The sequence below is a fragment of the Protopterus annectens genome, chromosome 5.part0 (genome assembly GCF_019279795.1).
Source record: "Protopterus annectens isolate FY-2018-M chromosome 5.part0, PAN1.0, whole genome shotgun sequence".
In the NCBI taxonomy this organism is placed as follows: Eukaryota; Metazoa; Chordata; order Ceratodontiformes; family Protopteridae; genus Protopterus; species Protopterus annectens.
Genome location: NC_056735.1, coordinates 340,719,485 through 340,791,573, shown reverse-complemented (window position 1 = coordinate 340,791,573; position 72,089 = coordinate 340,719,485).

Below are 72,089 nucleotides of genomic sequence, written 5' to 3'. Positions count from 1 at the left end.
GATTACTAGTCTAGTAGTTTCCAGGAGTTGTATTTCCAGGTGAGTGACGTCAGCAACCTTGCCAAAGTTGAGTATATGAATTGTACGGAGTGTGAGTGGCCTAAAAAGCATTGGTTTCTATGCAGTCAGACACACATAGATTCACACACCGTTGCCAAATCTGGGGTAAGAACACCTACCTAACTACTTTATCACACAACAGCTGTATGCAGTTATAAGACACGCTACAGGGATTACTAGGCTATTACTTTCCCAGAGTTGTATTTCCAGGTGAGTGACATCAGCAGCCTTGCCAACGCTGAGTATATGAATTGTATGGAGTGTGAGTGGCCTAAAAAGCATTGCTCTCTACTCAGTCACACACACACACACAGATTCACACACCAGCACGCAGTTGCCAGGTCTGGGGTTAGAACACCTACCTAACTACAGCAGTACGCAGTTACAGGACACACCATGGAGATTACTGGGCTAGGATATTCCCAGAGGTGTATTGCTAGGTGAGTGACATCAGCAGCTTTGCCAAAGGTGAGTATATGAATTGTACGGAGTGTGAGTAGCCTAAAAAGCATTTCTCTCTACACAGTCAGAGACAGAGAGATATGTACACAAACACACACTCTCACACAGTTACCAAGTCTAGGGTTAGAACTACTACCTAACTAGTTTATCACTACAGCAGTACACAGTTATGGGACGCACAATGGGGATTACTGAGCTACAGCTCTTCCAGAGGTGTATTTCACATTGGATGACCTCAGCAGGCTTGTCATGATACTGCTGTGGGGAGGGCGGTGTGTGCATGGGCCATAACCCATTCATGTAGGGGTTGTCATGCCACATGCAGGCACACATGGGGTCATATGCCACAGGTACGTGTATACAGCTACTTGGTGACTACTTCCTTGTACAGTCATGTTGCACAGCTGGCACGTGCACCACATAGTCTGTCATGCTGACAGATACTGGTGGCTAGTATCCGCAGTGAGTGACACCTGCACCTCATGTGTTTGAGGCCCTTTGGCTGTGTGCTGGGTGGGACAGGCCCAGATGGCTCTTTGTCACGGTCATCGTCTTCCACACATCTGTGTCCATCTACCTTTGGCTTATTATAGTGCGTTGTCCTTACATATATGTCTATATTCCCATGCACTGTGTGTGCAAGGCAGGAGTGGTGCATACTGACATGTGTCTGCAATAAGAACTGCAACTGCCAGATATGTCTGGTCCACTGGTGTTTGCAGACATGGCCTTCATGTATTTAGGTGTGTGAGCATGCCCAGTATGACCTTTTAGTATATTGTTGATTGACATTGTCTTCATTTATCTAAGTGTGTGAGCATGCCTAGTATGGCCATCTATGCTGCATGTGTGGATCAAGTCAGGTAGTTTGTACTGCGGTGCTGACCTTTGTGTTGTACACTGACAGGTAGCATGCTGTATCTGCAGGGTATACATCGGTCATTTGGCATTGACTGTTGCTACATTTCTGCATAGCGGGCGGGGGGGGCACCTGACTGTTTCTACATTTCTACACAGGGGTGGGGGGCACACCTGACTGTTACTATAAGTGTAAGTAGGATGGTGGGGCACACCTGACATGTTTACTCATTTGCTAGGACTGTACTGGCATGTCGGGTATACCATTTCAGTCTGTGGCCTTACCTATCATGCTGGCTAGAGGCATACCAGTGTACTACAGATCTTAGCTTTCGCTACCTGCATATTAGTTTCTGACTTCCTAGACTTCACAACTTACATCCAACTGCCTGACCTGCTGTAGTCTGCCTGTGTTGGCCTGGAGGAGGGGTTACCCATAGGGCTCATTCAGAGGCTATAGTACAGCATTGGTTTGTGTTTGTCTACACCTATTTTGCTGGCTGTGACTGTTGTTGGGTATGTGCCCCCCCAACTGGCATGTGTGAGTCACTTACCTTGTGGGTGTCCCAGTATTGAGGGTGGTGCTGCAGGGCTGCCTATTGTCGAATGCACATAGTAGCCTCCCTATACATGGTTGAGCACAGGTAGTGTCATGTTTGGCATCCCTTTTACTGTATGTATGAGTCAGAGAGAGGTGTCATTCCCTGGGTCCCTACTGTGTCAGTGCATGTGCTACATGTTGCCTCTTTGCCAAGGCCAGGGCATACTGGGCATGCTTCCTTCTGCCTACTGGGGCAGGCTCAGGTTGTTCCTCCTCCGAGTCACTCTGTGCCTGTGCAGGCCTTGGCACTGGTGGGGGGCTGTGTGGCCCTGCCCCATGCTGTTCCTGCTGCAGCTGTTTCTGCAGGATCGTATTGTGTGGCATGGCACACACAAGGAAATTTTGGGTACATGTAGTTGGTGAGTACTGCAAGGCACCACTGGATGTGTCCAGGCACCAGAACCGTGACTTGAACATCCCAAACACACACTCTATTATGATTCATGTTTGTGTATGTGCCTCATTATGGAGTTTTTGTTCAGGTGTGTGTGCATTTCTGATGGGTGTCATCAGCCACGGCTCCAGTGTGTATCCAGCATCCCACACTAGGTGACCATGTGGGATGTCCCCATGCAGCTGCATCAGATGCCAGATGTGGGAATCGTGGTAGCTGCAGCCAGCACACACATTCATTATTATGCCCTGGGCATCGCACACAACCTGGCAGTTGATGGAGGGGACGCCCTTGTGGTTGATGTAGACCCTACCCCTCGCACCTGGTGGTGCTTTAATGCATATGTGCTTGCAGTCTATTGCACCCACTACCTCAGGGTATTCTTCTATTTGATGGAAGAGATGCATATTGCTGGCCAACACCTCACAGGTGATGGGGAAATATACGTGTTCACCGACATGTGCTGACATGGCATCCAGGAACTGGTGGAGTATCCTGGATGCTGATGCCTGTGAAATCCCCATCATATCCCCAGTTGGCCTATTTGGTAGAGTACCCTGGATGCTGATGCCTGTGAAATCCCCATCATATCCCCAGTTGGCCTATTTGTGGTGGTGGTGCTGCAGTAGCATTGTCGCCTCACAGTTAGACGTTGCCCGTTCGATTCTCCGTTAGAGCATCTTCTGTGTAGCGACATGTGTGAATCGGCATTCCTTCATTGAAGGTTGTGCGTTAAGCCCGGCAAGCCAGTACATAAAAATTTACACCAATCATTAGCAGACCGGAGTTCCGCTGTGGCGACCCCTAACCGGGAAAAGCCGAAAGACACAAACAATCCCCAGTTGGCCTATGGAAGGTACCTGTAGCTTGTATTTTTAGGCCTACACATACCTTGGTATCACTGGGATGGGTTCCCCTCTGTTAGTTCTGTGTGTGAGGCATGGCCGGCACAGCTCAACAATTTGCTGTAGGAGGTCCCTGTCCACCCTATAGCACTCCACTACCTCCAGCTTATGTAGCCCTTGGTAGGTAACCCTGGGTCTGTACACTCTTCTCCATCTCCTCACTGTGGGTTGCTCAGCAGCATTCACATCTTCACCACCCTCAGCCTCTTGCACATGCTGGTTTATGATAGCAAAAGCAGCCCCTAACATTTTTTCTCTTGCTTTCGTTTTGTAAAATTTCCCCGTCTGTATACACTGGTGGTGCAGAGGTTTTGGGAAAAACAAGGGAGACAGGTGTTTGTATAGTTTATAGTGGTGTGCTGGGCTGGGCTGCTGCCTGTGTAATTGGCTGTTTCTGATACATTTCACCTGTCAGCTAGGTTAGTTCTCCTTGATTACCTTCCTACTGCTGTTTTCCCTTCCCATTACCTCCCTGTTTAAGCCTGTGTGCAAGCCGCACAAATGGAGTGCTCAAATGTGCACAGAGCTACTATTTCCTGGTTTAACTTCCTTTTTCTTCCTGTAACACCCGCTTACACTTTGTGAAGAGTGCTAGGCAGTTTGGACACACCTCTAGCTTAGCTGTGCTAAGCTAGGAGCAGTCCCGAGGCACAGGGCACCAATCCACTTACAGTATGCCTGACACACACCCCCATGATGTCACCTATATCCTAGTCTTGCACCCAGCTATTTCTACTCTTACACTCTTGGGACCTGCCTCACACCCTGGGGAACACTGGGATTCACTAACCTTTCCCTCATTTGCATAGGATTGCCTGCTAATGTACAGTTACATGTCTCACACTGAGCCTCCCCCCTTAGCAGTCACTACTCACTGGCCAGGTTGTCTTCTGCCTACCCCTGACTTGCATGGCAGAATACTGATTTTAGTTAGAATGCTCATTTTATGTTTATATTCTTATCCCCCTCCCCCGATCCCGTTTGCACAGTGCTGCCCTATGCCTAAACAGCCGAGATCTGCAAAAAAAAAAATAAAAGTTGATTTTTTTCATTTTTTAAACAGTTTACAATGCCAATGGCCTTATACTTGGCCATTGGCATGCTTACTCAGTGATACGCATCCTTTATTTGGAGCTGTCATAGCTCCATTTTGGAATTTGCAGAAATGTACTCGGTTATAAACAGAGTACATTTCTGCAGATAGCACTAGTCTTTCACAGACTATTGCAAGCTTCCTGGATTGCAAAATCAATGCATTTGCATGGATTTCTCCTGTAAATGAGGTGGTTTGCATACCAGAGCTTAGTCCGTGCAGGATTAGTTCTGGAGCTCTCGTGCACGCCCCTGCAGGCTTTTGAGAATCCGGGGGTGTATCTTGAATAAGGCAAAACCTTGTGTCAACATTCTGAACAGAGGTATCTTCTTTGACCTTAAAAAAGTTTGTTTTAATGAGCTCAGTAAGCTCATGCACCTTCTGTCTGTAGTAATTAATCAAGATGGCCATATATTCCATGCTGGTCTTTTGGTTGAGCTCAATCCACCTATCAATGAGTTCTCTTGGTAGATCTCCACTGATTGGCATCTTTTTAATTTGTAACCCTTTAGGTACCCTTTCAACTGCAATACTACTCTTAAAGAATAAAATATCCCACTGCAAATGCTTCAAATCAGAAGGACGAAGTGTTGATAATTTTCTAGGCCTAGCTGTTATAATCCCCATTTAAGACCTCAACTAAAAGCATTTATAACTGTTAATGAGAGACAGATAAGGGAATTATTAAAAAATAAGACAAGGAAAACATTCTTTAATTTAACTAATGATGAGAATGAATCTCTTAAGAAGCTTAAACATGATGCTAGTATTATAATTACAAAGTCAGATAAAGAAAATGCTTTAGTTGTTATGGATAGGGGTTTATATGATGTATTTTATGTTACAAGATGGCAAATGTTATAAACTAGTGTTGTTTTTATATTAGGAAGTCATAAAGTTTTATAGATTCACTTATAGAGGAATGGTTATGTGACAGGAGGATTAGAAACAAGGAAGTGAATTTCCTTGTTAACAAAAGCCCTAAAACAAGTAAAATGTTTAGCTTGCCTAACATTCATAAATCCCTGGATGACCCTCCCTTTAGGCCCTTTGTGGCTAGTGGAGGGAGCATGACAAAAGCCATGGATGTTTTTGTTGAAAAACAACTGCAAAAAGTTGTTGAAAAAAAGTGTGCCATTTATTCGTGATACATTTGTTTTTATGGAAGCTGTAAAGGAGATTACTGCATTTGATGCTGATTATGTAAGAATGGAATTGCTATGCTCTAAACTTTTTTCGAATGAGTTTATTTTTTCTTATTATGGAAATGCTTGATGTAATTTTGGCTTACAATTTTTTTTTTAATTTAATGGTACCTTCTTCCAACAGATAAATGGGGTGGGCACGGAAGCAGCCACTGCGCCCAGCTATGTGAATGTTTTTATGATAGCTTGGGAGAAGGAATTTATTGTGAATTGTGAATTTTATAAAACTGTTGTGCATTATGAGCATTTTATTGATGATCTTTTTTGATTTGAAGGGGTAATTTAAATAACTTAGTTGTATTCATTCAATATATTAATTCTGTCTGCAGCTATTTAAGATTTATTTCTTGTTATGATCTTAGCAGCATTCATTTTTTAGATGCTAAAGTTTTTAAAGATGCTAATAAATTAAGGACTAAAATATATAAGAAAGAGGTACAGAACAATACTTATCTAGATTATAGAAGTATGAATCCTATAAGTACTAAAAATAATATAGTGAAGGGGAAGTTGATGAGAGTAAAAGCGTCTATATTACAAGATCGAATGCTTAGTTGATTGAACACCTAAACATCGAACTTGTAATATTGAACCCAAAAACGTCGAATGGCACAGGAAAACACATTGGTTGGCCACGGAAAAAAAAAATAACTTTACACCCAAACTAAGTGGGGGGCTTTGTCCCCACAGCCCCTCACACCCCCCTAGCTAAATATACCAACTCCAAGATCACTCTACAGTAGACAAAATGGCAAATCCGGCGAATGGCCAAGGGAAATCTTTCCCTGTATTAAATCGGCCTTTCGCTGTTTTTTTGCTTTCGATATTACAAGTTTGATGTTTAGATGTTTGATCATCTAAGCATTCAGTCTTGTAATATAGACCTGAGTAAGTAATTTGACTGACAATGAGGAATTATTTTTGAAAGAAGGGGCTTCTTTGTGTTCAAAGCAGATTGCTAGAGGTTATCCAAAAGAGATAGTAAAACAAAAGTTTGAAAAAGTTACTGTCTTTCGAAATAATACAGTGTTGCAGAAGAAGTTAAAAGAAATTCTGATAAATATAGAATGGGAATGTTAGTGCAATATTCTTTAGATGGGAAACTTATTAAGGAAATTGTGAAAGAAAACTGGAAGATTGTTAGCAGTTTTCCTAAAGTTAAAAGAATAGTGGGTGAAGCCCCTATTTTTTTGTAAATAAAAGAGGAAAGAATTTCAAGAAAATATTTTCAAGCAAAATTAAGTTAAAAAAATATTAATGACAGTAGAAAATGGATGTTTAATGTTTTGACTGCAAATATTGTCAGTACCTAAAAGTGGATGCAGGTGAGCTTTTTGATAAATAATAAAAAATGTATTTGTTAGAGGTTTTTTATACATGCAAATCTTAGTATGTAGCTTATTTGTCTATTTGCTCATCCTGTCTGGTTAGTATGTAGGGAGAACTATAAGAGAGTTATATTGAAGGACATATGAGCATTTATATGTTATAGTGAAAGCAGATGGTAATAATGCATGGGGCAAACATTATTGTTTAACTAAATGCAAAAGTTCACCTAAGTTGTATTTTTAGATCAAGTACCTGAATTTCTTAATAGGTTAGATGCTGAAGATGAATTATACTGGAAAGAATATTGCTGACAATTGAAGTTGGATGCCAGCAATCCTCCAGGACTAAATGATAAAGAAAATTTGAAAATGTATGTAAAGAGAAAGAAGCTGAAATGTTAATGCAGATAGTAATTAATTAGTAATGCAAATGTTTAATTGATGTGATTTTTTAATTGATATGTGTATATAATGCCATGTTTTACTTTGTCTCATTCAAGCTGAAGAAGTCTTAGAAAAAACAAAAGTACTTACTGGATGATTTAGTGCTTTTATTCTATTTATTTCAATTATTTATTTATTTATTGTGATTTATGAACTTAAATCATACTTTGACTTAGGAATGGGGTCAATTCATATCATGGGATTAGAAATCTAAAAGTTTTGGAGAAATTATTTAGGAGTGAGAGCTATACTAATTGGTTCTCTGAAAGAGTAGTTGATGCAGGGAATAGACCACCAAATTATATTAAAGCAAGTACTAGTTTAAATATTTTAAGAACAACCTGTACACTTTTGGGGATGACTGTTTTGGTATATCAGCTGTCTAGAAAGGCATTATTACCTATGCCTGAAATGTGTGTATTTATGTATTTCCACCCCAAACTCGTCCACTCCAATAAACCTGGAGTGTTAGGAGTACTTGCCCTTGCAAATCATGTACTTTGTGTAGTAGTCTTCAACAAATTCTAGTTGTTTTTAATTACAGACTGTTTACCTTTTGTGCTAATACTGTATTGACCTTTATTTTTACTGTTGAGTTTTGCTAAGATAGAAAGGACGTATTATAGACCCATTATATACAAAGTATGCATGAGTCATTAGTAGAAGCAAGAAAGACTATGAGCAGGTAGGATCTGCTGCTTGACTAGGATGATTAATTCTATAATGTAGCACACAACTATATTGTCAGTAAGACTTAAAGACAAGCTATATATATTTTACTAGCTATGGGGCAATCATGCTTAAATAAAAACTGTCTATGCTTACATCCTTCAGAAGATTAATTTTCATTTACAGTCTATGGCTGTGATACAGAACCATGTTCACACAAAAAAAGAAATTAATATAATCTCTTATGAAAAACACACAAGTGACTGTTTTGTTTTCTATATGAAGATGAAAAATGCTAAGATGCTGAGTGTTTATAGTTGGACATCCAGTTCTGTAACAGCAGTAGTGTGTGTGTGTGTGTGTGTGTGTGTGTGTGTGTGTGTGTGTGTGTGTGTGTGTGTGTGTGTCTGCATCCATGTCTATAAATGCTGAGATAATCAATTATAGTTACACAACCTCTCAAATAGCAGCAGCAGTGTGTATGTGTGTTGAATGTGTTGAGGACAGGCAGTTAACTCCACTGATTAAAATAACTGATAAGTTAGCCCTCATTAAAAACTCAGTCTGTTTTCATAGGACTGGATGCATTCACCTAAGTGAACATAACAGGCTGTACATGTTTTCTTAAAACAATTTAATGGCAAACAGAATGACCTGTTTCTAAAAATTTCAGAGTGTAAATGGGTTTGAGGTGCAATAGTTAAATTGGTGAGGGAGAAACAGTACAGAAAAAAGGGATCCTGAAAAGTACAAGCAGGCATGCCATTCATTGGATGGCTCATTACAGGGAATGCAGGTTTCAGCCTTGACTCTGAAGAGAAGGCAAAAGTCAGTTAGTATCACACTGTGGTTTCCAGGATACAGATGAGTGTTACTATGGAAAAGCTATTGCAGGTCCTGCCAACCTCATTGAGATGGACACTTAAAAGGCATCTCAGTTCATGGCTTAGTATTTACACTGCAGACACAAATAGAAGAGGATGGATGTTGTCAGCTAAGTGGGCTTTGATTTCAAATAGTATTGGGAGCATTATTATGTGCTGCCACTTCGGCAGGTGTAGGATGATATACTTAGATTAGGGACAGCAGTAAGGCAGATGCAGCTTTTAATCATGTAACAAACAAGTGTGACCTCTAAAAGAAACTCTGCCTTTGGAAGGAAGGTTACTACATTTTATGCCAGTTACATATAGGATTAAAAAAATCAGTCTGTTGCCTATACAGATTAACAGTCTGAACATAGTCAGCTTTCTGCAGTTTTACTACAATATAAAGTACGCATAACAGTTACCCAGAATTGTGTTAACCAGAACAGTGAGGTATAGAGACATGACAAATAAAATGAGGCTTGTCCTTCCATTCATATACCATTCAGAATGACTATAAAGGTTAATAACTATTGACAAAATCAAAATTTGGAAAATGTAATTTAAATGTGCAGTAAGTTCTTTGCATGTTCGCATTGCAAGGGAATTTCCATGATAAAGTAATTCAGCACTTCAGAAGCAACATTTCAGTAAAATCAGGACACAATGTTGTTTCAGCAAAGTCATAAGGGTTGCAAACCCCCATCCATTACTCTCAGTTACTTGAAATAAGACTAGAAAATCTTTTTTCCAGCCATTAAAATGGTACTCATTGCAAGGTTTACCAAGATTCTTCAGTCAATGTATTAGGCTTCCCTTATGTTTCGCCAAGTTTTAACAAGCTCATACGTTAACTGGATAAAAGAAAAGAAAAAGGAAAAAAATCAGAACATCAACTGAGTGAAACTTTTTAATAATGTGTTTTTGCAGAGGAAAGTCCCCACCAATAACCAGCCTTAGACTTTCACTTAAATATACTAACGCTATAGTCATAAAACAGTGTATAGAAATAAAAAAGTCCATCCACAGTCAACCACCTCTCTACTATGAAATGACAACTTTCTGAAAACTGAAGAGCTGAAAGGATGAAAAACAATAACCTAAACCTCAAAAGAATAAAAAAAAACATCAGTTTCAATTGTTTTTTGCAGGTGGGCAAGCCCCCTGCATTCCTAATGTGTGGGACCCCCCCCACACACACACAAACTTATTTATATAAATTCTATGGTTGCAACTTCTAGCTCACACTTTGAAACTGCACTGATAATCATTTCCTTTGGAAAAAAGAGTTCAGCATTATACCATTTGTTTTTTTTTTGTTTGTTTTTTTGTTTTTTTCTGTGTGCTACTAGCTCTCATGCAGTTTAATCTTGAGCATGTATAGGGGAGCAGTCAATCAATGCTTTTGTGGAAATAGACACAGTTGCAAATTCAATAAAGCTTACATGGTCATTTTTACCATGTGCATATCATGGCATGATGTGAACATGGGCACAGCGAGTTTTAGATTCAGCAAACTCTGTGTAGCAGCAGGCAATCACTCACATTCACGTGCAGTAACGGACGCTTTTGTGGAATGCAAATTTCAGCATAAGTAGCTGAAATTTATGTTAATGAAGTGAAACAACATGGTGGAGCAATCCAACAATCTTCAACAGAACTGTGTAGACTTATGTCTATGTTGGTAGTGTACGCAGAAATTTTCCACATACAGGTGTCTACAGGGAAGCAAAGGCATATAAAAGTCCAGAAATATGGACAGAGTGCCCATAAAAAGGTAACAACACACATATAATGGCCAAAGTATACACTGTGGATGTCCAAAAACATCAGGGGTTGTGTCAAAATAGTATACATTTAAAATATTTTTTACCACATGTTTGCACAGTGCACCGCTTGCCCCAAAAGGTTTTAAATATGAATAACAAAAATGTCATTGAAAAGAGAAGTATAATGTAATGTCACAATAGGAATAGGTACATTCATATCCTGCCCTGTCCTGTGTCTTTAAAGTAGTGCTCCCCTGCTGTTGCCCAGCTTGCATGGCTACTGAAAATGTATGTAGTTTCCAGGCTTTCAGCATGGATATTATGCAAATTAGTGCAAAAATCAGTGGTTTGTTTGATTCACAAAAAGTAGGAACTGTGTAGGGCTGTTCACTTTGTGTAAGCTCCTATTTGGCGTTTATGTTTCCCATCAATGTCAATGACATTGGGGAGGTATCAGGTAAATTTGCTGTGGTTTCAGGTGTATTGCGCCTGCTTGTGCAATGCGCCACTTCTTGCAAATGGTTATGGTGATACATAGCTTGTTTCTGCGACCAGACCACCCACATATCAGACATAAGCTAGCCATCCAAAAATAGAAACCAGATGCATTCAATCAATATTGCTGAGTACTACTGGGCATCGCACAAATCTTATAAGTGGGGCTTCGCTCTGCTCATATCCTCCAATTATAGGACTTTATATTACTACTCCTGTGGCAATGTGTTAGGTATTGGACTGGAGTGCAGATGGTCCTGGTTTCAAGTACAGGGTATGGCAACTTTTCTCTTACTGTTCTGACATTGTAGCTTATAGAAATGAAATGTAAGTGGCATTAATTACCATTTTCTATACATTTCGTGACAATACCTTTGTTATGCACAGCTGCATTCTGCTGTACACCGGTGTGCACACTGCACTATTGCACACTGAAGAAGGACCTTTAAATCATGTTAATTATATCCTAAGCAGGTAAATTTCATCTTAATTAGCCAATCCCACATGGTAGACTTACCCAAGAAATGTATAAAGTATGCACACAGCCTACATTCTGATTTTCTGTCAATACTTCAAGACCATTGGAGTAGAGACTTGGAAATTTAAACTGAAATGATGCTAGGGGCTGCTGCAGCTATTCTACATCTGCATGTGCTAGAGGCTGAAATCACTGCTGCTGGTGCTGCTGATAATAGCCCTAGGTTGAGAAGGAGAAGAGTGTTCAGGCCAGGGTAATGCTACAGGGTGGACAGAGACATATTACAGGAACTCTGTGAGCTGTACTGCCCTCTATTCAGAGCCAGAGCCAACTGAGTGGAATCCATCCCAGTAGAAACTAAGGTATGTGTAGCCGTTAGGATATTAGCTACAGGCACTTTTCAAAGACCGACTAGGGGCATGATGAGGGTGTCACAAGCATCAGCTTCCAGGATGCTCCACCAATTCCTGGATGCTATCTATGCTCCTGCATGCCAGTGAGCACATATCATTTCCCCTTACCCCTGAGGAGCGGACCAGCAATATGCAGCAGTTCGACCATGTAGTGCACTACCCTGAAGTACTGGGTGCCATAGCTTGCACTCATGTAATCATGTCCTGCTTTTCTCCATATTTACTAACAAACTCTGTACTGTGGCCTCCTCTGCCACAATTATTCAATATGCTGATGACTCTACAATATTGTGTGCTGCCAGTACCCTTCCTGAACTGCAGGTACTCACTCAATCATCCTTCCTCAAAATAGAGTCCGGGCTAACAAATTCCTGCTCATTATTAAACCCCAACAAGACAAAGCTCATGCTATTCCATCCTAACAAAGCTACTATAAACACAGAATCTTTTCAGATAATATCCAGAAATAACACTAATATCATTCCCTCCCCACATACCAAACTACTAGGGGTTGAAATTGACACTAATATGAGATTTGACATCCATATCTCTCAATCAATTAAGAAAGCACATGAAAAACTAGGTATACTATATAGGAACAGGCAATATCTCACAAATAGCACAAAAATAGCTATTGCCCCAACCCATTTGATCTCAACTCTTTTATATGCATCACCTGTATTTATTAACCTCAGGAAAATGAGCTGGTAAAACTGGAGGTCTGCTACAATAAAATACCTAGATATGCAGCAAACATTACAATGAGATCAGACCATCTCTTTGCCCTAAGGAAACTACACTGGTTAGAACTTCCCCATCTCCTACACTTGTCTCAGCTTAACATGACTTACAAAATCTCATATCTTTCTGCAAAAACTCCATCATTACATGACTTGCTAGAGCCCTAGTCCTGTGGCAGAATGCTGCAGTCAAACAATAAGGCCCTCATACAGATCTCAACAGCACACAATTATGTTGGGGAGTCCACCTACTCTCATTATATTGCTAAGATTTGGAACTCTCTACCTAGTAACACATCACATCTAGCACTACATTAACTAAATTTAAGCAAACACTAAAAACCCACCTTACCACTAAATGGCTCTGCTCTTGCTCTGCCCCAGACTAAAAACCTACAAACTCTTTACTCTACTTACAGCTGTTTTTTATTTGTAATCTCCCTTCTCTTTTATCTTTACTTTAGACATCTTTTCTTTCTTTGTTCTTTGTGGAGCTTTTTCTCCCTGGGCCTCTGCTGAAAATGGACATTCTGTCCAGTCAGACTTTCCCGGTAATCAAATGTAAAAATAAAAAAAAAAAAATAAATGTACATAACATGTGACCTGTTGAGCAGGGTAGAATCTGCATTAACCACAAGGGATACCACTCCAGCAACTGCCAAGTCATGTGCAATGTCCAGGGGATTATCTTGAATGTGTGTGCTGGTAACCTTGGCAGTTATCACAACTCCCATATCTGGCACACATCACAGATGCATCAAATGTTTGCTTGGGGGGACATCCCACAGGACCATTTACTGGGGGATGCTGGCTATGTCCTGGAACCATGGATGATGATGCCCATCAGAAATGCACACACACCCATGGAAGAATGCCATAATGAGGCACACACACAAGCTAAGAATATCATAGAGCATGTGTTTGGGCTTCTGAAGTCATGGTTCCAGTGCCTATATATAGCCAGGGGAGCCTTGCAGCATACTCCATGCACATGTACAGAAATATTTACAGTATGTGCTATGCTCTACAATCTAATCCTGTGGAAACAACTGCAGCAGGATCAGCAAGGGGAAGGGACACACATCCCTCCACCAATGCCTAGGTCACCACAGTCACAGTCACAGGAGGACATGGAGGAGGAACCCCCAGCTGCTGTCCCCATGGGCAGATGTAGGCATGCTCAGTATGCCATTGCTTTGGCTAAGAGACAATGCATAGCACATTCACTGACCACTTAGGGACCTAGGGACTAATACCTTTCTCCTACTCACATACATACATTAAAAATGACGCCAGGCAACTCACAGCCCATGTATTTGCTGTGTACTGCTTGCATCAGACAGAGTCAGCCCTGAATGACAGTTGTGTCAACCTCTGCATTTACAAGGCAGGACCTTAACCTACACTGTAGTCTCTTGGAGTATTATGACATATCCTATGTATCTATGAACTTGGTACAGTATGCGTAAATAGTGGTGTATTTGTACAGAAAATTAAGTAACATGTGACTACTGACACTATTTTACTAGTATGTGTCCATTTGTAAGTAGTAGGCCTCATGCATGAAACCTTCATACAGTCGTACTGCAGCAGGTTACTGGTACATCATTCAAGACAGAAGTTAGAAAGTGAGGCTACACATTGTAGTTTCTGACTTCAGACTTGTCTGTATCCTAACAGTAGATGTGGTTTGTTCTCAAATACTCCCAAAACAGGGGTTTCCCCTTGTAAATGGCATAACAGTAACTTATGAGTCAAACTGCAAACAAACTACTGAAAAACAACAAAAAATAGGCAGGCAACAGTAATTCTTAAACTTTTATGGTTAGCGCTTTCATCAAGTATTCTTACACTCAACTTCATCAGACACTAGTTAAAAGAACGGTAGCCATATTTAAAACCAGATTCATAGTCACATGTTGTCACCTCACATGACACCATGTCACCTGATACAATTCTCATTTCTGTAATACATGTACCTAAAAATTGTATAAACAATTGTGTAAAAAATGTATATGCACTTTCCTATTGACTTAATACTCAGATTCATATGTACATAGACAAAAATACATAAATATACATGAAAAAGCAAGCTGAAACAGCCAAAAAACAATATTTGTTATTGCGTACATAAAATTGTTACATGCCATTAATCAACCTGAATAAATTTCAGTTGAATGTCATAAATGCATGTACTTGTATATAAGGGGGGATTTGTGTGTATATAACAAACACAAAGAGTGCCCCAAATTATATGTCTATTCACCTGAGTATTAGCCTTGTGTTAACGTTTTAAGCTCCTCAGTTTCAAGACACATGCCAAAGAGCATATGTCGTTCAACCCTGGTGTCACATAGGCCCTGGTTCTAAGCTGCCAAATCAGCTCCTTCACCTCAAGTTTTAAGCCTAATGGACCACCCCTGATGTCAAATTCAATTTGGTCGATCACCCTGAATGTGAAGGAATGACCAGGGTTTTCTACCACATGTTTTGTGAGAGTGTTGTCTGTTTTGGCTTTCCTAATGTGGTAAATATGCTCGTACACTCTTTCCCTTAGTTTACGCTCAGTCTTGCCAATGGAAAAACCCATATAAGACTGGCAGGAAGCGAGGTAAACAACCATAGTGGAATTGCAATTAAATCAGCCCTTACAAGTTAATTTTTCGTCCAAGATGTTAAATTGGTTACCTGTTTGCATAAACCTGCAATAAGAGCAGGCTTCCCATTTGTACATATCTAAGGGAAAGAGTGTACGAGCATATTTACCACATTAGGCAAGCCAAAACAGACAACGCTCTCGCAAAACATGTGGTAGAAAACCCTGGTCATTTCTTCACATTCAGAGTGATCAACCAAATTGAATTTAACATTAGGGGCGATCCATTAAGCTTAAAACTTGAGGTGAAGGAGCTGATTTGGCAGCTTAGAATCAGGGCCTATGTGACATCAGGGTTGAACGACATATGCTCTTTGGCATTTGTCTTGAAACTGAGGAGTTTAAAACATTAACACAAGACTAATACTCAGGTGAATAGACATATAATTTGGGGCACCCTTTGTGTTTGTTATATACACACAAATCCCCCCCCCCCCCGTCCCTTATACACAAGTACATGCATTTATGACATTCAACTGAAATTTATTCAGGCTGATTAGTGGCATGTAACAATTTTTATGTACACAATAACAAATATTCCCCGGGATTCATGAAGCTTGGCACAAGGATGGCATTAGCCTTGCGCCGAGCGTCCTCCTTACAGATGGTGCAGCAGCGCCATATGAATATATATGAGGGCGTGGTGCTGCACCCTCGACATGCACAGGAAATGTGTGCGAGTGCAGGGGGCGTGTTAAAGTGCTCTATGGAGGCGTAAACATGCCCCCACAGTTGCACAACCTACTATGCTTACTATTAGAGTCTGCCTCTAATAGTAAGCAATTAAGTCAGTGTCTGTGGATACTGAAATGTATGCTAAGCATGCAAGAGTGTCCACGAACACTGAAATAAAATCAAAGTAATAAACACACAAGCACATAGTGGAATGTTGAGCCCCGTCCCTAGAACTATCACAATTAGACTCCCCCGTGTTCCTATTTTACATTTGTATTGGTTCATTATTGAAAGTGTACGTGAAGCACAGCGTGTTTGCACATTGCTGCCCCCTGCTTAGCGTGGCTACACATCAATATCATCCAAATAGAAAAAAAACATGCAGAATCAACGTTATGTCAATAGTGTAGTGGGCAGAGGGTCTATATTAGAACATCGAACATTCAAAATGTCAAGTGTTCTAATATCGAACCCTACCAATCGAAAATACCAAACATCAAACGTTCAGAACAGCAAAATTTTTCCTAGGGAAAAAATTGTTCCAAAACACATACACACAACACAAGCACACCAAGCAAACAGCAATCCACACACATACACCTAAACTCTTACACCTAACCCTACACTAAACTATACACACACCACTAACTATTCATTTACCTTAACCCAAACCCTAACCATAAGGTCCGTCACTATTGCACGCTCATCTCACCCGCGCCCTAACCCTAACTCACCTAACCTGCCCTAACCCTCATGTCCACACAATAACACACATACCTAACCTGCACCCTAACCCTAACTCACCTAACCTGGTCTAACCCTCATGTCCACACAATCGCACACATACCTAACCCGCACTCAATCGCACACTTACTTGAACCCGACCCATAACTTTCCAACAGAGCGCTGAAAATACCGAAGCAACAGAAATGGACAACTGGATTCTTTCCCTAGGAGAGGTTTAAGTCCCACTATAGCACATATAATTTTCCATGTGGAATGTGTATATGAACATATTTATACATTGTTTTGCTGTATAACTTACATAATAACATGTAAATGTGAACTGGAGTACCACATGAAATATTTAACTAATGTCATTCAATCAAAGTGGTAGTGTCATAATGAATAAGGCACTAGTAAGCAGGTGTAAGCACAAATAAGCAGTAGTAAACATATATAAGTACCAGTAAGCAAGTCTGAGTGCATTTGCGTGGGTGTAAGCAGTGCCCAGCATAGGAAATGTATATAATTATGCAGATGTATGTGCATGTGTATGTATGTACAGATATATAATATATAATATATATATATATATATATATATATATATATATATATATATATATATATATCTATGAAGAATGAACGTTGTAACAATAAAGCATACAAAAAGAATGAGAAGGGAATCAACAGCAACTCCAGTATTACTTAGTGCTGTTAGTGTATGTCATACCCAGCTGGACAGGGGTGAGCAAAGCACTGCTACTCACACCACAGGCAGGATACTACCAGTGGGAGTAACATTGTCGATCTGCTAAGTCTACTTTACAAACAATCACAGAGTAGTCCCTGGTGGGACTACCCAAAAATTGCTAGGATGGTTCGACCTCCAACCATTACACAAGCAAGGGCAGGTATGTTCAAGGACTAAATGGTGGGAGATCCTGATGATACATGAGTTGGGACAACATACGTGTAGGGTCCCTAACGTTAGGGAGAGGGCAATGTGTGGAGGTGTGTCATGGCTGTGATAGCAACCTGAGAATGGATGGTTTGTGTGTATGTCGAACTCGGGTGGGGTGGAGGAACCATAGGTATGAAATTATGGATCCAGGCGTGTCAGGGTTGGATGGCCTGGTTCTAATTGGACCACCTCGTGGAGGTCAGAGAGTTTGTTATAAGTATATATGCATACACACATGCATACATCTATATGTAGAAGTACATTCCCTGTAACACATTTATTCCTTTTGCAGACATAAATAACATGAAAGTGCCTCTACACACCTCAACAGTAGATAGAATAATAGGTTGTACATAAGAGGGAAGGGACGAATCTGCAAAAATGCAGAAGTGTGTACATTGTCCAAAGTCAGTGCTGTTCTCAAAAGTTCAAATGTGAGGACTTTCTCACACATGGAATCATTCCTGTGATCTGCCTGCTACAGCAACGCCAATCACTAAACTGGTCCTATTTGTAATATAATTTTGCCGAACTAGTACATTATTAGCTCTCATGTGTAACATGTGCGTTACCACATAGTTATAGTTATTAATTAATTGTAGTGTCATGTTAATGGGAGCAATTATGTAATGAAGTATAGAGTCTAATCTTGAAATAAAGACGTGTGTCAAAGGTGGGACAACCCAAAAATTGTGAATTGTGTCCTATTGGTCACTCATTTCACCAATGTGTGTGGACTAAACTTTTGGGATGTCTGAGGATATGTGGAGTGAGTCAACCCATGGGATGGGTCTACAGGAGTAGGGAGTGACCAATGTGTAGTGGTGTGTATACACCGTGTATCCAACAGGAGAATGGATGACTGCTGTGTCAGTGAAGTGTTGGGGTGGGTGTTTGGGGAACTAGGATCCATGGGTATATGGGTATATATGCAAATGAAGCAGCACAGCAATAGTGTAGTGGTTAGAGCATCCGCCTAATGAACAGACATTCCTGTTCCGAATACCAATGCAGCACATACCATTTTCCATTGGTAATCTGTATATGAACATATTTTGACATCTGTCTGCTGTATAACCTGCATAACAACAATTAAAAGTGAACTGGAGCTAAGTGTCAGTGTCATAATGAATAAGCCTCTAGTAAGCAGGTTTAAGCATAAATAAACAGTAGTAAGCATATATAAGCACCAGTAAGCGTGTTTAAGTGTGTTTGCGCAGGGGGAATGCATTGCCTTACAGATATATATATATATATATATATATATATGTGTGTGTGTGTGTGTGTGTGTGTGTGTGTGTGTGTGTGTGTGTGTGTGTGTGTGTGTAGATATACACAGATATACAGCTATGATAGGAAACAGCAAACAAGAATGACATATGTTCACAAGCTATGCCAATGGAAGTGAGCAGCCCAAGAAAGAAACATGTAACACGTAGCATGACCTCCCTCCCCAGCCAGACAGAGGAAACATACACACAAACCCACAAACAATGTAAATATTCCACTGCTCCCCAGACCACAGTCAGGATACAACCGGGGGGGGGGGTGGACAGAGTGCACCCATGAAATCTAATATTGGGACAGACACCCCAAAAATTGACATATAACCAAAGGAAGCCGATACAACGACCATTCTGGCTGGGTTGTGTACATACCTGGAATACAAGGGTGGGAAAGCCTGATGACCCATGGGTCAAGACAACGTACGACATGGGTCTCGTGAAGTGGAGGGTGGGCAGCGTGTAGTGGTGTGTTCAGATCCAACCTGCACCCAGAGTAAGGATGGGTGCAGTAGAGGAGGTGCGGGTGGGAGAACTATGGCTAGCTAGTTATGGGTCTAGGTGTGCAGGTGTTGGCTGATGTGGGTCTATACGGGCAGCCCCAGGGATGTGAGCAAAAGTGTTCATTGGGCAGAGTCATCGCCCAATGAGCAGCCACACCCGCTACGAGTCCCACTGCAGCAAAGTATAATCTACATGGCAAAGAACGGAATAACCAGATGTAGATGTATATATGTAGAGGAATGTGCGTGCCTATCTACCCATAGCTACATGGAGATATACCTCTCCTTCTCCATAGTACAAATGTATACATAGAGGGACAGAATACATATACATACCCACATATAGATATATACATTTGCAGACACCCATACATCCATATGTTGTTAGATATACATAGACAGCAATATATAAATATATACATGTATGCATTCATATACAGATATATCTGTATATAGTAATGTAGATATATATACATACACACACACACACACACACACACACATATATATATATATATATATATATGTGGGTGTGTGTGTGTGTGTCTGTGTGTGTGTGTAAATATACACATGTAAATAGCTAGGACACGATACAGCAGTTACGAATTACATATGTTCACAGGCCATGCAAATGGGGGTGAGGGATACAATCAACAAACGTGTAACATGTAGCATCAATCACCCCCACCTAGACAGGTGAAACATACAAACACATGATACAAGTAAACACACCACTGCTTCCCAGACCACCAGCAGGATACCACCAGTGGGAGAGACCTGCCAGGTCTAATCTTGAAACAAAGACATCAATGTCCCTTGTGGGACACTCCAAAAATTACTGATCATTGGAGCCAGTCCCTGTAATGATTCATCAAACCAGGCTGTAGACGTACACGGACCAGTAAGGTTGTGCAAGCCTTATAACCCATGGGTCGACATCAACGTACGACATGGATCCTGACACGTGGAGAGTGGGCAGTGTGTAGTGGTGTGGTTCGACCCCACCTGCACCCACAGTAAGGATGAGTGCTATAGAGGAGGGGCAGGTAGGGGAACTATGGGTATGCAATTATGGGCCTAGGCGTGCAGGTGGTGGCTGGCGCAGTTGTATTAGGACCGCCCTGGGGATGTAAGTAATATTCCGAAATGGGCAGAGCTTACGCACATACCTCTCAACCTCTAAGAGCAAAACCACTGGACAGAACATAAACCGTTGGGGGAACAAATAGGGACAGAAAGCACATATTCCACTTACAACCTTAGAAAGCTGATAGAATAATAGGTATGCATTAGCATGACTCAGCTGAAGGATGTGGGGTACTAAACCCAATTACTTGTCTGTATTTAATGGTGTCATTTCCCAGGTATTTGCCAGACAGGTGCAGATTGTAAGAGGAGCACACCAATAGTATGAAGCAAACTCTGGACAGGCCACGGATTCTGTACAGTCGATCGGCATGCTTAAGCCTAATGGGCAGCCATTCCTGATATGGGTCCTACTGCAGCACAGTCCAGTTTAAATGGTGGCTAAGTATGGTATGACCATATGTGTCATTGCAAAACCCACTACACAACACCTATGAACACATGGTCGCAACACCCCACTGTAGGCATGCAAGCCAATGTAATAGGCATCACAAGGTATTATTGTAGTCCTCACCCCCACTCAGGGGTGTGAGTGTCAGATGCAAACACCAAATGCAGTGCATTTGCAAGTGTGGGAGCAAGCGGGTGTAAGCCTGTTTGGCCGCCGGTATGCGAGTATCACACTGGTGAAGCAATGCAGAGGCTAACTGAGTGTAAAAAACTATAACCGGAGGTTAGCATTGCTTAGCTCCAAGCAAACCCACACACACCCGCTCACAACTGCTTTAAAGTGCCTTAATCACTCTGTACCCAACAGCTTGTGTTCTGGCCAGCAGCAAAATAAACAGCCTCTGCAAGTCTAGAACTCAGGAGCCTGTACATCATAGTCACAGTAGTTAACCACTACACCATGATAGCAATACATATAAAGGAGGTATCAGCAAACTAATCCTCACCACAGGGAAATCAAATCAAACATGTGAACTGAATGTATGTACAGTGTAATGTTCTATAACCTGCCACAGACCATAAATATGTCAATTGGAGTACTGCAGTAAACATGGAGTTGAGGTGTCACTGTAATAAAGATTAAGTCCCCAGGACCCCATACAGTGTATGTACACATGAATGACAGATACCAGGCACATATATAACCTGTAATGAATAAGACATATCTTAGCCTTTTCGAAACCAGCCAATTGCAGAAAAGTGCGGGAATCCGGCCCTACTTAAACCGAAGAGGCGGGAATATGGCTCATAACTGGTTGTAGCATCCCCCTGCAGGGAGAATGGCTAGAGTGGGAGAAGGCACTCGCTTTAGAGCACATAGCTGGGGCATCCAGGAGTCCAAATTCATGGTATGGCTGCTGATAAAGCACAATGACAGGAGACTACTACATGGCCAGTACCAGGGCTCGCAGTATAAAATGGAGGCATGGGACAGTCTCGCCCGTGACATCACTAGTGCCACAGGTATCCCCGGACTGGTGAGCAGGTCAGGCACCACCATGCAGACTTGAAGCGGTGGAGGGGGGATGTCCTGGAACAGTGGATCCAGGAAGCAAGGCAGATGCAGAATGCCCCAGAACTAAGTACTCCTTCCACTATGTAGTTAATTGCCTAGGTTGTGTATACTATGGATAGGTATGGCTAAATATCACTGTACTTCTCTGACAGCTGCAGATGAGTGTGATGCGAACCAGCAAGCCTATGACACTAGGCTGCAAAGGATGCATTGCCAGGCAGGTTAGTAAATAGCCTGCATGTACTGTCATAACAAATAAATGTAAGAGCCTCAGAAAGTGTTGCACCAGTATACAGATTTGTGTAATATGCTGCGAATAAAGGTGTAACCCCTGCATTGCTTCTGTTTACTCTGCAGTCATATGTTGTTGTACTGTTGCAGTTATTAAATAGTACTGTTGTAGTAAGCAGTGTTACCCACACTGTGGTATGCAGATAAAATATGTATGAAGTGCTGTACAACAATGTTGGAAATGCAAAGAGGTCAGTCATATTAGACTAAATACATTGCAAAGCCTCACAACAATTGCCTGATAGCATAGTGTAGAGTGATCTTAACTGTAATGCTTTTGTCACACACAGCAGGGCTTTGGATCCCAGGAGCGCCAGTGAGTTGTATGCATAATCATTCCACACAACTGCACACAGTTTGTTAGAATGTTCATAGAGAAAGCTGTATGTATATATACACTTAACAACTGTACAGATTATGCTAGAATGCTCAAATAGAAAGTGGTATGCATATTCACACCCCTCAATTGTTCCAATTTGACCACTATGTCCTGATAAATGGCCCACATCACCTGCTTTTTTCCCTGTTCCCCTGACAAATGAGTGTGATGATCCAAGAAATGTAGGCAGCTGTAAATGACATATAACTGAAAGTCAGACTTGTACATAGTCAGAGAATGTACATGCAAACATACCTGTCATCCCAGCATCTCACCCAAAGTGTATGACAGCAGTCAGCAGTCTCAAAACATGTTGCATTACACCTGCATCTTGCCAAGCCTGTATATAAGACACAGGTCCCGTACATACTAATCTACAAACATACCATTGTACAATATAATACCACTGGGTAGTGTAATAATACATGTAAGGGACAGGCCACTGCAGTGACTACGAATGTTGAGAAAACTACAAGGATTTATTAGTTGTTAATTGAACTCTCTCTCTCTCACCCCTAACATATGTGCAAAAATAACCGATTTACACAACTCATTTGGTATGTCTACACTCCTAACCTTTGCTGGGAGATATGTCCCATTGGTTTATAAATATCCACATCTGTTACTATGCATGTGCCATGTTAAAATACTCCCATATGGTGCTCTGCTGCCATCAATGAAACCTGTATGTTTCCCCCCTTGAGGGGGAGTACCAGGAATTAACCCTGTATTACTGTAGCTGGTACTGGTTTGATGTGTGTGTATTAGTCAGACACCTTCTGTATTGTTGGTTCTGCCAGTGGTCCAGTTGCCAACCACTCCTGTGACATAGGAATATACACATAGTTTACTGAGTGTAGCTGGAACACAGTATGGGTGATGATGTCCTAAGACCTGGCAAGGTTATGATATGCTGTGTGAATCAACTGTACTGTCATCTACATCTGTACTGACTACATCAAATAAGTTGATCAAGGTTCATGACCGTACAGACCAGACTCAGCAGGGTAGTAGTGCACTATTTCCCATTATTAGTGGTGCCTCCCCCTTTACGGGGTGTGATAACTGTTGTTGTGCACCATTCAGTGTGTACACAGCCTGACATGAAGCTATGATTGAACATGATGTGTATGTGGAGAGCAAAGTGTTCTGACATTTCTGTAGGATACACCCTGGGATGTTGAAAGGTCCCATGCAAGCTGTATGTATGGCTTTAGAGAGTGCAGCTTGTACCTGCATAGTTGTTACTACAGGGGCTCTGTAGTGTACATGGATATATAAATATGTGTACCTGTTGGGGGGATGTGAGAGTGGGTTTAGGTTATCCAAGACCCTATCTGGATGAACAGGTGCTATTTCTGTAGTTGCAGTACTTCTCATAGGTTCATAGGTTCATAGGTTTATACTAGGCTATCTGCCCTAAGGCATTTATAAGCCTAGCCCAAATTATTGTGGCTTACGCCACCCCTTATATGAAAAAATACTGTGCCCATTAGTTTGTTGTGCCTCTGTCCAGCAGTGACCCAGAGATGATTCCCGGGGTAAACCTACGATCTCCCATCCACAGGTCTAGATTTCTCTTGAACAGAGTCAGCGAGGTGCTCTGCCTCACATGGACCGGGATTTTATTCCACAGCATAGGGAGTCTCTGAGTGATAAATCTATCCCTCCAGCACGTCCTATTTATATCCGTGCTAAGGTTTAAGTCGCTTGCTCTAGTGGTTTTGGTGGATTTGGATTTTTGAGGTGGAGCATGTCCATTAATTCCGGGTTGGACATGGCCTTGTATGTCAGGCACATGTCACCTCTGAGCAGACGGTATGCGACTGAATAGAGCTGGAGTTTCTTCAATCTGGCAGCATATGACAGATTTTGGAGTCCCTTTATCCTTTTGGTGAGGAACTTTTGGGGTCTCTCCAATTGCTGCAGATGTCGGGTGAGATACATCCCGAATGGGGCATTGTACTCGATCATTGGTCTGATAAGTGAAGAGTACAGGGGAACAATGACCTCACTAGATCTGGATGTGAATCCCTTCATGATCAGGTGGGCAATGTAGAAGGTCTTTCTAACCACTTTAGCAATGTGAGTGTCAAAAGAAAGGCCACTGTCAACCTGGGTCCCCAGGTCCCTGATAACCTCTTCTGTGCTTAGTGGATTGCCACCTATATGGTAGCTTGGGGTTACCTTGTTTTTCCCGAAGGGTATGACTATACATTTTTTGGCGTTTAACTTCAGGCCATGGCTCTGGCACCAGCTATCTGTTTCCGTGAGTCCCTTCTGAAGGATAATAGTGTCCGATGCACTTTCCACTATGGCGCCCAGTTTGCAGTCATCTGCAAACTTTGTCAGCCAAAGTCCTCCCATGTTGGCCTGTACTTCTGAGAAGTAGATGCCAAACAATAGGGGGCCAAGGACCGAGCCCTGTGGGACACCACTTGTGACCGGCTTGGAGTCTGACACAGCGCCAGCAACTCTAACCCTGTGGGTTCTGTCCTTAAGCCAGTTTGCAACCCATCTTGTGACATATGGGTTTACATTTAAGCTGGTAAGTTTTCTACAATACCGAGTGGGGTATTGTGTCGAAAGCCTTTGCAAGGTCAAGGTAGGCTGTATGGACTGCCTTTCCTCATCAATGGCCTTGGTGACTATTTCAAGAAGTCGACCAAGTTCAAAAGGCATGATCTTCCCTTGACAAAGCCAAACTGGGTCGGGTCCAATGTCTGCAAGTCCCTATATCTTTGTTTATGAGCTCCATTATGATCCTCTCCATAGCTTTGCAGACTAGACTTGTTAAGCTTATGGGCGGTAATTACCAGGGTCCGTGAGGCCACCTTTGTGGAGTGGGACCACAGTTGCCGTCACGCCACTCCTTGGGCACGTATCCTGTGGTAAGGCTGAGATTAAACAGCTGCCTTATGTGCGGGTTTAATTCCTCATTTAGCTCGTGTAGCACACAGCCGGGGACACCATCCGGTCCCATTGATGCTGTGTTTTAGCTTTAGAGAGCAGCTTTCACCTGCGCATTTGAGATGTCCGGGAGGCTACACTCGGCTGGGATAGTTATCTCTCCTTTAGGGGGGGAGAGGGGGGTGAAGTTTGCACTGAACCTGTCTGCCAGTATGTTGGCAATGTCTGTGGGTTCAGTGATTTTTGTATCCTGTATCATGCCATAGTGCTGTGAAGCATGGCAGGTCTTGTTGTTGCCATTACGATTCATGACACATCTATAGAATGCTCTGTGGTTGGCCTCATAATATGTGGCTGATTAGTTTCACAGTAGCTTTGTGTGAATTTTTATGGTGTATCTGCATTTTATTTAGGCTGACCAGGGATCTCATCCACTCATGTGTGGTCACTCTTGCAACAGTTACTACTTTCTGTGGTACAGTTTAAGGCAGGGTACCACCAGTTTGCCTTCCTGATTGTGTTTGGTTGAATCTTGGTTCTGTTTCAATGGCACAATCACTGCATGTAAGTAAGTGCTTAAAGTGCATTTGTGTAGGATTCAGCATTTGCACATGCATTGTCCATCTGCATGGGTGCCATGACAGTCACCACTTCGCTCTTAAGAAGCATAGCATTGGCTTTGGAGACTGACTATGTGTAGTATACTGTTAGCCCTGTTTGTGTGACTATGGTGATCTAGGTCATTGGGGTTGATGAAATACAACATGCATTAAGCACAGGTGTTAGCACATGAGTCTTCCCAGTTCATAATGGGATAGTTGAGAGTAGCCATTATTATGGTTTTCTGTCTCAAACCTAATATTCCCCATTACAGCACAATATGACAGTTCTCTGTCGCAAGGTGCAATTTGGATTGCACTTTGGCACAAAGGTAGCTGCTCATCATACTGCATCTGACGTTATGCAAGTGCAACTAGCGTGGGGGTGTACATATCCTTCAGGAATATGGACACAACTGTGGCTCATGTGTTCCAATAAAGGATAATGGCCAAGAGCTGAGGTATGTGTTATAACATGATCATGCAGGGGTGCTCTCCGGAGCATTGAGCCATATCTCAGTCACTGCACAAATATGTTCTCCATGTTAAGGATTGACGTAAGTGAGTCCATATTGAGTTTCTGAAATGTATCACTCAGTAGCGAGACCCGCAGTTTATCGCTTGGCTGTCCCTGTTACAGCAGTGGACTTTCACTGGAACTTTGCATGATGAAGGCACTATAGGGGAAGCATGAGCCCTAGCCAAAATCCAGATTCCCAGGGGTGACAGGTGTAGGTCCTGTCTGGCAAAGCATCATGGTCTGTCAACCATGTTATCCCAGGCAGAGAGATACTGGATACCCTTTGAATTGCACCAATACAGTAGACAATTGTGGAATACAATCCTTTTGTCCCTGTACTGCAGTATCATTCTGGCCAATGGCAGAATGCTACCCAGGCCTTGGGACATACCTACATGGGCTACAAGACCTGACAGTTCCTACATGTACTGCATCACAGGTCCTGGACAACAACATGGAATATGCCAGAGCCATGTGTATAGTTCAAAAGGTGGTATGAGTGTATGGGTATGTGGCTAATCATGGCAGACAGGCAGCTGACAGTATGTTTGCCCCCGTATAGCTTGGTGTGTAACATAGTGCTAGAGTTTGCATTCACAAATGAGTACTGTTGGGCATGTTTCTGGCCACGTGTTCTGAGGTGTGGCACAATTATGCAAATTATGTCATACAGTTATTGCATTTTGTTGTCTGTCTATTCCAGCTTGGGAGGTCTCTAGCTTGGCCAGATACTTAGAAGCCTCTGTGAATATGTGTGATTTCTGGTGGTATGTGTTGGTGTCCTTACTGTGTTCTGGTGAGGGTATGTGTTGGTTGTGGTGATGAGATGCATGTGTTAACCTACACCTCATGACTGTCCAGTCCAGTCATGGCTGTAGACTGGACTGCCTTCCAGCTTACCCCTGTAGCTGCATCCCAGACAATGTGTGGAGTGTGGTGTTAGGTGAGTTTGGCAGTGTACATGGCATAGAGATTATCTTCCCCCAGGATGGCCGCATACACAAAGCTGACATTAGTAAACACCAATAGCTGACTAATGGAATGCCTGTATGAGCAGTCAGTACTACAAGTACCAAGTACTGTATTTAGTTTACTTATTGCTTATGAAGATGTTTTAGACCGTGATGCTCACAAGTAAATATTTGTGTTATGGACGTGACAGCACTGGTTCTTACAGAAACATAGTAGCTACCTTTAGCAGCAATCCTCCTCTGAGGAGCACATCACACCCTGATAGTTGATTACAGATGATACAAGTGTCAACAGGTCTGTATCCTTTTCTGGGTATATATTCACATATCCACCAGAACCATGAGCTCTGTTGGGCACAGGCACCCACTCCCCAAACAGAGTCAAGTATCAATAGACACTGCTGCCATTATCAACATGATCAGGATATAATAAGATAGTGTAAGCCATCACCTATGAAGCGGCTATTACACATGAGCAGCAGTCTCCTACATCTTACACTCCTACTGCAGATGTTACACTGGAGTTAAAGATGATATGCAACATGTTTCATTACCAGTACTGTGCACAACCTTACATACAGTATTTGCAAGCAGCTGTTAGGTTGGCAATGAGAGGTTAGGCTACACAAACCTGAAAGTTCAACCAGTGTGTCTCTACTCTCAGTATCCACTCTATGTAGGTGTGCACATAGCCATTTGGGCCAGCCATGTAACAAGGGTCACTACACATTTGCATAACTTGTACACAAGCACAGCTGTTATTGCTTGCAAACGATACTAGTGAGGTGGATATTGCATGTCATATGTGCATGGATAGTTACCTAGCTCTTCAAATTTCCTTTGCTATCATGCTGAATACAAGTCATATGTATCCTGTTACTGAGTATTGTAATTGCCAATAGACATAACTAATGTTTGCATAACATAACAGAAATGCTATGTAAAATGGAATACAGATCTGCCTAAAATACTATACATTACACAATTATTGGCACAATATCCCACAACGCAAATCATATTTGCACAGTAAGCCCACCTTTGACATGTTCATCTCACTAATACACCCATACATATGTCTACTGTTACAATATATCAACATACACTATCCCCTGTTATAGCACATACTTGTTGGACCAACCCTGACACTGACAGTGGCTGGAAAAGAACTGGTGAATTCCAAGCCCATATATATCATCCCTTGTGGTGTATGAGGAGTTTGCCTTGTGACCTACAGCAGTACACACATAGAATGCTACAAGCATTACTACTGCTCAACAATACATCGCTACAAGATAGCTATTTCCACTATATGCATTGATTACACTGTAATTGTTACAGAACAGGTACTACATACACAGACACTAAATGTTATACATACCTTCTTAGTAATTGGAGGTGTTATTGACTGGTATATTAATCGTTTTCAGTTTGTGTTTCAATTTTCTGCTGGGTATTTTGTACTATTCTGCAGATAGATACTGATGATTTGAATGTGTGACAAGGCATCCTTTTATAGTTAGAGATCAGTAACATGTGCTATCCTGATCACCAATTGGTGTTCCAAAGTAGTTAATTACATGCACATCAGCTGTGCAGCTACTCCCTTAGCCAATACCATGGCAATGATGGAGTATAATTGAGTACTGCACTTGGGCGTTGTCCCTTTGCCTTACTTGTGAGGAAGACAGCCTGGAAGTGTTGTTTGAAATCTATTGCAACAGCTGTGTGGAGACAAACACAAATATACTGTGTGTAATGCCTAGAAGCTTTGGTCTAAATGTGAGTACTGCTGTTATATTTCTGAACATTGCTACTTGTGCAGGGTTTGTCTGTACCTAATACTTCTGCATATGTTTCAGTCTGGCCAGGATGTTTGACCAGCTCAAGGCTGTATGGCTATGCATATAATGCTAGGGGGTTTACAGTGTGCTCATCAGACATCTTTAGTTTGATGTAAATGTGTATCATACTGTGCTGATAATCAGTAATTGGTAACACTTCCTGGTGTAATTACTTTTCAACCCTCTGAAACAGGATTAGTTCAAACAAACCCTGTAACATCAGCAGCTGTTCCATCGAATAACAGCAACTATTTCACATAGGGCCATGTTAAGGTGTCTCTGTCCAGGTATGTTAGGGTTTCAGCAGATGTCGTACAGTGGGAGAATAATTGGTTATGGCATGACAGTATGTATTGTAATTAGTTTGGGTGTGGGGGAGATGTTGGTGGGTGTACATAGCAGATGCAGGTATGTAGGAACTGCTTTTATACATATTTTATATGTGTGGGGGTTCTTTTCCTATGTGAACACCTATCCCTTAGTGGACTAATACAATGACAATTGCAGGCTGATTCATTAAGGCACTGTTAAATGCTTCCTGTATAGCATGCAGGTATTGTTAGTCCTTGAATCCCTTTGGCAATACATCGGAATGTAATAACGTTTTGCTAAATGAAAGATGTCTGTGTATTTCTGCCATGGATATTTGCAGTCATTGTAGCTGTGTTGGTGACTAACCCTATTTGGCTCATGTCCATAGAATATATTTGTAATAGTGCATTGGCATATACTCTTCATATGTTATGTTCATATTGTTTGGGGGTGGCAGAATGTGTGATTGCTATGGTCCATGTTATACTCAGATTTGAACACTTCAGATGCTGTATACACACATGCATGTATGTATGTATATATCTATCTATCTATCTATATATATATATATATATATATATATATATATATATATATATATATATATATATATATATATATATATATATATATATATATATATATAAATATATATATATGTATATGGATACAGATATATAATATATATTATTGCATATGTTTATATGTACCTCCATAGATGTGTACATGTTTTTAACTTACATATATATATATATATATATATATATATATATGGTTACCTATCATTTCATCGAAAGTTCATTTCATCTAAAGTTCATTACATCAAAAGCATTTGCCCCTCCCCAATGTTGTGCGACCCTGGGTTGATATATATAGTTAGGGGTGTGGGGGCACAGCCCCCACATTAGGGGTGTGGGCGAAGCCCCACCTAAAATGCTTTTCGATGTAATGAACTTTAGATGAAATGAACTTTAGATGAAATGAACTTTCGATGAAATGATAGGTAACCATATATATATATATATATATATATATATATATATATCAACATGTATCTATGTATTTCTCTCTCTCTCTCTCTATATATATATAGCATACACCTTTCATTGGGTACATGGCAGTTTGTCCTATTTCCATACAATCCTCCCTTTTGTGTTTTAACCTGTCTGAATACACACCTGGCATAGGCACATCTCAGGTAGCTTAGTGGTAGGTTACTCTGAGGATGGTGTACATGGCTGCAGGTTCTAATCCTGGAAGTGGTTATTATTTTACCTCTCAGAACAGGCACTGGTAGGGAAAGTGTGATTAACGCACATTTAAGCGGTTGTAAGCAGGTTTGCCCATGGTGTATGCGACGTTAAGCAAGGGTTAAACCTGTGAAGCTCTTATCCATTTAACTGTGTTTAAGCACCGCTTACCATTGTGCAAACCCACGCAAAACCGCTTATAACTGCCTAAAAGTGCTTTAATCAATGTACATCCGACAGCCCTTATTCTGGCCCTCAAAATAAATTAACAACACTTGCACCCAGGACCATGAACACCACAGTCATTGACTTTGCCACTAAGGCATCTGAGATATGTACAAATGTTATGGTGTTTAGAATATACATTTTACTACGGGCATTCCTCACTACTGAAAACAAATGTGACAGTCAGTTGGTGTACATATGTATGATACATGTTAATGTTCATATGTTTGTGGAATTACGTGTTGCAATCTGACCTGACAGGGTGTATTATGGATGAGAATGGTTCTTGTTTTGTTTCTTTTTTATATTGTCCCCATACTCCATGTATAACCCTCCAGTTCACTTATTGAACATCCAACCCAGGCTCTCCTTGATGCATAATTTCATTACCCATCATTCCTCCCCCCACCACAATCTACACATACACAACAACCATCCCTTCTATGGTGAATTAAGTTAATATTAATGGTTATAATTGCAGAGCTGAATGTGTTTTGTGTACACTTCAATTCCTTTGGATTGCTTCTGTGTCACAAAGTGTGTTCATAGATGTTTATATATATATGGCTATAGATGTAACTGTACATATATATATATATATATATATATATATATATATATATATATATATATATATATATATATACATTTTTTTTCTATCTATGTGCAGACATCACTGATATATATATATATATATATATATATATATATATATATATATATATATATATATATATATATATATATATATATATATATATATATATATATATATATATATTTAGTATTAATTTGTAACAGTTATACATATGTAGACTTGTATATGTTGATTCACAAACTACAGTACATTACAATGTACTGTACATATGTACACAAAGTGACTGTCCATTTGTGGTCAGTACTGTGGAATGTTTATAGTATAATGTGTAGTCTAAAGACCATAAAACATGTATACAGCTCAGATGGCTTAGTGGTAAGTCCCATGACTATGGTGTGTGTGGTCCAGGGTTCAACACCTGCGATGCTTTAAAAATGTGTTTTACTCCAGAATAAGGCTCATTTAACCAGTTGTAAGCATGTTTAAAAGTATTTGTGTGACATTAAAGCAGCAGTTAAACACAGTTAAACAAACTTTAAAACTTACAATCTGTGTGCGCAAATACTGCCACATCTGCTAACTACTCAGGATATATATATATATTTCAGTGAAGTAACATCTCACTATGTGCTTACATAGCATTACATTCTCTGTTGACTTTACTCTCCAGCACACATGGATTTATATGGGTGTTTCAAAAGTTTATTATACTGAAGAGTACTACCTAAATATGCAAGCTGTGGTTAAGTTATACTTTTTAACATGAAAAACATCTCTGACTTTATTGTGATTTGAACCAAGAATGCACAGATACTGTGCAAATGCTGAAACCATTACACTATTGACACTAACATTGCTTCTGCCTATTTCCTGTTTAGATGATTTCTATGTGCAAGCTAGGCTAAGCAAAGGGCAGAGGCGCCCATACCCACTGAGCTTCACTTACTCTTGAAATAAGAACATAAATGAAATGAGAGACTATAATTAAATTCCTAACTACATTAGGCATAGCTCCTCACTGACACACTTCATGAGAAACCTTGATGTGTGAATGGGTAACAGAATATACACCCCTGGGATCATGTGTCCCAGAACCATACAGTCAGGGGGTGGGGGAGCCCCTCCAGTTTTATAGCTGCAAGACCTGTTGGGGAAATTGAATGGTGTTGATTTTTCATGTTAACATGCCCTCGTTAGATCACTAAGTGCCCCTATCACCCTAAGCCACCCCAGTCTTCAATAGCTTCCAGCAACTCTGCCTGGAATCACTTCATTGGCTATGCTTGACAGAAGCTCAGTTACTTCATCAATGGTGCGGAGAAAGCCAACACACTGTAGCTATGCTTCTAAATACCCTTGGGCAGATAGCCTGCTACTTATCTGTGAACTTCTAAAGTGCAGGCCATCACAAACATAATATGTAAATAAACAGAGCTTTCAGATCACAATATACAGTGAAAAATCACCATGTAGTCAGAAAACAATTAAGTACAGCAAGAACATACAGAACACTGATACTTAATCACTCCAAAAGCCAATCCTGGAAGCTAGAAGACTTGTATAAGTTTAAGGCTTTATATTGCTTACCAGTAGGTTAACTACAGGAAAGATGAGAAACAAGCACAGATGGGAAACATGCATGCAACAATACCATACCAGCTTGCATGTGTCAGCCTTAGGCTTTGGAATACTGGCCAAGGCTATTGGCAACCCCATTTTGCCTTTTTTAGGCAAGTCTCAAAGGTGAATCCCACCTCTGTAAACAGCACAATAGCAAAATCAATGAGGGTTATGCTACTCAAAGACAGGGGTTGTAATCACAACATGCACGCACTCACAGCACTCCTCCGTATGGACAACGTCAACATCTGTGCAGTAACTAAGGCCTGTTTTAAGGCTCCTGTGAGCACACCAGCACTACTGGACTACAACCCATACCACACATTTCGGCCACAGATCATGGACTGACACAGACATGGAGGCGGTGTATCCATATTCATCAGGGATATCTACACCTCCAGGTTAGTGGGGCAGCATGATACCTCTGAGATCATCCATGTGCAGCTAACATCAGCCACAACTGCAATGCAAACTGTGGCCTGCTACAGATCACCCTCCATGACCCAGGACCACCACTCCTCCTACATGGAACAGTGGAAAACATGACAGTCCTACTGAACACCCTGGTATTGGTTGATGTCAACTACCCTACCATTAACTGGGAAACTTACTCGAGTACTCACTTCCAGGTTCAGAGCTTCCTGGAATTTATCACCTCATATGTCCTGTGTCAGATGGTAAACTCCCTAACGAGAGGTGGAAACATACTAAAAGTGGTAATCACCAACATGGGCGACAGGTGCACCACAGCAGAGGTAAACCGGTTACTGGTTAGATCTGACCATGGACTATTCACTGATGATTTTCACACCCAACCATCTCCCCCACCCAAGGAAACCACAGTGAATACCTTTTGTACAGCTAAATTCACACTAATAAAGACAGAGGTGTGAGGTTTCACAGCCCCCAAGCTAAGGGAAAACACTGCTCAAGATACAGAAAGATTTACAAATGCACTCTACAAGCACCTACAAGGATGTATGGATCATGCCATCACTGGTAAACCAAGACTCACTCCTCCTAGACAAGGACACAGTCTGGTGGACCCCTGCAATAAACAGGGTATACAACAGAAGTAGGACAGTAGTCCAGAAAAACAGCAAAACCCAAGAAGGGCAGACATCCGTGACCAGTATTAGTAAGAAACATAGGTCCCTCATGAAATCATCCAAGGCTAACATCAACAGGAAAACAGGCAGGGATTTGAAAGATAAACACAAAGCCTTCTTTGGCTATGTCAAGGATCTAAGTGGTAACACACAGATTTGCACTGTGCAGGGGCAATATAGCACAAAATATACTGACCCTACTGATATCGCCAACATCCTTGCAGATACATTCAGTGCAAACTTCACCCCCTAAAGAACCCACAACAATACCTGGAAATTCAGTATCCCAGACATCAGAGACACACAGGTGGAAATGGCCCTCTCAGATGGCAAAACACAGCGTCAATGGAGGCAGATGGTGTCCCAGACTGCATCTTGCAAACACTACAAGACAAACTAACCCTCCACCTAATTAAGCTTTTCAACCTCAGCCTCTACACAGGCTACATGCCCATACAATGGTGCATATCAATGGTTATTCCACTCCACCAAGGAGGAAACATAACTGACCATGGTAACTACCACCCCATAAGCCTGGCTAGCCTGGTCTGCAAAGCTATGGAGCACATCCTCATGGCACTCATTGACAAAGACATTGGTAACCTCCAAACACTTAACCCAACCCAGGTCATCTTGGTTGAGTGCAGATCATGCCTACTGAACCTGTTTGACATCTTACAGACAGTCACCAAAACATTAGATGAGGGGAGAGGTGGTTCACACATACTACCTGGACCTCACCAATGCTTTTGACACCATTTCCCACTCAGGTATTATTGATAACCTCACCAGCCTGTACATAAACCCACACATCACAGGATAGGTTGCCAACAGGCTTACATACAGAACCCACATGGTAAGACTAGCAGCCTCAAGGTCCAACTATTAACCAGTCACAACTGGTGTCCCACAGGACTCATTCCTGGGACCCCTACTGTTTGGCATATACTTCTCAGAGGTACAGGCAAACACAGGTGGACTACGGCAGACCATGTTTGGCAATGACTGCAAACTGGGAGCCATAATTGGCAGTCCAGCTGACACAGACATCCTTCAAGGGGCCTCACAGAGACCGACACAGGGTGTCAAAATCATGGACTCCAGCTAAGTGCCACAAACTGCATGGTCATTCCATTTTGGAAAAGCTAAACACCCACATATTAACACATAAGTGGCAGCCACTTTAATACAGATGAGGTAATAGGGTATCTGGGGACTAAGGTAGATAGTGATCTCTCCTTTGACAATCATATCTCCAGAGTAGTTAGGACATCCTTCTATGTAGCCCATCTGATTACTAAAGGGTTCCCATCTAGACATACTGAGGTTATAGTGCCCCTTTACTCATCACTCATCAGTCCCATCATACAGTATAATAACCCATTTGGGATGCACCTCAGAAGACACTTCCAACAGCTGGAAGGTCACCGTACATACCTCGCCAAGAGGATTACTGGCCTCAAACGTATGTCCTATGCAGCCAGACTGAATAAACTCCTGCTTTACTCAGTGGCATCTCGTTTACTCAGAGATGATCTCTGCTGGACAACAAAGCCATGTCCAACTCAAGCTTAATGGATATGCTCCACCTATGGGAATCCATGTCACAGTGAGCCACACGCTGTAGTGAGCTAAACCTTGCCTCAACAATAACTAGAAGATGCTGGATGCACATATTCCTGTCACAGAAATTCCCCATGCTTTGGAACTACATCCCTAATTACATTATATAGAGCCCCTCACTAACACTCTTCAAGAGAAACCTTGAAGAGTGGATGGGGAACAGTAGATACACCCCAGGGATCCCACCATTGGCTCTGCTCCACAGAGGGACAGTTAATTAATCAATGGGGTGGCAAAAGCTGACACATTTTGGTTAGGCTTATGAATGCTCTCAGGCAGTTAGCCAAGTACCTACCTATGAACCTATACATACAGTATCAGCACATGCTGATAGCTTAATTTACTGTTCAGGTGTTGACTTACCTTGTGCCAATAGCAGTTGTATGTGCAATAGTTGAGGGCTGCCTATCTTGGATGCACACAGTAGACTGCCTATACATGGCAATTTACAGGTAGTCTTGTGTGTGTGCCATCCATTTTTACTGTGTGTGCAGGTGGAGAAAGGTGTCAGTCCCTAGATGCCTACACTGTCAGTGTGTGCATGATATGTTCCTTCCTTACAAAGGCATGGGCATACTGGGCATGTCTCCATCTACCTACTGGGGCTAGCTCAGGGTGTTCGTGGTCTGAGTACCTCTGTGCCTGTGGGCCCTTGGCAATGGTGGTGGGCTGTGAGGGCTTTCACCATTCTGTCCCTGCTGCAGCTGTTTCCACAGGATCATATTGTGTAGCATGGCACATACTATGAAGATGTGGGCACACGTGCCTGGAGAGTACTGCAAGGCTCCACTAGATATGTCCAAACAACAAAACCGTGATTTAAGCATTCCAAACACATGCTCTATGATGATTCTGGTTTGTGCATGTGCCTCATTATGGCGTTCTTGCATGGGTGTGTGTGCATTTCTGATGGGAGTCATCATCCACGGTTCCAGTGCATAGCCAGCATCCCCCACCAGGTGGCCATATGGGATGTCCCTTTGACAAATACCTGATACAGCTGTGAGGCATGCCAGATGTGGGAGTCATGATAGCTTCCAGGACTGCCAGCACACACATCCATGATAATGCCCTGGGCATTGCACATGACCTGGAAGCTGATGGAGTGGTATCCCTTGCGGTTTATGTAGCGCCTACCCTGCTCACCGGGTGGTGACTTGATGTGTATATGCGTGCAGTCTATTGCACCCAGTACCTCCAGGTATTCTGCCACATGGTGGAAGAGACGCATATTGCTGGCCAATTCCTCCTGCGTTCGGGGGAAGTATATGTGCTCATTGGCATGTGGTAACATGGCATCCAGGAACTGGTGAAGGACCCTGGATGCTGATGCCTGTGAGATCCTCATGATATCTTCAGTTGGCCTTTGAAAGTTACATGTAGCTGGTATTCTCAGGCTTACACATACCTTCGTATCCACTGGGATGGGTTGCCCTCTGTTTGTTCTGGCTCTGAGGCATGGCCGGCACAGCTCCACAAGTTGCTGTAGGGTGTCCCTGTCTACCCTGTAATGCTCTACTATCTCCAGATCATGTAGCCCCTGGTAGGTTACCCTGGGTCTGAACATTCTTCTCCTCCTCTGGTGCCTGGGGTGGTTGTGAGCATCATCCTCCATACAACCTTCAGTCTCCAAAACATGCTGGTGGATCAAAGCTATGGCAGCTCCTAACATGTACATATTAAAAGTTCCCCGTCCGTATACACCAATGGTGCGGAGTGTATGGGAATACACAAGTGTGTGTGAGGTGCTTTCACACTTTATACTATTGTGCTATGAATGCTGCTGACATCATTGGGTGTGTATGAACAATTCCAGCTGCAGGGTATCTTAATTATGGGTTTTACAGTGAGTACTGCAAGTGTGGGGCCTTTAGTGTGGAGTTTTGCTTGCCTGCTTTGGATTAATCTGTTGCCCTTTAATTCACTTTTATACCAGGATCCCCTCCCATTATCAGGCATACCTCCAACTGCCGTCTTTCTTGTTTTGTACTTTCCCTACCCGGTCTTGTGTTGCAAAATGTGTTTTGTAGCTGATATAATGCAAATCTGCTTTGTTCTGCTGTGACACTTTACTGTTTTCTTTGCAGTACAGCCCGTCCCCTTTCCTGTTCTGCAGGTAGCTGCTTGTAGCCTTGTTAGCTGTTGCCAATGGCCCACTGTAGGTTCCTAGGTGATAGTCATTTGTACTCCAATTTCCCTGCTGCAGAATTTCCTTATTTTTTTCCTATATCCTTCCTGTTTCAGCTCTGGTGCACGCAAACCCATTTACCGAATTTAAGCACATTTTAATCTCCATTCACATGCATACTCGGTTACCTTGTGTGCCCTCAGCTAAGCAAAGCTATTGCTAGTTCAACACACCCCTTTCCTGCAGCTTTGCTTAGCTACGGAAAAAACAGATTAGCAATGATCCAGTATGCTTACAGCAAAAGTGACACACCCTTCTCTTGATGTCATTTTTATCTCAAGGGCACACATCAGTGTTATAACACTACGCTGAGAGGTGCATCCTTACACCAGCGGGGGAATCTGTGATTCACTATTACTCCTCTCATTTGCACGGCATTGCCTACTAATTCCTAGTTACCACGCAAAACACTGTCACAGCCCCTTAGCAACCCTTGCACCATGGTGTGGTGTAACATGCCTGCCATTGGCTATTATGGGGAAATCATGATATGTGTTACATTGCAGTTTTTATTCTATATTTTTCTATTTTCCTTGCGATCCGGTTTGCGCACAGCTGCCCTGCTCTTAAAATTCGCGATAGTGCGAAAAATAAATTTAAATGTTCTTTTTATATTTTGTACATGTTTATTTATGCCAATGGCTATATATTTAGCCATTGGCATATATTACCAATATGATACATGTGTTTGGCTGGCTGTCATGGCTCTGATTTTATGTTTGCAAAAATGTAAACCATTTTTTACGGTTTGCATTTCTGCATGCTTATACTACACCTGCACCACTTCCTGGGTCACAAAATACTTTCATTTGCATGCTACACTGCTGCAAATGGGGTAATTAGCATACAGGGGCTGGGAGCTGTGCGGGTGTAGCATACGCAGATAGTGCACGTGGAAACAGCTCATACCTGGATCGCTCGCCGGCCATATTTGGTGTTGGAACGTCAATGCTGCGCCTGCACCTGGCGCAAGCTTCAAAAATCCTGGGGATTGTTTTTTGGATGTTTTAGCTAGCTTTTTCATGTATATTTATGTATTCTTTGTCTACGTACATATGAATGTGTGTATTAAGTCAATAGGAAAGTGTATATATATTTTTTACACAATTGTTTATACAATTTTTAGGTACATGTGTTATAGAAATGAGAATTGTATCAGGTGACATGGTGTCATGTGAGGTGACTGAACATGTGACCATAAATCTGGTTTTAAATATGGCTACCATGTTTTTAACTAGTGTCTGATGAAGTTGAGTGTAACAATACTTGATGAAAGCGCTAACCATAAAAGTTTAAGAATTACTGTTGCCTGCCTATTTTTTGATTGTTTTATAACAGTAACTTATCTATGCTGCCCACAAACCCATGGTAAACGGGTGTTTGTCACAATTATCATCCCCTACATTTCCAGGAGAATACTGTAGAGTTGATCATACATTGTAGGTATGAAGTAACTCATATATAGCAGTGTACATTGGTATTCAGGTGGTTGAATCATCACTGACCCCTGTTCTGGCAAGCTGCATCTGTGCCCAAAAGGACTAAGGCAGCCGTCCTGTCTGATGAAGCTGTAATGCGGTAGGGGTTCAAATCCTGATATAGGTAGAGGTTTTGGATGTTGTGTACTAGCAATAGGTTGTGATTTATAGAGTGTCACTCTGTGTCCCATACTGTTACCAACTTTGTATTGTCTTAATTCCACACTTGCATGTTGTGCAACATGTTTAAAATCTTTTTGATAAGGCTTAGGCAGTTTATGCAGAGTGCAGCAATGCAGAAACAGTGAAGGAAGAAATAGGATTTATGTCCACCAACTACACATACTGGGTATAGTCAATGCCATTAGTAATCGGGAAGTCCCAGCCTGGATTAGGGGTAGGAGTGGGCTGTAGTAGCAGGTATATATTACATAATTGTAAAACCCAGATGTGAGCAATGTGCCTCGCATTTACACACTGCTTACCAGTGCGCAAGCAGTATATAAAAACGGCAAAGGCACATGCATGTATACTTAGTCCATAGTGCAAATTCGATGCTTCTCATGGTACAGCATTCTCTCTCTGTATGTATGTATGTATATATAAATATATATATATATATGTGTGTGTGTGTGTGTGTGTGTGTGTGTGTGTGTGTGTGTGTGTGTGTGTGTGTGTGTTTCCATAGTGCCCTACATACCTATCAAGCTCTCAGCATAGGAAATCAGGACAAAGCAACAAATAATGTGAGGACAAAGGTCCAAAAACAGGGACACTTTTCAAATATTGCATTTACAAACACAGAAATGTGATAGATTAACAGGTGTTACATTTCCATGAATTGTCTGAAGGATATGATGTCTGAAATTCAGATGTCTGACATTATTTACTGACCTAATTTCTCAAAAAATTGCCATAGATGTTCCAGAAAACCGTAATATCGTATGAAACAGACTACAAATATGAGTCAAACATCTGGACATTGTGCAAAAATCTGGACAGTTGATATCATTCTCAGATACCATGTCTCGCCTAAGACTACATGTGGAAACATTGCAAATTGAGGGCACAATATAAGTATATGTACATATATTGACAAGTCATCTCTTTGTTTCCACACCAGCACCAACAAGCACAACAACCCAGAGTTAGCTTGTGTTCTCCACACATATATCACACCCTGTACAAGTTGTAATTTATGATGTTGTGTTCTCCTTCATGGAGAGGTCTAATCAATGGTGCTCACAGGCTTGCTTATCCAAATCCAAACAGACAAATAGGCTCAATAAGGGTAATGTTGTCACACAACTAGGCTACTAAACAGTATTTGTCTGCCAGGCTACTAGCATCAGATGACACTACGAGCTATGTGACTATGTAGGCCTCTCAAGCTGTTGTCGAACACATGGCTTGGTTGTGTCATATAGTAGACGTTCCCCTGCAGTCCTACATAAATCAAACTTGTGCTGTGGTGTGTGTGTTAAGTACTTCGATCTGAAGTCCATAAAGTTAGATAGGTAGGGGTTCTAATCTCACTGCAGTCAACTGTGTGTGTGTCTATAAACAAAAGTAGAAGTGTGTATCCCAATCCAACTTCACAAATGGCATGGGGTTGCATTGTTTTTGTGCTTGCACAAACATCCAGTTGAGGCATGCCTCCAACCTCTTGTTCCAAATGTGGCCTGTGGATGTCATCTACCATAAGATCACCTGCAGTCCTGTTCAACTCAGACTTGTGCCGTGGTGCATGTATTAAGTACTCTGGTCTGTAGTATGTAAACCTAGATAGGTAGGGGATCTATGCTGGGGTTCAATCCTCACTGCAGTCAACTGTGTGTATAAATAGAAGTGGAAGTGTGTATCCCACAATGAGTGCATGGCTTTACACTGTAGTGGTGCTTGCACAAACACCCAGTCAAGGCACATCTCCAAACTCTTGTCCCCCACGTGTCTTGATGATGTAATTTACCATAAGATGGCCTGCAGTCCTGTTAGACTCAGACTTGTGCTGTGGTCCATGTGTTAAGTAGTCTGATCTGTAGTATGTAAACCTAGTTAGGTAGGGGTTCTATCCTCACTGCAGTTAACTGTGTGTGTGTATACATAGAAGTGGAAATGTGTATCCCATACTGAGTTCACAAATGGCATGGTTTTGCACTGTTTTGGTGCTTGCACAAATACCAAGTTAATGCATACCTGCAGCCTCTTGTCCTCCACTTGGCCTGGTGATGTCATCTACCATAAGATCACCTGCAGTCCTGTTAAACTCAGATTTGTGCTGTGGTACATGTGTTAAGTACTTTGAGCTCTAGTTCATTAACTCACATAGGTAGGGGATCTATTCTCACTACAGTTAACTGTGTTTGTATGTGTGTGAGGTGCTGGTGGATGTCATACACAGCATTTTACAGCAGCCTAAGGGCATTGTTCTTTTGTGTTCCACAGACACTGCTGATGTCATCAATTATATCAGTTTATTGGATATTTATATGTCACAACAGGCCATGGTCACACACTGCCTGACAGATGTGTAGATGTCACTTCATCCCATATAAGACAGATAACAGTGACATTACTGTTACGGTACATACAAACATCATGACATCTGTTTTCAATGGTGATGTACAGGTTGACACATTAGAGCACATAGGAGTCCATGTGGACTATGGTTATTACGGATAATATTGTGGTCTGTATTGAGAGTAAGATACAAGTGTATGAGACCCTGGGGAGGTGGAGATATGCTTTGCAGAGGAGAAGAATGAAGGTCAGCAGGACTAAGACAGAGTATATGTGTGTGACTGAGAGGAAGGATACAGGAATGGTTAGAATGCAGGGAGTACAGTTGGTGAAGGCATATTATGTAAAATACTCTGGACCAACAGTTCAGGGTAATGGTGAGTGTGAAAGACAGGTGTAGAAGAGACAGCATGCATGGTGGAGTGTGTGGAGAAGAGTGTCAGGAGTGATAATTGATAGAAGGGTGCCAATAACATTGACATGGAGGGTCTACAAGATCGTAGTGAAACCAGCTATGTCATAGGAGTCACAGATGTTGCCACTGACAAAAAGGTAGGAGTCATAACAGGTGATGGCACAGTACCAGATGTTGTGGTTTGCATTGTGTGGGCTGAGGATGGACAGGAGTATTAACCATATATTACAGTGTCAACTCAGGTTGTACAGTGTGGAGATGAAGACAGAGTGGTGGGATTGTGTTGGTGTGGAAATGTGCTGAGGTGTGATGCTGCATATATTTGGGGAAGGATGCTAAGGATGGAGCTGCCAGGTAAGAGGGAAATAGGAAGGCCTACGGTAAGGTGTATGGATGTTTTGATAGAGGACATGCAAGTAGTTGGTTTGACAGAGCAAGATGAAGAGGACATTTAGACATGGAAGCAGAGCATTTATTGTGGTGAGCCTAATGGTACTGTCCGAAAAAATGGGTGGAAGAAGATGACATCTCTATTTGGAGAAACCCCTTCTGTACACTTGTGGCATGAGTGTACAGTAGGAGTATTTAATTGATGCTTTCTATGTCTGGAATCAGTTTGGGCTTTAACAGTGTGTCTTTGTATTACTTGTTCTGGATTGTGTGCAGAGGTTGTAACACTTTGCCCTCATATATTCAGAAACATCAGTATACTTGCTTTCAAATATAATCGGCTGCTGCTATGTAGCAGAGCAGATCGAGCTGTCAGAACCTGTCCTGCATAACAGGCAGCAATTTACCCACTTACCTATTAATAACAGAGTTATTGATCCACCTTATGAAGGACATCATAATGTACCAAAGAAATCCAAAGCAGGGAAACAGACCACCAGGATAAAGGCACAAATGAGGAGCTTGACCACCAAAATAGCGTAGAATCAATTTAATTTCCGCTTTCGTCAGAAGACTTCATCAGAATACACATTTACAAAAAATGAACACCCTTAAGTAACACTTCAATTAATCAATTAACCAATAAAAAAACCTTAATTAAAAAGTCTAAAAACATTAAAGTGCAACTACATGTTAATTAAACAAGGAAGCAATATGGTGTTTATTAATGCAAAGGGAAGCTTTGTGGCAGATTCGATTAAAATCTGACAGACATCCTGGTTTAAATGGGACTATTAATATTAAATGTTTTTTAAAGAATGGCAAGTTAAGCATTAATAAACACCATATTGCTTCCTTGTTTAATTAACATGTAGTTGCACTTTAATGTTTTTAGACTTTTTAATTAAGGTTTTTTTATTGGTTAATTGATTAATTGAAGTGTTACTTAAGGGTGTTCATTTTTTGTAAATGTGTATTCTGATGAAGTCTTCTGACGAAAGCGGAAATTAAATTGATTCTACGCTATTTTGGTGGTCAAGCTCCTCATTTGTGCCTTTATCCTGGTGGTCTGTTTCCCTGCTTTGGATTTCTTTGGTTTATTTGGTTGTGGTATTTCGTTTTGACATCATAATGTACACCTCATAGATTAGTATCCTGAAAATGGCTGTCAGATCACATACACACCTCCTATTTGCATTCTCTGTGCAGATACCAGGTTAAAACCTCCCATTATCAATTATCATTTCCCTTCTGTTAACCCTGCTAGCATAGATGACATGAGTTCCTGACTCAGTGTAGATAATGCCAACTGTGCACTGAATAGCCTGTATCCCCTACATTGCTGAATTACAAATTTCAACAGGTCCATGTATACTAGGATGTAGATTCAGTGCTCTATAGCTTCCAGATGGGTAACACTAGAAAGGTTGTCTGCTAACACACCTCTTCTCCTAGTCATAATATGCACCCAACACAAACCATCATGTGCAGAGGTACTCCCCACAAATCAATATAAACAGCAGACATATCCTGAACACAATCAGGCTACAAGCAGACAATACACATCAAACATATCATCACTACTATCTCACCATAGAAGTGCTCAAGGCAATGGGCATGTATCCCAAAGGTTCTCATATAATGCTCATAGGTTCATAGGTTGGTTTTAGGCTATCAGCCCTACGGCCTATACAAGCCTAGCCATAACAATTCCCTGGCTATTTCTTCCCGCACTATTTATAGGTTCATAGGTTGGTACTAGGCTATCAGCCCTAGGGCCTATACAAGCCTAGCCATGTTTGAGTGTATAGTGGGATGTAGAGATGTACCGCTCAACTTAAAAAAGGACATGTTTAATGTCAGCTGTGTGGCAGATGTAGTCATCACAGCACACATGCAATCAAGTCTCTTAACAAGTACCACTCTTATTTCAACATACTTCATCTTGGTATGCACAACTCAAGACATGGCTATATGAAGCATATGCACACAGACATCATTGAGCTGTCTGAAATTGGGTCCCTGCCAGGTATGTCCCTATGTTTGAGCAGCATTATACCCTCACCTAGGATGACACACTATATAAAGAACAACAGGTTAACTGAACTTGCCTAAGTTTCTGGTGTCATAGTATGATGATACAGTACCTGTCAGTGTGCGATGAGATGGTTGATAGAGCACACTGCTTTGCCAGACATAAGTCACTTGAATGCACCATAATCCCCTTATTAGGCAAGGTCACAACAGTAGAATGACCAATGTGAAAATGTACACCTCCAACAAAGTGAGGGCCATGCTGCTAAACCATAGGAGTCCACATCTGAAGCCTCACTCTCTGAAAGCACTCTTCACAGTGAAGATGTTGATGTTTGTGCAGGCACTGAAATCTGGTTCAAGGCAGCTGTATTTACTTTACCCTTGCAAGGCTACAATGCCTTCCAAACATCTACACAGCAAATAGAAATTGTGTGTGCCACAGGAGGTGTTTTATCTATTTACATTGAAGATTAGTATGCCTCAAGACTGTGTGGAGAGGATAACTATATGGAGTTATTCTATGTCCAACCTACTGTGAATAGGAAACCACTTCCTGTTATCACCATTATTAGGTCATTGCCCATAAATCCAGAAGTCCACGCAGCCTATATATTGCTATATGGAGACAATTAAAGTAGAGCAAAACAACCCAGGCATGGGTGAGTGGAATTATATATTTATTGATTGGGATAATTATAGGACAACAAACTCGCCTGCACAATATTACCTGGAGTCTGTGAACCGAAATGCCATGGAAGAAATAGTGCACCACCCCTCAAAGTTATCTCATATTCCAGACCTGTACCTCAACAATATGAGTGAACAATGTAATGGCACATGTTAATGCTTGCACTGTTAATCCAACCATAAGACACTATGTTTTCAAGTAGATATAGCTACTCAGCCCCCCAAAGGTGGAGTCAGGTTCACAATCAACATCCATGGTAACCAAAAACTCCTAAGGGATGGTCTAGAATACTTCCAAGACACAGTTTCCACAAGGGTCATTAACAGCTATAGTACCTTAATTCGTGATGCCCTGTCTACACATCTACACAAATGTATACACACATCCATGCCTGATAGGCTCAAATAAAGATCCTCTGTAAAATACAAACCATACCAGTGTATGGGCAGTGCAGTGGTGCAGCAGTTAATGCTGTCGCCTCATAGCAAGAGGTTCTCTGGTTCGAATCTCGGCTGGCGTGCCTTCTGTGTGGAGTTTGCATGTCCTCCCTGCATTCGCGTGGGTTTCCTCCGGGTACTCCAGTTTCCTCCCACATTCTAAAGGCATGCTTCTGGAGCATTTCTCCCCGGGCCTCCGCTGAAAACAGGATCTGTGGAACCTAGTCGGACTTTCCCGGTCAACAAATGTTAAATAAATAAATAAATAAATAAATAAATAAATGTTTGTCATAAATACATTATACAGTAAGTTAAAGATGATGCTGTTTACAATTACAACACTGAAAAATGAGGGGTGGAAGGCCACACACCCCCAGCATAAACATGCAAATAAGACAACTTCAAGACCCCACCCAGAGCAACCATGCTAAAACTTTACACAACAACATATCCAGGGATACCCAGAGGACTTTCTTCATGTACATAATTCAGAAGTATTTGGATCAAATTGTGTATGGTAGTGCACACACTGATCCAGTGTAACTTCCAAACCTGTTAGCAGACACGTTTGGCTGAACAATGCCCCCCCCCCCTTCCACCACCACACCTAGTACAAACCATGTGTGCAATATCACCTCTAAGCTGTGGTATCTACAATGACAAAATTATCACTACCCTCTCCAAGACTAGAAGCACAGTTACCATGGGACCAGATGGCATTCTGGCCTGTGTTCTTCATGTGCTGCAACAGAGATCTACCCCCCTAGGCACCATATTCAATCACAGTCTGAATACTGCTGTTGTCTACAATGAATGGAATACAGTGACCATTTTCCAACCAGACAAGGTATGTTTGACAAAATACAAGTGTAATTATAGAACCATAACTTTATGCAACCTCTGCCATAAGGCAGTGGATACAATTTGCATGCACTTCAGACACAGGGATATAGGTGACCTCTAAACATTACATGTGTTCCAGTTAGGTGTTCCAAAAACTATCTTGTGGCTGCAAAACCTGATGAAGTTCAAGACTGTGACCATAGACATAGAACAAGTCAGAGCTGTGCACACATCCTTTTATAACTTGCCCAAGACCTTCATCACAATCCAACATTTGTCCTCAGTGGGAAACTAACCAAGGTGAATATCAAATCCTATGTTATCAGTTGGTTTACAAATGGGATCACAGACCAACAACATTCAATCACAGTGCAAGACATCACCTCAAGCAGCAGACACGTCACCTGTATGTTAACAGATGTGTCAGTGCTGTGGCCCCTCATGTTCGACTGTATGTCTCAGAAGTCCTGAACAAAGCAGAGGATCTGTGGCACTGATGGCTACTGACAGAGCCATGGGTGTTACATGAACTGCACAGGAATTAATCAGCGTACCCTGTGGTAATAACAAATGTACCTGCTCCTTAGAAAATAACAGTGAGTACACTATTCCTCACGTCTGTGTTGACATATATATGTATATGTGGACTCCTATGTACACATGTCAACTGCAAACCTGGGTCTACTCTGGGTAGGTAGACAGTCTACATCCTACATCTGATTAGCAATGGCATTATAGCAATAGCAATATATGTACGCAATCCCCTATACCCATCCCTCATCAGATGTAGCAATGAATATAATCCTCCCCTTGACATGTATTGTACCATACACCTACCCCAACTTGACAGACCTCAGATATGTCTGAGTAATAAAACATCATAGGGTCTCCTACATGTGTCTTCTGTGGGCAGACTGATGTAGCTGACACTGTATGCAGTATCATATAGATAGCTTTGAGGTGGATTACATATGCCTTACAGGGCTATCTCTGACCAAAATGGGATGGCAATGCTGCACATGCATAAATAATGTGGGATACCAGTTACCTGTTCCACGGACCTCAGTGTACACTATGACATACATGGGACATGCTGTAGAGACAGATACATCTCTCAAAGTTTGTCATTCCTCTGCAGTAGGCTTCAAATCCATGTCAAGCAGAGCACCTCCATTACTCTGTTGAAGGGGAGGCTGGATGACTTGATGTAAAAATGTTATAGGGCATGGATCAGTGCTGCTGCTGCTCTCCTGCACATGTGCGGTCCTTGCTAGACAAACCTTGGTCATTCATTATATTTGCCTTTGAATAATATATTGGGATGTAACATCTATGCTTTTAAACATCATCAGGTGCATACCCTAGTTACATCCTATGAACCCCGGAACCTATGGCAAGGTACATTCAAAAAGGAACTTCATACAGTATTACCGTTCTGATGAGATTTGTCTTTATTGCTGACATACAATCCTGAGCACTGAATCTGATGGGTTGACATTGGATGTGCACCCATATGCTTGTACTAAACAATCCTTAATGAGAAGGTTAAATATATCAATGAGATACATGCAATTGTCTGACTTCGCAGCCCTTACAAAAGCATCCATTATACAGTAGATAAACTACTGTGGAAGTATCTGCTTAAATGGCTATGTACAATCTAAATGACAGGTACAATTATCAGTTAAACAGTATAAATGGAAGTAATAAAGTCATATTAATATAGATAGTCACCCTGTGCAATAGATACATAGCTTTAATATCCTTGAATCCAAAAGATAGATGGCAGGGATGTGGCATAGTTATCATCACTTGCACAGGGTGTTGTGTGGGGGTGCAGGAGGCTGAGGTTGATGCAAAAGACTGGTGAGTGTGCATGTGAGTAAGCAAGGGAAGCAGGCAAGATGGACCATGTAAATGTTGCGTGTGTGTCTATAGGTGCCCTCAATGTGACATTGATGCATGAGTGCTAGATCTACATGTCTGTATTCTGGACAGCTGTGAGCCGTGCATGGTACAGCTGATAGTTCAATGTCTCCTCCTCGAACATATGAACTGGCTCTGCCAGGGGTTACACTGGCACGTCCATGGACAAGGTCAGATGCTGTGCTACTAACTGAAGGTGACCAATGTCTGCTGGATGTGCTCCCTTCACAGGAATGCCCAGGACTATGACCCCATGGCCTAAGTCTGGGCATGGACAACACACTCCCTGCTGGAGCAGTGGATGTACTGCCACTCTGGGAGCATGATTGGGCATGGCCACAGTGGCTCTCAACAGATGTGGTTGCTGACCTGCACCCACAAGGCTGACACTCCCCTCCCAGCAGATGTTCCATCACAGACAATGTGCATTCCATGACAGATACACTGTGCTCCCTCACAGACACATCCCATTCCAATGTGTCATTCAAACGATCCATGGAATCAACAACATGATGCAGACAGTCATGGATGTCAGACTGTGTTGCATCTATAACCCTGAGCATTCTGCTGTAGTTCCTTTCTGAATGTGCCTGTGCCTCCATGATGACCCTAAACATATGTTGAGTGACACGTGATGAGATGCCTGCAACAGATTGGGGAGTGACAGCAGGCCTCCTCCGAGCATCCCTATCAATCCGCCCGTGTGGTACCTCACCAACAGTTTAGCTATGGCCAGTGTCAACAGTCACTGAAGCCCAGTAGCTGCACTTCCCTGGTCAATGTCCTTGCCCTCCAACTGTCCAATATCTATGGCCTCAGTGGGCTGGGTATGTGTAGGCATACTGGCTATACTGGCTGTGTCTAGTGATAATGAGGGGGTCACTGGATATAACCAGTGTGTCAGAATCAGCCTCTGCAGCCCCCGGCTGTGCCTCACTCTGACCACCATCATCATCAGAGTCTGATGACAAACTGACATCAGGTGGGGTAGGGAACACAGACTCAATTCAATGTTCACCTGTGAAAAAAGGAAGGGCAACAGGAATACATTAATACCTGCACTACTATGTTGCAATATATGTTAAGCAATGTATACTGCTGTCACTATACCTCAAAACCTGTTAGAGTAAGGAATGTGGACAAAGCCATAAATAATGTGTGGACAAAGGTCCAAGAATAGGTACCATTGTGACATATTGCCCTACAAACCTAGAAAGGTGATAGAATAACAGGTATGGCTTCAATATGACATTTATGATGGGCATGTAGTCTGCATGTGTCATTATGTTATGTCTTCAATCTTTAATGATCTGTCAGTAGTTTGCAACTCAATCATCATAACCTTAAATACAGGCCACATGTATGAGTCACACATCAAGATATTCTGCAAATACCTGTACAGTTGACAATTATGCAGACAATGCAACAATCCATAAAGCAGGCCTGAGATGACACTTTAGTTAGGATATTTCTACATTAATGACATAAATGCATTTTGCTTACCAATTGCAGTTGCCCTAGATCTGTGGATTCCTGACAGTCCTGAAAAAAGCAAAGGGAGAAGTAATGGCAACAGCAGCACGTTTAACAGTATAACAGGGGGTAAAACCTTTAATGATCAGATAACAGGGGGTAAAACCTTTAACGATCAGAATAACAGGGGGTAAAACCTTTAACGATCAGATAACAGGGGGTAAAACCTTTACTGATCAGATAACAGGGGGTAAAACCTTTAATGATCAGAATAACAGGGGGTAAAACCTTTACTGATCAGAATAACAGGGGGTAAAACCTTTACTGATCAGAATAACAGGGGGTAAAACCTTTACTGATCAGAATAACATGGGGTAAAACCTTTACTGATCAGAATAACGGGGTAAAACCTTTAACGATCAGAATAACAGGGGGTAAAACCTTTACTGATCAGATAACAGGGGGTAAAACCTTTACTGATCAGAATAACAGGGGGTAAAACCTTTAATGATCAGAATAACAGGGGGTAAAACCTTTACTGATCAGAATAACAGGGGGTAAAACCTTTAATGATCAGAATAACAGGGGGTAAAACCTTTAATGATCAGAATAACAGGGGGTAAAACCTTTAATGATCAGAATAACAGGGGGTAAAACCTTTAATGATCTATATCTACAGTAACTGCATTGTTAACAAGGATGTGGCTGGCAACTTCTAAATGACCTTAAAACCACAGCTGTCTTAAATGTCCCCACCAAAAAAGCAACCTGACACACATTAAAACTATATACAGTATTACATTATGAATGCAACAGTATTCTTACCGATGATCTGACAAAACCTACCTGGAAGCTCCTCCTGAGATGCAAGAGTGACACCCATAACCAGAACATACTGGCTGATGGACTGCTGGGAGCTTTCCTGTGTGGCAGTGTTTGACAGGAATTCCTCTATGGTTTTGAGGGGTTGTTCTGCTGCAGATCCACCACCAGTGACCTGACAATCACATGCCACTTCAACAGCATGCCTCCTTGCAGCATGAATCATGTCTGTGGCTCTGTGTTGCACCTACTCGTAGCTGCAGTTTTGTCAGCCAGTAGCATTTGCACTTTTGACCAGTATGTCCCACAGGGCCACATGTTGTGACATATTGGCTCACCCCCTGGACATCAGGACCATATGATGTTGCCTTAATGCTTCAATGATAAGGTCATTCCCTGCCTCAGAAAATGGGGGCCTACATTGAGCGGGCATATAAATAATGATAACACATATAAGGATCACATATGTACAAATAAACTGTGTACAGATAAGGAGCATATGAAGGCTCTCAGTATTCACCACTTGATTATAATTTAAAGGTTCAACAGTGGTCAACAAATAACACAGGGATTATAAAATAAGAAGTGTTGCATGAAAAACATACCCGTGTTTGTTCCATAACAAGTACTCACTTATGCACACATACCCAACACAACAATCCATTCTGATTTGTATCATAGCAGGGACTCATCTCCCTACCAAACAAAAAATATAACAGGCTAAGGGACAAATGTGCTAACCAAATAGCAGTTTAAATTCAAAAGTGCTTTCAAAAGAACACTCCATGAAATGTGTGCACAGTTATCACACAGCATTATACATTCAGCCTACTCTACATCCTCTGTACCTCTCAAATGAGTGGGAAACAAGGCCATGTCTTGAGTACAGTTCTAACAAATGCTTACTGATATACTTCACATCATTCCTACGTATATTCCAATATATGTATTATTTAGTCAACAAAATGGATGCATACCTGATGGAGTGCAATACTCCTCTGTTGAAATATACTTTTCCCCCAAAAAAATGTGTCACTGAGTTAGAAAAAACTCTCATCCACATTGGTTGCCTAGCTACACATTTGCCTTTTTATAACGGTGTACAAAAGTAATTGATTGCATCTAACTAACAATCAATCTAACTGTGTGTGCACAGTTATCACACAGCATTAGACATTTGGCCTACTCTACATCCTCTATACCTCTCAAATGAGTGGGAAACAAGGCCATGTCTTGAGTACAGTTCTAACAAATGCTTACTGACATACTTCACATCATTCCTACGTATATTCCAATATATGTATTATTTAGTCAACAAAATGGATGCATACCAGATGGAGTGTAATACTCCTCTGTTGAAATATACTTTTCCCCAAAAAAATGTGTCACTGAGTTAGAAAAAACTCTCTTCCACATTGGTTGCCTAGCTACACATTTGCCTTTTTATAACGGTGTACAAAAGTAATTGATTGCATCTAATCTAGTCTGTGCCTCATAGATACTAACTGCGGCAAGCACTGCTGAATTGCATGCTAATCAACCAATCCCGTGAAGCTACTCAACAAAATATAAGGTATCAATGTAGACACCATGCCCTTTCTTATATGTGCAGTGAGGAAATAGTGGAGTACAAATAGAATATAAGCACTGACAGATTGTTAGTAGCAGCTACAATTTACATACATTTGTGTGTGCTGAAACTGCTGCTGCTGCTGGTGCCAATAGCCACAGACAGAGAGGGTGAAGACTTTGCAGGCCAACAATACAGTAGAGCAGCTGTGAGACCTCTGGCAGCCATTTGTCAGGTACAGAGCCAAACACAGGGAAGACATCCCAATGGAATATAAGGTATGTGTTTAACTTATTATGTTATCCACAGGTACCCTTAACAGACTACCAGGGGACATGCTTGGTGTTTCATAGACATCAGCATCCGGGATCTTCCAAACATTCCTGCATGCTACAACATGGCAGAGGGAACATATATTTTTTTACACAGGTTCGGTGGTGAGGATCACAGGTATGCTACAACTGTAACATATATCGCACTACTCTCTAGTAATGTGTGCCATTCATCGCAGTCATGTACACAAGAGAACACCTGGGGAACAGGGTAGGCTCTACATTAAGGTCTACCACTCAAACAACTGCCAAGTCATGTGTAATGTCATGGGAATCATGTGGTATGTGTGTGCTAGCAACCCATGCAGTTGGCACAACTTCTATATGTGCCACATTCCCCAGCTTTACCAGATGTGTGCTATGGGAAATATCTCCAAGGCTCACTTAGATGTGAATGCATACTATGCACGAGACTCATGGTGAAGGAAACCCATCATAGATACACACACACACACACACACACACACACACACACACACACACACACACACACACACACACACACACACACACACACACACACACACACACACACAGGAACACTTCAATGAGACACACAGTCCAACCAGCAATGCCAAACAGCATGTATTTCAGCTACTGCAGTCACAGTGCCAGTGCCTACATACCTCTGGCTGAGGGCACCATTACAATATACTGTCATGTATAAGGTCTATCTCTCTCTCTCTCTTTTTTTTCCAGTGGTGTCTCATCTCACATTATAGTCACCCTGGGTTATAGCAGTTGCTTAGTGTTTCTCATATCTTAAATATTTTCCTGATGCATGATACAGTAATATTGTCAGTTGTGTAATGATATGATGATATCTGTGTTAATGAACATCATTTTATTGTTTCCCATCGTGCACATACTGGCAACATGCATGAGTGCACCATTTTCAAATGTTGCAAAGTCCAATAGTGTATTAGAAACCCAAAAGATTTGGAGAAATTAAAAAAATGCATAATCTGTTACACTATCCACTTCCTAAGTATGTACGAGCAATATTTAAAGAATGTTCCTATTTATAGGCTTTTGTCCCTCCATTAATTATGCCTTTGTCCAGATTCCCTGCTCTAAGTGGTTGAGAGGTATGGTACTGGATGCCTATTGCTGCTTGCTGCAAAGGTGTATGTGTGAAACATAGGATTAAGGTACCCATTCTGTGTTTGACCTGTGCATTGAATGATGAATTGGATTGTAGAATAATGTGGGGATATTTTCTGTGTAGTTACATAGTCTAGTAGTGTATGTGAAACATTGATTTTATATCCTTCCTATTACTTCTTTTTATCTCAATATTTGGAGTATGCGCATTGCTGTGCATAGCACAAACAGCATCAGCTATGCACAACTGGTGTGTGAGAACAGCGGCAGTGCACAAACTGTAGAAGTGGACCAACCAGGTAGCAGATAGGAACCAGACATCTAAAAATTGACCTGGGATGCATTTACTTTATGTCAGTCTGTATAGCACAAACCTGCTAAGCACCGCTGCACTGCATGTGAGAACTCAGGATAAATATTAATGTAGTAGATCTTTATATAACTTCTCCTGTGGCTGTGGATGTTAAGTGTTGGCTTGAAGTTCACATGGTCCTGGGTTCTGATACAAGGATTGCAACTTATATTTTACTAATGTTTCCTTGCATTACATTGCAATGTAATTAAACATACCCATGTTTTGTTTAATCCTTCTACAGGCAACAGGTGTGAGTGTAGGACTGTCATGTATAAGGTCTATCTCTCTCTCTATTTTTTTCAGTGGTGTCTCATCTCACATTATAGTCACCCTGGGTTATAGCAGTTGCATAGTGTTCTTCATATCTTAAATATTTTCCTGATGCATGATACAGTAATATTGTCAGTTGTGTAATGATATGATGATATCTGTGTTAATGAACATCATTTTATTATTTCCCATCGTGCACATACTGGCAACATGCGTGAGTGCACCATTTTCAAATGTTGCAAAGTCCAATAGTGTGCGTTCTCAGTATCTGTCATAACTGGAATTGGCGGTAAAAGTCATTATACATTATACACTGGTGTTCATCTGCATTGGACATGTCTGGTGTTCAGGGAAAGGTTCTGAGATTTCTGTCTCAAAGGTGTGGTGTGCAGGAGTCCAAAGTATTTGTTGGACTCCTAGTGATTATGGTCCCGGCTGTTACAGGAGCACTATCATGGATCAGATTACAAATTATATGCATGGAATAGTTTGGCCTGGGATTTGTCCAGTGTTACTGGTATCCCCCACACTGGTGAACAGTGTAGAAATCACTACTGACATCTCAGGATGAGGAAGAGGGATACCCTCGACTATTGGCTCAAGGAATGCAGGAATGGTGGTACCCCACAGATGTGTAAGTATCACTTACAGGCACTTCTTGTAGGAGGTAGCAGCTGCATATGTTCATTATTGGTGTTCCTAATGGTATTCTGTTTTATTCTGTTTTTCCCACAGCTAATGCAGACAGGACACTGAATGTGCACACCTATAAAGAAAGAATGAGAAGGATGAGAGATGAAAGTGGTACGTATGCTTCCAAACAGTACTGTTTTTATGGCATTATATGGGTAAATACAACTTACTGTGGTAAAATCTTCTATCACATTGAATGTGTATTTTTCCATTGAAAAGCAAAAGCATGCATGCATTAGTATATTACTTAGAACAACAGCATGGTATTACAAAGTAGTCAGGGGTGGTAATTTAGAAAACCACACGTCCAAAATAAATAGTACTTGTTTAAATTGACATAAATATTGCAATGTAAAGTATGACCTACATACGAGGGGCAACAACAGCATGCTGCAGATTATCATTGACATTGAACATCTAGCTATAAAGTGTAAAAGGAAAGCGTGCTTGTATTATGCTGTATTACAAAGGAAAGGTACAGTATTACAATAAACACTGCCTGTGGGTTCAAATACCACACTCACCATATTTAAAACAAAAGCTGTTTAGAATACTGTTTTAGGATATCCTTAATAAAAGTACAGTACTGTTACGTATTCATATTGATTTCATTAGAAGTGCAGACCTCTATAGCTGTGGCTCGCATGGCCTGCAGTCATATGTAATCAGTGTACACGGAACATGCATATCTGCAATATATGCCCCCAAGAATGATTTTTGGGTGCAATATAATCTGCACAATAGTGTGTCTGTGTTAGCACAGGGTAATATTCAAAGTAGTAAAGGAGGTATTAGCATTCTGCATTATTGTACATAAAATGTATCAGACTATTGTACATTATTTGTAGATAATTTAGTATATTATCTATGTGTTTACTAATGTCGTTTCTTTTTTTCTCACCCCACCCCTTCTCTCTGTTTATGTTATTTATATTTGTTATTATTTGTATTGTTTAGCCTTGTTGGGAATGGATTTGTTCAGAATAGTTTAAACATGGGAAATAACGGCATTAATGAAAGTGTAGTTAACCCATGCACCATTGTTCAGAATACTGAATGTGAATTTAATGTATTTAATTATTCCACATTCTTTGTTGATTCAACTCTAGTGGATGTGTTAGCTAAAAGCCTAACATTTGTGACGACATGTAAAGCTGATATAGCACACACTATAGCAAATTTGAAACTTTTTGTGAGGAAATTGAACCTGAATCTTGTGTTCGGTGAAGCTAGCACTTTTAATTGTGAATATAAGTTGAGTAACACGTTTAATCCCCCACTGTACCCTTTGTTGTTATTTGAGAAATGACATGCATGCGCTTTGCATTAATAACAACAATATTCAACATCATAATTTAAATAAGGAACAATGGGACCTTTTCAACAACTTGAAGACTGCACCTGTGAGAGTCATGAAACCGGATAAGGGTGGGGGATTGGTCTTCATGGATCCAGAAGACTATAATAATAGAATGAGAGCTATTCTGATTTCCCCCATCTATGAGCCAAGTTCCCTCAATGAAGTAAATCAGGTGTATCAATGTGTAAAATCTTATATTAATGATTTATTCATTGAGGCTAGGATTGATTTAAGTGTGTATAATTATTTAAATATGCCAGCTCCGTTGATACCAACCATATTCGGCATACCAAAAGTTCATAAAGAGCTAATCAACCCACCATTAAGACTTATAGTGGATGGACGAAACTCCATCACATACACTAGTGCAAAAGTAGTTGATAATATCTTAAAGAAATTTCTCATAAAAGAGAAGTATATTTGTAAAGATTCCTGGAGTTTTTTACAGAGTATAAATGACTTAGAATTTATAGAGGGAGCACATTTTTTAACTATTGATGTGAAAGATTTATACACATCTATTTCCCATACTATAGGCATTGATTGGGTTTCCCAGTTATTGGTTAGAAAAGGAGCCTCTACTCATGAAGTTGATTTAGTGGTTGAATTACATAAGATAATTCTCATGAATTATATTTATTATAATGGAGACTACTTCCTTCAAAAAAGTGGTGTAGCCATGGATTCCCCATGTGGGGGAAGTTTTGCAAACCTAGTGATGGCCCAGTGGGAATACGAGTATTTATTTAAAGATACATTATTTACAGAACACGCGTTACCTAGATGACATGTTTATTATTTTAAGGGGAAGAACTTACTGCTTTAGACTTCATGACATATTGTAATGATACAACTGATTTTTTAGTCTTTACACATACTTTCAGTCATGACAAAATTTCATATTTAGATGTGGAACTTAGGAAGGATCATAATAGATATTTAACAAAAATATTCAGGAAGAATACTTATTCTAACAGCTTCCTTCATTATTCAAGTTCACATCCATTCCACCAAAAGCGGTCAGTTGTCAAAGGTTAGAGCCATGAGAATGGTTTCCTTAGGTACAGATTTTATTGCTGAACTAGACATCTTGAGGAGAATGTTCAGTAAACAGGGATACCTAGTGGACTTACTCGATAGCCTTATAGTTTAAGTTACCCATAAGAGATCTATAGGTCAATTCAAACCAATTTTGGGGGCTCACATAGACGCTTTCTCCTTTGTTGAATTAAACATTGGAGAAAACATTGAGTTTGGAGATGTTGTCACCCATGACACTATAGTAATTAACTTTAGTGAGAGTTTTATTATGCCATTTTCTACGGATGCATACGCTTTGAAAGCAATTATTAGTAAGAATTGGAATTTACTATTGGATGACGCTAACACTAGGAACAGTGTAGAACAAAGACCAAGGTGTGTCTTCCAAAGAGGTTGAAATTTTAAAAACATGTTAGAATGCAGACCTATTAAGTTGGTACGGAACCCAGGAATGTACAAATGTGAAGCCTGCCCCCAGTGTAGACATATGGATACGGGGGCTAGCTTCACGATTAATGGTATTAGATTCAATATGTCTAAGAAATTTAAATGTAATTCTAAGATGATAGTCTATCTCGCTAGCTGCTAGGGTTGTCATGCTTATTATATTGGTAAGACTGAGCATAGAGTTAAAGATTGGGTGTAGGAACACCTATACAATATTACCAAGAGAAAACATGAAAATGCTCTGGCAAGACACATTATTAACCATCCAGATCATCATTTTAGGTTTAAAGCGATAGATCAGGTTACTTATAACCCTAGAGGGGGTCCCTGCAATTTATTACTAGAAAGGTTAGAATTATTTTGGCAATTACATGTGAATGCACAAAGTTGTCCAGGTTTAAATGGTATGTGTTCTATAGCCTGTCTGCTGAAATTGAAAAACATAGAAAGATAGTGAATGTAGTCATGGAAATTTTGTGATGTTTTAGTTTATTCACTGCATTTATCACTCTTTTTTGGTATGTAATTTTTATAAAGTGTAAAGTGAATATAAGCTAAAGGGATATTGATTTTATTTGAGGGTATTATTAGTTTTAGGTTTTATACATTAAAATTATACTGTTGTAATATTATTTTTAAATGAGACTGAGGTTGTCATGTGATGTTAGGAGGGTTATTTAAACTAAGTAATTGTCTTACTGTGTATCTGATGAAGTCTGGGTAGGAACCTGGATGAAAAGCACATCATTAAATGTAATTTAGTCAGTGAGAGTTGGTGCGAGTCTCTTGGTTGTCTTCCAATTTGTTTTGTTTCCACGTTTTTGAGTTTTGTTTGAAATTATTTGTATTGTTATTATTATATGATGTATATAATCATAGTTTTCATTATCATAATGCTTTTTTTATTACCTATGGTTTGTTTATATATAATTTTCTCTTGTTTTGCTGTTAAATACCTTTTCATTTCATATTATTTTTCATTGTGTTTGTAATTCTATTATTATTTTTATATTACTTTATTATTATATACTTACATTTCATTTAATGTTATAATGTCCATTATTTTGTGTTATGTTTTATTTCGTTATGGATTTTTTCATTGTATTTATGTTATTACTACAGCACGGCAGGGTAGGCTGGTTTCAAGTGGTCTGCCTACATTCCCTCTACTGGCTACAGCACTAAGGCCCAGGACTTCTAAGCAGCAGCCTGGAGGCACCCCTCCTGCTGCCCCTACCCTACCTGGACCATCAGGTAGTTCTGCTTCAGAGGATAGGCCTGTGGTTCCCTCTGGGAGCAGAGGCAGAGGGGGTGATTTTGTCACCCAAGGTGAGCTGCCAAGCCTTGAATAATACCAGGACATGCAGACATCAGATTCTGTAGCCATTGGTGCAGTGAGGTGACAGTGATGACAGTCCAGTGGGTGATGACTCGATTCTCACTGTCAGCAAACATGATGTCCATAGGTCCATGACCCCCCCCCCCGAGGATGCAACATACCCCATCTGAGGTGTTCACCCCCCTCTTGTGTCCTTCACCAACCCTGTCTCTTGTGTTGTATGTCTTGTCTGTTTGCAAATGCAAAAAAAAAAAAAAAAAGCGCACCTGTCCCAAAAAATGTAATCCCATATTTCACACACGTGTCTACTTGACACACTTTTAATTTGGTCCAGTTGGCTCCACAAGAGAATTATATTGTTGTCACCCTTCTCTGTGGTGACAGTCCAAATTCCTCTAATAAACTGTACATGGGCCCAGTTGTTACTGTTGAAGAAATGGATAGCTATGGTTCTTCCCTACACCCTTCCTGCACATTCCTGCCTTCCTTGCAATTTGTTTTCTCCCCTGCTTGCTCCCATTTCACCACTTTCCTATCTTCCTCTATTTCTTTTCTTTAAAGGATCATCGAGTGACAGTGCATCATGCTACAATGCTTAAAAGGGCTTATTAACTTTGATTGGATAACAGTACCATCAAGCAACAGACATTTCATCATTACTGCATTGATTGCATACATAAGTAATAACACAGATTCATAACTATCATGATTTATAATCCTGGTGTACACATACAAGTATTTGGCATGATAGATACATCCGTATTTGAACCCAGTACCATCTGAGCCAAAAGAATACAACAGCAATGCATTTAACAGCTAGTGCTACACAGTCAGTTAAGTAGCAGGTGTATTTTACACATAGTATGGATAAGTACACAATAAAGTGTTGTTGCATACACCTGCTACTTAAGTCAACCAATGAATAGTAATGAAATACCTGTTATTGTATCATATTTATAATTTTGTGAGAGCAATATTTACAACATGTTGCTTTAGTGATGGCCCTTTGTCCCCACTGTGTATAGATTTGGCCAGTTTTTTTGTTTTACCAAGCAGACAGGTATGCTCCTAATATTTACGTAATATTTTATCAGTCTTGCTGAGCGATGCTGTGGGATGGGCAAACACGCTTTATTGAGAATATGGGGAAATTAGTATTGATTGTTTAAAATACATCTGCTAATTAACTGACTGTGGCTGGATGGGTTATTACATTGTTAATGGAGTCATATGGCAGTGGGTTTGAAATAGGGTGTCAGCATGAATTGAACAAGTGTGTATGATACTTTTAAAAACTTTCACTATTCCTACTTCTGTTTAGCATTGCTTAATGATGGTTCATAGGTGTGTACTAGGCTAATGGCCTTGGGGCCTTTGCAAGCCTAGCCCATAGAAGTGCCCTGGCATTGTGCCACCCATCATTAGTTCCCCAGTAGAGCCACTGTAGTGATCCCTGGGGTGAACTTTCTATAACCCATCCATGGTGCTGGTCTGCTGTACCAGGATGGAAAGCAGGTTCTCCAACCGGCGTAGGTGTGTGCCCACAGTCTGGATCACAATCTTACGCACCACAGTTGGCAACTCCTCATAGGTGATGTATGCACCCCCTCTTCCTCTGCTCCCAGAGAGGACCACAGGCCTGGCTTTTAAAGCAGAACTACCTGAAGGTCCATGTAGGGCAGGGGCAGCGGGGGGGGGGGGGGGTGCCACCAGGCTGCAGCCCAGAAGTGCTGGGCCACAGTGCTTCAGCCAGTGGAGCGAATGTAGGCAGATCATGGGGAATTGGCTACCCTGCTGTGCTGTAGTAATAACATAAATAAAATTCAAACCAAACAGTAAATAAAACATAAAACAAATTAAATGAAAATTATAAAACATAAAGAAAAAATTATGAAGCAGTATAAAAAGTTTCAAATAATATAAATGTGAATAAAATGATAAATCATAAAAATGAAAAAAAAATGTTTCAAAACCAAGAATTATGAAATTATACATAATAAACAAAAAAAAAATAAGACATAAAAGAAATTAATATAAGTATAAATAATTTGATTTTATATATAATACAATAACAAAATTAAAAAATATATAAAAAATCCATTAATAAATAAAAGAGGAGGAGGGCTGGGGGTGAGAGAAAAAAAGAGGAACATTAGTAACCTTACAGATAATATACAATGTTTTCTACAATTAAGGCATTCTAATCTTTTACATTCTACTGTAAACAATACCAACTGCTAGGAACTGTTCTTTATTACTTGGAATAACTGTACAGGGATTCCACCTGACAGCAGGCCATTCAAGACAGAGATATAGGGGTATGCCCTTCAAATGCTACAATGATGATTACTTAACAGTACTGTAGGTTTTTACTGATGACAGGCTAAAACTATTGTAATCAGCTGAGCTTTACGTTTGGAGAGTGTGGTATTAGAACCTACAAGCAGTGACTACTGCAATACTGTACTTTTCCTTTGGAATACAACATAATGCAAGCACTCTTTCCTTTTACACTTTATAGACTCATGTTCACTGTTATCTGAGAATGTACAACTGTTGCTTTGTGTTGCAGACCATACCTCACCACTTTTTAGAGCAGGATATCTTGACATATCATAAATTAATGGGTGTACAATGACCCGTAACTAGGAACATATTTCAAACATTGCTCTTACACACATGGAGAGTTGCACAGGATTTGTGTTAACATACATTTTGACACTCATATTTATTGACTTCAACATGAATTACTTGCCAGACAACCATGAACCTTACAATGAACAGACCAAAACAGTGATTCTTAAATCTCTGTATTCAGCAGAAATAAGTACAGTTGAAGGCTATGCTGCAGAGTAATGCATGCATACTTGCTTTTACAGTTTAGATATGCATTCCCACAAGTTCATACAACTCTATGATAAAGCAACTAATCTGTCTATAAGTGATAAGGCTGCAACAGCAGTACTTTATATAATTATGCTTACTTAGCACATGCTTGTTGGATCCTGGCCAATTGGCTGGCATGGGACCTCACATTTGAGGCCCTCTCTTCTGCAGCTGTGGAAAAAGGGAAAAATCAAAAACATTATGAATACCAGTTTCTACCATGTTCAGCTTGAATATCTACAAGTAATACATGGAAAACATGCATACACATGTCTGGGATGTGCCCTGCCCAACATTCTCTGATCCAGCGATCAAGAATATCCCCTTTTCTACGGTGCAGGTCATCATAGTGGTGATGACACTGTTCCTCTGTGCAGAGGATACCAGTCACACTGGTAGGGGCCCTGGCAAAACTATCCCAGGCTTCTGACATATTGGGAGCTGGTGTAGTTCTCCTGCAGCAGCCAGGGCTCATGGTCCTTAACCAGGAGCCCTGTAAAGAACTTGGACTCCTACACACCTCAGCGCTGTGCTCTAAAATGCAGTCCCTTACCAACGCCTGCCATTGCTGCACAAGGCTGAGCTCAAAATGTCTATCACACAGTTCTTGCCTAGTCACCTTTAAATATCATGTTTTTGCACCAATTGTGCTTACTGAGAGTGCACATTGTCTACATTTTGATACATTTGAAAAAGCTGCATGCTGCTTACTATCACGCAGACATGGTAAAACAAGTGTGTTGGTTGACACGATGCTAAGAGGCATGCAATTTTTTCAAATGTATCCATAAATAACTTACAATAAATGCTATTTCATTTATTTTGTTACATTACCAGTTTATTTGTATAAGCTACAATGCCAGAACAGTATAAATAAAGTTTGCATACCCTGGACTAGAACCCAGGACCATCTGCACTGCAGTCCAGCATTCTACACATCACCACAAGATTTGTTACATATAGTCATGCATCTTAATATTCATTGTTAAGTTGATGGTATGAGTGTAGTGCAGCCCCACTTATCGGGCTTGTGTGATGCAGCAGCGCAGAGCAATACCAATTGAAAACATTATGGGGTCATGTCTGATACATGGGTGGTCCTGTTGTGCAAACGAGGTAAGCATTGCCAAACACTGTGGTGTGCTTCGCAAACATGGTATAAATAAAAAAAAGAAAAGGAGGTAAAATCACACTATATAGATATAACTAGTTCTGGCAGTCTTTCCATGGTTTTGGCTGGTATTTTTCCGGTGTTCCTCATCAAATTTATGGTTTTAAAATAATCATTCAGGATGGATGGCAGTGAATACAGACAGATGGTTTTGTGTAGGACTACGAGGTTGGGAGGTATAGGGATGGGACACCAGTGCTCTCCTGTACACGGATTCATTATCCATGTTGTTTTATGAGGTTGTTCTATGAGTAATGAGGGTGTTCTTTCATCACTGTTATCTGGACTGATTGACTCCAAAACACATTTACACACCTGTGAGTCTTACCTGTCAATTATGGAAATGATTACTAATGACATAGAAAACCTCCAGACACTGAACCCAGCCCAATTTGGCTTTGTCAAGGGCAGATAATGCCTAGTCAACCTGGTGGACTTTGAGAAGTTCACCAAAGAAATGGAAGAGGGCAAAATGGTTCACACTGCCTACCTTGACCTGACCAAGGCATTTACACAACACCCACTCGAGAATTGTTAACAAATTCAAGAGGTTAGGTATAAACCCTTATGTAACCCGTTGGAGAGTCAGCTGGCTCACATACAGGACCCAGGAAGTTAGAATTGGGGAGTCCACGTCTACAAAGAGACCAGTCACAAGCAAAGTCCCTAAGGGATCAGTCATGGGACTGCTACTTTCTAGTATTTACTTCTCTGAAGTCAAAGCCAATGTTAAGGGGCTCCAGATGAGCATATTTGCAGACAATTGCAAATTAGAAGCAGTCATAGAATCCCCCACCAACACTAATGTTCTCCAGGAGGGGCTGACAAAAACAAATAACTTGTGTCAGAGTCTTGTACTAAAACAAAATGCCAAGAAATGCATAATAGTATCCTTTGAAAAGTCAGCCACCCTTGGTAACTATCATATTGACAACATACCCCTAAGAGTTGACCCAATAACCCAGTAGCTGGGGACTTGGGGACACACATAGACAGTAATCTTGCATTTGACCATCATGTGTCTACAGCAGTGAGAAAATCATTCTATGTTGTGCAGCTTAGAAACAAAGGTATGACATCTAGGTCCAAGGAGCCATTGTTCCACTGTATTCAGCATTCATCATACCTGTCATTGAGTACAATGCTGCCTTGGATATGTACCTAACCAGGCACATCCAACAACCGCAAAGTCCACAGAGGTTCCTTAATAAAAGAATACAGGGCATAGGTAACATATCCTGTGCAGACTGTCTCAAAGCCCTATCCCTGCATTCTGTCTCCTACAGGCTGTTGAGGCAAGGTCTATGCCTGGCATACAAGGCATTATCAGACCCTACCCTGCTGGACCTCCTGCATGTCTGCAAAACAAACAGCACCAGAATTACCCATTTTAAAGACTTAAACATTGACTGTGATATAAATAGGACTTGCTGGAGAGATGGGCATGTATTCCAGAGACTGCTCCTTCTCTGGAATGGGCTCCCCATCAATGTAAAGCGGAGTTCATCCTTAAACCAGTTCAAGTGTAACTTGTACAACTGGATGTGGAACAGGAAATTCACCCCTGGTTTGGCACCTATGTCTCTAATGCACACAGGCAGTCTTGAAATGGTTAATCTCCTAGAATCTTGCTTCTTGTAAATGTTTTATCTCCCAAACCCTGGCTTACATTTGCCAAGGGTTCCAGAACTTGTCAGTGATTTGAGATGCATGGTTAGGCTTAAACATGCTCTGGTGGTCATTAACATAGTACATACCTATGTACCTATGAACATCCCTTTTCCTTTACATATTCCAAATACAATTTGTCTAGCCCCCTTTTCGTGTCTCACTACCCAGCCAACCCCACCCCGTCACCTATATTCTTGTTTCCATGGGCTTTGCTTCTTCTCCTTTCCTCCTTGCTGTGCTTCTGCTCCCTCTGTTCATTGGCTGATGTCTGCTTAGTAACTGTGTAACTTGTGCACACAATAGCATAGAACTAATATACTTAACTGAATGCTTATTTTTTTCTATCCTTGTGCCGTACTTACTTATTTGTTTGTTTGTTTGCTTGTTTGTTTATTTATTCATTCATTCATTCCTTCTGGGCAGGTTGGTAGATTGGATTTCCAGAGCCATGTTTTAGCAATAACTTAGGTATTCAGCTTTGTGAGTATTATTCTGTGTATTGCTTTAGCAACCATCTTAAGATGAATCCCTTCCTAAAAAAAAAATTTATGAGAGCCTTTCTAATCAGTGTGTCCCCAAACTACATTTAGTCTATATTGTTTTATGTGATGTTCTTTTCATTTTATATTCCTGTTTTGGCATTGAGTCATGCCCAGTTTTATATTTACACTCTTGAAAGACTGATTGGTTGATTAAATAAATAAGCAAAGCTGTGCAATGTACTCCAACAAAAAGAGGTAACAGTGAGAACAATGTGAGTACAGTAAGAAAATATTTCAAAATCTATACAGAATTCATACACCATAAGCAGAATATTCAGATTATTCAGATTATTTCCATTTAGAGAAAGCCGCACAATATCAACGATAACAAAGTTTGTTGTTATTTTGACTTGCAGCTTCACAAGTGCCACAGACACTTGTGCAGTAGCTTTTAATGTATGTTCCCTCTCATGACTAATACATTTAATAGGCTCACAAATGGTTTCTATAATACTTTCTTTGCTGAATGTACAGATATTTAGTGGTATGTCTTGTTTTGGGGATAGTTTGCTTCAATTGACTTGATTTTTTAACATTCAAAGTTTATTGAAAAGTTTCAATTAAAGTTACAAATGTAATTTCACAATTGCATAGCTTATGAAAATTAGGTGTTGTACACAAATATGGTTCAAGGATGCAAAGGTACAGTGCATGTTAGCCAAAGACAATATATAGAGCTTGTTGATCATGTTGGTAAAATAGTCTAAATATTTTTGTCTTTTTACCACAACAGCCAGACTACCATCAGACCTTCTCTCTGCCAACCAATCCATTCCTTCGTCATCACTAGGGTGACAGGTGATTGAGTGGGGCCATAATTTTGAAAGCCATCAAGGGAAGTCTGGGTTTTCATATGCTATTCTATTCCTTGGATAGACTTGGCAAAGTGCCAATAAGTGGAAGCACAATGGGCTGTAGTGAAGGGTGTCATCTCATTTCCATATAGAGGGTATGTCCTCTCGGGTAGCCCTTTCCATCCCATTGAAGCATAACTGGTGGTTTACAAGATCCCCACCTGGGAAATCGCACCACTCAGTCTGCCTCTGAGTGCATGCATCCCACCCTAACCCCCTACCACAATGGGAAGGTGAGCAAGACATACCACTTTACTTCTCTCCCTCTCTAAGTGGCTTTTCAGGTGCCAGAGCTGTTAATCAAACCAAAATCATCCAGTTTGCAGTCTGGTCACCATCCTCCTGCACAATAGACCATGTAGCATACTCATAATATCTGATACAATTTTAAACGATTCCAGCTCTCCACCTTGTTATAACTTTATAAGGACATTTTGTGAATGAATTCAATAGTTTAAAAGATAATACGATAGGTTTAAATATCATCTGTGTAGAGTTCTTCCATTCCTTACAAATTAGGCTATCTTTGGTGACCCGGTTCTTCACCAGATTAAAATACCAGCACTACATTTGGTTTGATGAAACTATGATGTTTAATATTTAGGATGCACTTATACCATGGGGATTTACAGGTGATTTTAAGCTTGATAAGCACTCAGAATACATTTTCTGAAATTTCTTCCACCATGCTTCCATTGTATAGGATATGTTTGACATCCAAGAATTATTTTTATATAGATTAATTACATGATATTGGTAGTCCAACTAAGGCCAGTTTGACCAGAGAATTCTAACAGATGTGGTTACTCATAAATTGGATGTGCAGGATTTTGGAAAATTGAATGTATTTATATGTATTTACCCCAGAGTATATTATATATATAAATATATATATATATATATATATATATATATATATATATTATATATATACATATATATATATATATATATATATATATATATATATATATATATATATAGGGTGGGGGTGGCTTGTTTGACTTCTGAGTATACCATTAAGAATATCATATAACATGTTCCACATCTAGCACAGTCATTCCTTAGGTAGGTTATGAACTCTGGTTTGTGAAAATGTTCAAGTAAGTATTTGGAAATGGCTATTTTACATTGATATATCTTTAGCTGGTGACAAGGTTTTAAACCTCAATGTTTAATCAGTGTTGCTGGCTCTATTAATTCACCAGTTTAAGGAAGTCTTCAATCAGCTTCTCTTTAACTTCATTAAACAAGATCAAAGTAATTATATAGTTATTCTGTTTCATATTGTGCTTATTATGTACTGGTTAGCATATAAGAAATCACTGAAGTAATTTTACAAGTTAGGTCTGTTCTATAGTCATAATAGAGAGTAGTCTGGTCACTTCTAAGCTGAGAAACACTGAAAAAATCTCCGAGCGTGTTAGTTATGATTGGTGAGTGGGCTATTTGCTTGTTTATTGATTTTCTCTGCCTATATAAATATGTTGCATTTGTGTGATGCTGCTCATTGCACAGCAGAGGATAGCAGTGCCCTGTGTAGATGCAGACACTTGGAATCCAACTTTCTGTATAAAAAACAACCTCTGATGTTTCATGAGTACCAGGTTGTGCAATGAGCACCTGAGTTGTGCATAAAGGAACATTTCTCTATTTTATTAGACTAAGATTGCAGTTCTTAGCCAAGTAGCACTGATGCAAATCTGACGTAAATCCTCTATATTACCCTGTTACTGTGGTTTTGACTCACAGGAGCATTGTTCATTATAGGTTCACTTAAATAGGACCCAAGTAAACCTATTCTAGACCCCCTTCATACAACTACCTCTTAATTTATGGAGTAAACATCTGTAACCATGTGTAAATACTTTCTTCCAGTCTCTGCAATCAGCTTGGAGGAATGGGCATCCTGAAACAATGTAGCAATTTGTTTTATGTTTACTGACAACCACCTAATTCTTAAACAGTCAGATACAGTTGTGTGAGAGATGTAATTATACATCGTCACTGGAGACAAGGTTGCGACATATAGCCAATATGATTACCATACAGGTTGTCAGAAACACACAACACCACATGCAACCTGCCACTCTCACTACAGATCAAGCACATAGACTCACGTATGTTGAGCCGCTAAAAAGTAATCTTCCCAAACCTCAAAGGCCTCCTAGACACAGCTATATAGATGAGGTTCCTCAGTAACCTCATAGACATTCTACCAAAGTAACATCTGTTATCACATATTCACCACAGGGTGTCTCAACTCATAAGACCATAAGGCAAACCTTCACACAAGCTAATGTTCTTGTAGGTAATTCCATCATTAGAAGTACAGATGTTCCACTCACCGAGCTGCGTAAAGAGACGGTCACATTTAGCTACCTATCAGGGACCATGATCCAACAGATTATCTACACAGGTACCAGCACGATGAAACAATGAAGCCACAGTAGAAGCGAGGACTGAGGACAAGAATTTTATTAGACACTGAATAACACGTTCCAAATACTCCACATTAATGTACCAAGTTTTCGTTTTCATTTAGAAACACTTCTTCAGATGTAGGCATTTAAATCAGCTTTTTTGTGCTCTTTATCTGAAATCTTTATCTGGTCTTGGTCTGGTCTTGATTTCAGATAAAGACCACAACAAAAGCTGATTTAAATGCCCACATCTGAAGAAGTGTTTCTAAATGAAAACGCAAACTTGGTATGTTAATGTGGAGTATTCGAAATGTGTTATTCAGTGTCTAATAAAATTTGTGTCCTCAGTCCTCGCTTGTACTGTGGCTTCATTGTTTCATCATGCTGGTATCTGTTTTAGGTTTAAAGGTTTATTTTTGGCACCTTGTTCCTTGTTTTTTGGATTACAAGATTATCTACACAGTCAGGTTAATGAACCACATGTACTAGAACTGAGACATAGATGAAGGGAGATATGAGGGACCTGTCAGATTTTGTATCCCAGGCTGATAATCAGGCCTAGCACTGAGCAGAATTTTACTGTCACTGAGGATTATGCCACAATATGAGTAGAAGATAATTGATGTTCTTGAAGGAATCTACTGGTTGAAGGGGGTACAGTATTTGTCAGCATGGGAGGATATGGTTGACAGACCAAGTTGCTTCACCAGGTATGGCCTGCACCTGTTCCTTTAGCTTTTCAAATATTGGCTAAAACTTTGTCCACTCCCATAGATACTTTTTTTAGGAAATGCCAGCCTTTTAAACCTTCTAACAAAACAAACTGAACCCAGGATAATCTGAAGGTGTAACTCCTCAGTGCCAGGAATCTAGGCTAAAAACTCCACTTCCTGCAAGCCCTCCTCACCCTGAAGAATGTAGATGTCAATGTTACAGAAACATGGCTTAATACCAAAAAGAGCACACAGGCAGTGCAAGGCTATAGTGCCTTCCACACAATTAGACCAGCTACTATCCAGGAAGGAGTAAAACGTGGAAGTGTTTCTATATTCATCAGTAACACTCACACCTCAAGACTGGTCAAGCAGTGTGACAAACTTGAGCTTCTACATATCCAACTCACCATAAGTAAACGTCAATTCCATATCATTACAAGCTATAGGTCCCACACTATGACCCAGGATACCAGTACTGCATACCTAAACCTACTTCGGTTTCCCTCTATTGAACCCAACATTATAGTCCTGGGTGACTTGAACAACCCCACTATAAACTGGGAAACATACACATCACCCAATACACAGACCCAGAGATTCCTGGACCTTGTCAACACAAATGCTCTGGGACAGCTATCCTGTACACCCACTAGGGGCACCAACATCCTTGACCTGATGCACACAGACATGGGTGAATTTTGCACTCATCCATGGGTAACATCATCAGTTGTTAGGTCAAGTGCTATCCTTTGAAATCAAGCTAAAATATGTGACTCCATCAAACCCTTGAACATTTAGGAATTATTCCAAAGACAACCCCTGGCAAAATGTCAAGCCCCCCACAAACCATGTGAACTCAGCTGCCTGTGTGAAGTTATTCACAGAAACCCTGTGCCACCATGTAAATAACTGCAATGAGGCAACTGTTCTCTTCTGGAATAAACATAGGACCAACTCAAAGAACAAGCTAACCTGGTGGAATCCCAGTATCAACTAGCTATATAACAAAAAGAAGAAAACCTTGTCAAAATCCAGGAATGGCAATGTCCAGCAAGGGAAGAAACCCTTCATCAAAGTAAATAAGCAACTCAGGTATCTTATCAAGTCCACTAATGCCATATTTGAAGTGAAAATAGCCTTATAAGCAAAGAACATCCACAATGCCTTCTTTCGCTTTGTCTGCAAACTCAAAGGTAATAGACAACAGTGTGCTGAACTAATTGTAAATGGGACCACCTATATGGAATCGGAATATTTCAAGCCTACTGGCTAACAAATTTAGCTCCAAGTTCACTCCTCTTCCTCCAGCCACCCCCCACAAGAGATACAGTCGACTAAATCTCCCCAGCTATCACTAGTGAACAGATCCTCAATGTGCTCTCCAAGGCAAAAACTACTTCATCTGTGGGCCCTGATAATATCCCAAGATGCCAGCTGAACAACAGGAAACATGACCTACCAAGATCTAAGATCACTATTCAACTTTAGCCTCCAAACTGGCTTTGTATCTAGCAATTAGAGGATTGCAACAGTTATCCCTCTGCACAAGGGCAGACCATCTACTAATCTAGGTAATTATCCATAAGTCTGACTAGTCTCATATGTAAGGCCATGAAAAGAATTATCATGTATAGTATAAATAAAGACATAGGAATT